The sequence below is a fragment of the Tursiops truncatus genome, chromosome 2 (assembly GCF_011762595.2).
Source record: "Tursiops truncatus isolate mTurTru1 chromosome 2, mTurTru1.mat.Y, whole genome shotgun sequence".
In the NCBI taxonomy this organism is placed as follows: domain Eukaryota; kingdom Metazoa; phylum Chordata; class Mammalia; order Artiodactyla; family Delphinidae; genus Tursiops; species Tursiops truncatus.
Window position 1 is genome coordinate 87,376,425 of NC_047035.1, and position 63,547 is coordinate 87,439,971.

At 43.9% G+C, this 63,547-nt stretch overlaps 1 protein-coding gene across 1 annotated transcript; it reads left to right on the forward strand.

Moving 5' to 3' along the window:
* Positions 1 to 3,362: 3,362 nt before the first annotated feature.
* Positions 3,363 to 38,271, forward strand: SORD (sorbitol dehydrogenase). The gene is made up of 9 exons (XM_004321067.4): positions 3,363 to 3,548; positions 13,801 to 13,834; positions 17,715 to 17,879; positions 24,529 to 24,688; positions 29,163 to 29,281; positions 32,120 to 32,185; positions 33,163 to 33,338; positions 36,935 to 37,056; positions 37,975 to 38,271. Exons 1-9 carry the CDS (start codon positions 3,486 to 3,488, stop codon positions 38,138 to 38,140), a joined length of 1,071 nt encoding a protein of 356 aa, XP_004321115.1. The 5' UTR covers positions 3,363 to 3,485; the 3' UTR covers positions 38,141 to 38,271.
* The last annotated feature ends 25,276 nt before the right edge of the window (positions 38,272 to 63,547 follow it).

Below are 63,547 nucleotides of genomic sequence, written 5' to 3' on the forward strand. Positions count from 1 at the left end.
AGACCTGAGCTGTCTCTTTTTTCATGCTACACCCTCTCACTATGTTACCTCGTTTCTCTTATTGCTTTAAATATAGTCTATATATCAGTGATTCCAAATTTAGTCTAGACTTTTCAAGCCTAGACTTTCCCAGACCCTTATATTAAACATGCCCTTATATCACGTGGTCATTTCACCTGGATGTCTCATAGGCATCTCAGACTTGGCCTATCCAAAATTACCTGCCTGATCTTTCTCCCAAACCTTCTCCTCCCTCAGTGCTGTCTATATCAGATAATTATATCTCATCCCTCCAGTTAATCATGTCAGAAATCTGAGAGTAGACCTTTCCACTACATTCTCCTCAACTTCTATAAGCCAATCCCCTACCAAGTCCCATGGAACCTACCTCAAAAATAAATCTATCCTCTTCACTCCATCTCTACTTCTACCATTTGTCTAAGTCCAAGTTATCATCCTCAGCTGACATGTGGGAGTAACCTTTAACTCCACGTCCGCTTGCTTGCACTCTTCTGTGCCAGCAGCACGGCCACCACTACCACCAAGCGCCTCTCTCCCCTGGATAGTTCTAGATTAAAATTCCTGCCCTCTTAGTTCCTTTTTCTAACCCTTCTTAATCCTTTCTTGAGATCTGCTAATGGCAGGTATATTACTAGTTCCTTGGGGAAGCCCATTAATCTCATCCATTACATATGGATTTTACTAGTTTTACTCTCATTGGTAACCTTATTTCCAAGGTCTGCAGGAAACCTCATGGTTTCTTTTTGGTTTTTTGTTGTTGTTGTTGTTTCTTTCTTTCTTTTGTTATAAATAGCCAGGTTTGAGTAATTGAATAGTTGATGACCAAATGGAGAAATCCGGAAATCAGAGTTTTATAACTGTTCTGATCTTTGGAACACTAAGGCGCCTTAGCACACTGATTTTTCTTGTTGGTATACTGTGTAAAATTCCAGATCTGAAGTAACCCTGTATCAGTGATAGGATGTTCCGTGGGCTAATGTGTCCCTTTTTCTGGATATGTGCCCCCAGAAGATATGCATCCTGTGATTTAATTTTTAAATTCCAAATACGTTTTCACAGCAGAATTTTACTGACAAGTTGTTGAAGTTATATTCAGTGGAGAGAGTGCCTAAAAGTGCCGTACTGTTTGGGAAAGTTAGGCAGAAGCCCAGAGAAGCTGTGCTAAGCAGGCCACCAGCAAAGGCAAAGCCAGCATTTTATCCCTTATTCAGTAAAATGCCTAAAAAACCTGTTGCTCACCATTGTGGATGCTGGTCTCTGTTAGGAAATTATGTAGAAATATCACAAGTTTAAATACTATAATAACAACTTGCTTTTTTGTTTTAAAAATGTCAGTTTCTTAAGAATCCTTATCAACTCACCATGTTAATTTTTCTATAAAGGGCCCTAGTCATAGAATATATTTTTGAAGGTATCTCCTGCCCTTCCAAATCTCTTGGTCCTCAGCCAACAACCTTCAAGAGAGTTTCAAAGTCCTATTGCTCAGGAGAAAACAAATACCACTCCAAGTGTGGCAGTTGTGTCATTATTTTAGTGACTCTTGCTTTGGTTCTGGTGTTCTGTTTTCTTAATTTAAAACTCAAGAAGTGTCTACTTCAAGTAGCCCTCAGCTCTTAAGCCATTCCTGGGGCTTTCTCCATCTTCAGTTTTCATTGGAAACACATTCTGGGAGACTGTGATGAAACTCCTCAAGACAAGGAGGGGAGGCTGAATTTTAAATTCAGGTGCATGAGCGAAGGCAGGCAACTCCTAGTCAGTCATCTCTCCGAGGCCTGCTCAGGAGCTGAGTGCAGGAACAACCTGGGGAACAAGCCAAGCACAGCCACACCTTGTGGGAGGTGTCTCAAAGCAAAAACAGGACTAACTCTGCAAGTCCCCTGCAAAATCCATCCCACTGCCTGTTATACCTTGTAATACGCCCCCGCTCCCCCCGCCACTTCCCTTTTTGTCGTTATTGGCATTCCAGAGCTTGATCCATGTTCATCATCCAAAAAACAATTTTGTTTTTGAGATCCTACACTGTACAGAACACTTTACCAGGTTCTGTTTAAGAAATGAGGCCTGGGACTTCCCTGGTGGTCCAGTGGCTAAGACTCTGTGCTTCCAGTGCAGGGGTCCCGGTTTCGATACCTGGTCAGGAAACTAGATCCCATATGCTGCAACTAAGAGTTCACATACTGTGACTAAAGATCCCACATGCTGAAACTAAGACCCGGGGCAGCCAAATAAGTAAATAAATAAATAAAATATTAAAAAAAAAGAAAAGAAAGAAAGATATGAGGCCTTAGCCTCAGTGGTCTTCCAGTGCATCTTCAGAAGGAATGAGTACTGGTGAAAATACAGGCTGTGTCCCATATGTGAGGCCTGCAGTAGGTGCCGCACTGAGACATCTTCAAGGAATGAGGTGCTGGGGAAAGTGTCCAGGAGGAGGTCAGAGGATCTGGTAGAGTGTCTGGAGGAGGAGGAAAGGCTGTAGGGAATGAAATCCCTACACTGTCTTCAAAGTCTGAAAAGGAGGGTGGGGCCTTTGCAGACTTAGGCCTTTCTAGAGGGTAGCTCACTCCCCTTAGAGTAAAACTTCACTATTTGTTGAAGGGGAGAGAGGCTTCAAGAAAAAATCTGGGCAGAAATCCTGCTTCTAATATAAGAAGCAGAGCTGGTTAAGAGAAAGTGGCTCACAGATTTCATTTCACAGCTCCTTTACACTGATGTGTCAGGCCTGTGGGATGACGCACCAACTCGTTCATTCACTTCTGGTGCCAGGCACTTTGTGGATGCTGGGGACATGGGGCCAACATGGACACTGCATCAATGCAGGGCCTGTTTCCCACTTGTAGACCGTGCCCCACCTGCAGCCTCAGCATTATCAATGCTAATAATACTGACCCTCAGGCCTCAGCTGCGACTAGACTTTACTGCATCAAAATCTCGGTGCTGGTCCTGAGAAACTGCCCCACATTGCCCATCCCCCTTATTCTGCAGCTAAAGTTTCAGAACTCTGGTCTGGGGGGGGTTGCCTCTGCAGACTACTTTCAGGGCAGATTGGACCCCTTGGATGTGAGACAGACAAACAGTGCAGGTGGATCTGGGTTGGCCTTTGCCACCCCTCCCTACCCCTCCCCACCCACTCCCTACTCCCTCCCTACACTCTCTACCCCTCCTTACCCCCTCCTCCCCAGCCCCCGGCCCCCCACTCCCAATCCCCTACCCCCAATCCCCCACCCCACGCCCTTCCCTGGCTTGCCATGGGGAGGGAGCAGGGCAGTCCCGCCCCGCCCCGCCCCTCCACGCAAGCCCCGCCCCGGCTGTCAGGGACTAGGAAACCCCGCCCCGGGCCGGGCGCGCGCTCCCAGGCAAAGCCCAGCCTACCGCCCCTTATCCCCAGCTCTGCACGGGGTCGCCAACCGAACCACCTCAAGAGCTGCGGATTGCAGCCTCGGCGGACCCAAGAGGTAGAGAGCGACATGGCGGCGGCCAAGCCCGAGAACCTCTCCCTGGTGGTACACGGACCCGGAGACCTGCGCTTGGTAAAACTGGAATGGGAGTGGGAAGTCTTGCCCGTTCCTGCCCTATTCACTTCCAAGCGCAGCCGCGGTCTGAGCTGGCCAATTCCAGCGCGGTGCGGGCCCCACACTGCGCGCCCAGGCCGTCCAGATAGGATCTGGTTACCATGTTGGGGGGAGGGGCACGGTAGGCGGTTAGTTTTAAGGTGCTAAGAGCAGGGTTCTTGTCGCGTGGCCTTCTGGAACCGAGCCCAGTGGCCGGCACGTGGCCAGAACCCAGGAAGGTTGCAAAATGATTGAAGCCTTCTCCCTCCTTTGCCAGCTGCAGATTCATAGTCCAGCCTCTTGTCATTGCACTTTGCAGAAGAGATACCAGAGAGGCTGCCTGGTTTAGAGGACACGTACTGAACTTCTCTGAGTAGACAGTGCAGGGCAGAAAGGGGGGCCATAGGGACATTTAAAAGCTGTGGAACTCGTATTTAATCTTTCATGCTTGGGGCTGATAAAACCTCCTTTGCAGGATTATTATGATCAGCGGAGTACCTAGCACTTAATAGATACTCAGAAAGTGCGAGCTCCTTCCACTTTCCTGCCAGCAGAGGCCTCCATCTCCAAGACTCTTGGTGTTCGCCATGCCTGTTCCAGATTTCTGGATCTTGATAGTCTTCATGTTCTAAAGCTCCTTTCCTCCTTACCTCCCGTAGTCCACATCTGGTTCATGTTCCAGCCATTTTCCTTCCTGATGCTGCTCCCCTGTCCCTTTAAGAGCATTATGTGTGTGTCTTCTCCACTCCAGATCCTGCCTCTGCTCAGTGGCTCATGGGGCCAAAGTTCTGGGAGCTGCAGAGTCAGCCCTGTGGTTGTGCCAGGGCTCCCTTGACAGAGCCCTTCGCAGGCGGGCCTGGGCAGTGGGTATGTGGGACCAGTGCCGGCCATCTCTGCTGTTCCCTAGCACTTCCTTCCCCCTCACAGAGAACATGCGCCAGGGTCTAGATTGGGGAGACTCAGAAAAGTATCCAGATTAGCAGTTCTTGACTGTTTGAGAATCTGTGGTCTCTCTCCCCACAGAATGCAAACAGATGGAGTTTGGCAGCAGTTTCAGAGAGTTCATGGACTTCCTTTAAGCCTCTCCTTCATAGACCCTCTAGAGGTCTCTGAACCCCAGACTAAGAACTCCTGCCCAGAGCCAACTCATCATTTCCTCAGCTGGGAAAGTGCCATCTCCAAGCTGACAGGCTTCATTAGTTAACAGAGCCCAGAAAAGAACCCAGAAGTTCAGACTCCCATTCCAGTGTTCTTTCTACTCCCCTTGGAGCTTCCACCCAAGGTCCTGAATTAAAGTGACACTATTAGTTTTTATTGCTGCAAATGCCAGATGGTATTATGAAGAAAGGAAAGTGGTACAGCTCTACACAGCTTACAGAGTGATTTCAAGCTCAGTCCTGCATTCTACAAACATTTACTAGATGAGAGGGTGCCTGCCATGTGCCAAGCACTGGGCTGGGGGTCCAGAGAGGAGGAGGAGAACACAGCCCCTACCCCCAAGCTGCTCTAGGGAGTCAGACAGATGCTGTAAACAATAAAACTGTGAGGGTTTTGATGGAGCATAGAGAGTAAAGGCCTCACAGGGTGCCCTTGGCCCAGGGTAGAGGCTCTGGAAGAGATGGATGCTACTTAGCTGTTTCTTGGACGGAAACTGGGGGTCATTCATGTAAGTGGAAGAGCAAGTGCAAACTAAGTGAAGTACAAAATTGCAAGTCTTGTTTACAGGTCCTGTAAATAGTGTGATGCACTGAATGCACCGGTGGTGAAGCTGGAGAGGTAGATAGGCCCTGCCTCTCCATCTGCTCAGGGCCTGCCTGAAAGTCATGCACCTAATAATGAGCAGAACTGTAATTACAACCCCAGTATCTGCTTTACCTTAATTCCTAAACTCAGGCTCTCCCACTGCTCAGCCACTGTTTATGTGGCTCAGTAGAACAAAGCCTTGAATAAAGAAGAGGGAGGGTGGGGAGGCTCACCTACAGTTGGTCTTATCAGCTGTGCCTTAGAATCCCCTCCTGACTGAATTAGGGGCTGGGTTGGGGTGAGTGTATCCTAAAGAGATGAGAATGTGATAGGCTGGAGAATGTAGCTTATGGTTGTGGGATGTGTACGCTAACTGGGTGAAAGGGTTCATTCAGGGTGGATTCAGCAGGACCCCAGCTCTGTTGGAGGTGATGGGGTTCATTTACTAGACAAAGGAGAGTAGATTAAAATGATGAGATCAGGCTTGAATTTAAGATGTCTCTGGGACAGGACATTTTGGGGTCTCTGAGAAATTACCTTGGTTCTAGGGATCTGGAGACACTTGCAACCCAACACAGACCCTTCTGGCCCTCACCACTCCTTCCTGAGCATGGTCGTCCCCCAGCGCCTCCATAGGGAACTCCCTGGTAGGGTATCTCTGCCCTTGCACCCCCTTCCTTAAAGCAAATAGGCTAAGTGGTTTGGGGTTGAAATGGGGTTAGACCTGGGCCACTTGAAACTTGTCCCCTACCTACCAGGAAGGAAACCTGACACCCAGCCTTCCTCCTACCTGCCTGTGGAGAAGGCAGGATTCCCTTTTCTTTCTCCAAGCTGTGGCTGCAGGGAAGGAAAAATTAAACTCCTTCACTACTAGGTAGCTAGTGATCACCACAGTCCCAGCAAGGGCGGAGGCCTTGGGCCTTGGGGACTTGGGCCTGCACAGTGGTTTGGGCCTTGGGGCATTTATAAGTTGGGTGGTAAATCAGAGAGGGTGGGAGTGTATATACACATGTATATACTGAGAGACTGTCCGTTTCTTTATATCATTCCTTATCATGAGGACTTAGGACTCCTATATCCCCTCTTCCCCACACACACACCATTTTAAATAGAGAACGTGTGGACTTTTAAGGAGCAGTGGAAGAGGCGACCAAGCTGATGCATAGAGACGAACAGCCTATCAGCAAACAGTGTCAGCTGGCTGAGATCTCTTCAAATGGAAACAGTAACGAGGTCACAAGCCAGGTTGGGGCCAGAGTGGAGTTTAGCCCCAGCTCTACTGCTTCTGGTTGTATGACTTGCCAAATTACTTTCTGCTTCAGTTTTCTGTCTGTATGATGGGGATGATAGTAGTACTCACCTCTGGGTTGTGTGAGGATTAGATAGTATCGGGGAGTAAGAAATTTTCCTCTACCCTTCTAGGTTCTTCTGGCAGGTCTAAGAATTAAATTGACATGAGACAGGGGAAAAACAAAAATTTATTAACATGTATACATGGGAGAGGCCCAGGAAAACTGAGAAAGTTGCCAAAATGGCCAAAGCCCTCACCGTAAATACCATCCTCAGCTAAAGAGAAAAGAAGATGTTGAGGGCGGGGAGAGTCACTTATGGGAGGTTGCCAGGAAAAGCACAGAAAACAAGGGTAAGGTTGTTATACAGTTTTTAAGTCATTGCCTTCTCCACTGATGAGTTTCTAGAGATTAGGTCATACTCCTCTTTTTGGTACTTTGAGGGAGACACCCTTATAAGTGGAGATTTCCCTTACAAATGTGTCACTTGGGTTTTCCGAGCTTTTCCCAAATCTGCTGTTTCTTAAAAAAAATAGCCAGCTTAAAATAATTAATATGCCCTAGAGACATATTTTGGGATGGCAAATTCTGCTCCCCTACAGAATTCTCTCTCTGAATTACTAGTTCATAGAGTTGGGATATCAAATAGTCAAATTAGTTTTTCTTTGAAGAAGCTGTTTGATGGGATAGTTTGTGCTTCACAAAGTATCAGAGATGAAGGACCAATTTTATTTTTATTTCCTGTTGGCCATGGACCAATATGTTTGTACCAACATTTGGATGCTGCAGCAATGTCAGAATGCTGTAAACATTTCTAAATGCTCCTATCAATTTCTGTGCATATTGCATCACCTATCAGGGCCAGTCCATGGAGCATACTGAGTACACATTATCTCCCTTATTCTTGATGGCCAGCTCTATCCGATTCCAGGCATCTGGACAGGGAGAACAGGAGCAGCGAGGTGGACACCATGCAGGGGATGTAGTCACATTTTTGTTTTATGATTAGCTGCATGAGAAGAGAACAAGTTAAAGGGAAAAGAATCATTTCAGAGTGATGGGTTAATGTTGTTTAATTACAAAGGGCAGAGAAAATAGTGTGTCAGCATCAAGTTTAAACATTAATCAGAGTACCATGAAGATATTTCTTAGAGGTTTTGCTCTGTGAGGAAATGTATTATGCCAGGTGTCAAAAGAATTGCTTTGAATCTGTAATGATATTTCAAAAAGTAAGATAATTCTGTATCTGTAATACAGCACATTCAAGGCACCCCCTCCTTGCATATACACATTGCTGTTAAGATTTTGGGTGAGGAGGAGGGGATTGTAGAAAGAGGAATGGTCCTAAATGTCAGGTCTCTCCCTGGTTTTGCTACTAGTAGACAGAGCTGCTTGCTTCTATAGAATCAAATTAAAGGGCCCTGAAAGTCTTCAAGGAAAAGCTGGGTTAAACTGGGAGATTACTGTGAGTGAGGAAATGCAGGCCACTTAACCCTTTAATACCTGAGCTAGACTTATAAGTCAGAGGCAGTTGAGGCTGAAAACAGAATCTAAAACTCCTTCAGAAAAAGAGAAAACTAGGTAGTAGCAAATAGCCTAAAGAAATGCCTCCTTTCACTTTCATCTTAATTATGTTTCAACAATAAGACAAAACCCAACCAGATAAACAATAGGCAGTTAAATCCAGCAAATACTGCCATCTCTGCCAACTCCTATGGAAGGGCAGTGCCTTTGTCTGCAAAAGGCCAAGAAGTAGAAAGCTAACATTTTCCCCTAAAAGCAGGAGGAACAGTAAACAATACCACAAATAGGATTTTAACATTTTATGTAATAAGTCCCAGCACTACTAAGAGACCTGGTAAAAGTAACCCTGTTCTGTGGGGAAAACTAGAATTATGGATGGATGTGGGGAAAATTTCTTTTAAAATTGCATGATAGAGAAATTACGGAGGAAAAATACGTACTCATGTATACCGTATTGGCGTCCACTTGTTAAGTCTTTTAGTGTGGCTGTTAAAGCTGGCAGTTTTCCCCAAACCAGATTTACAAGAAGAACATTAATTGTTGGAGAAAATATGGTTGGATTTTGTGAAGTGATATTCAGCTCAATAATGTTTTAGAAATGTAAATGTTCAGTTACATAGACCTGAACACAATGAGCACTTAATCAGTGATACTAATAGGCTAGAGCATCCAACCAAGCTCAGAGTCTTCATATTTTCGCTTTAAATAAAGAAGCATCTAATAGGTTCATGTATAGTTATGTTCATACATTTTGAATTAGGAGGAATTTTTTTATAGTTTATTTATCACAGCTGAGAAATAATCCTTTAACCATCCCATATGGATTCAATTGTAGGTGCTGGGGAAACTCAGGAGAGGAAGGATGGTGAGGATAGGGAAGACTTTTTTCAGGAAGTCATTGTTTCTCTCCATGTTCATGATTCATGTTCATGAGTCTCTGTCCCTGACCCATGCCTGATCCCCAGTCCCAGGAGTACAGCGACCTATTGGACAACCCCACCTGGATGTCCCCCGACACCACAATCCCAACACACCCAAACCTAAAATCTCCCTGAGTTCCCACAGGAATTAGAAAGTCATTCTAGATGTCTCCCTTCCCCTCACTTCCCACCTCCTGTGCGATCTCAGTGAAGAAGGAGGGGAATTGGCCAGTGGAGAAATGGCCCCCTTGAGGTGAGGGAGTGAGTGTGCGGTGGTTTGGGAATTGCAGGAGGTTTGCAAGGAGGCAGGTAGCCCGCAAAATGAGGGGTTTAGGATTTTGCAGGGCCACTGGGCACTTTAAATGAATTTGCATTTTAGAAAGATTGTTATCAGCAGGAGGCTGGTTGGAGCCCAGAGAGCCTGGGCTGGAGGCTGGAGACTGGCTCAGTGAACTTTGGGAGAGTGTCTGACCCTTCTACTTTGACCCCGAGTTTGCCAGGACAGGACCAATGCGGCTAGAACAAAGCCTTTTAGGATAAAGTGGCCAAATGGGAAACCTTTGGATTTTCCTCCCACCCTCAAAACACCCTTCAAGCCCTGAAGGGAGGGGGAAAGTTGAGGAGGGAGGGAAGCAAAAGTAAGATTGTCTGCTCCGCTGTCCTTAAGGGTGTAGGGCAGCCAGCCAACAGGTTGACAGGAGACCTGGCAGGCAGAGCAGGTGGCAAAGGTGGGCTGCAAGGACCTAGGGCAAAACTGGCCGCTTTCTCCTAGCCCTGCCTGTTGTCCCTTACTCTAAGGCAGGGAGTACGGCTTTTACACTCAACTGATAGAATCAAGCCTAAAAACACTGCTGGAATCCTACTTGACTTTCTTCTGAATTCCAGCCTTTTACGGAGCAGTCAAGTTCTCTTAATATAGACGTGAAAACAAGAGAAATACAGCTTTTCCCCAAAACAATTTTTAAAAACTACCCTTTTCAAGAGCAAACGGACAGGGTTGTCCAGAGCTGGTTCAACCGTATTGTGAGCTGATTATACAGAAAGGATTTTGATTTTATTTCTTTTATAATAAGAGCTAATTTATTTACTGTGAGTCGGGCACTGTTTTTATTTTGTTTTGGCCGTGCTGCATGGATTGTGGGATCTTAGTTCCCTGACCAGGTATTGAACCCTGGCCCTTGGCAGTGAGCGCGAGGAATCCTAACCAGTGGACTGGTGGGGAATTCCCAAGGGCACTCTATTTTATGATTATCTTCATTATACAGGGGAGGAAATTGAAGGCACAAAGAGGTTATGTAACTGCCCCGAGGTCACACAGCTCCTGGAGGGGAGCCTGGGTTTCAGCACAGACAGCGATTCCAGAGTCTGAGTTCTTCACCACTGTACCAGCTATGTTGTCTGGAGGAGGGAAAGGGCATCTTCTAATTTCTCCTCATGTTGAGGCCATTGCTGCAATCCAGGCGAGATGTACTGAGGGTGTGAACTCAGATGTGCAGCTGGAAGTTGAGGAAAGGGGGCCAATAGTGTATATTCAGGAAATATATATTTAAGCTAATTGGAGAAAATATATTTAGGAAAGGCAAGATAACATTTAGGATGTGAGAGGCACTTGAGATGATTCTGTGTTCCCACAGAGAGTTCTTCCTGAAGTATTTCCGTGATTTATTTGTGGTGGTGGTGCCAGTGGTGGGGAGACCTGAAGGTCATGGAAAGGAGAATATGTAAGTTAAGTATTTCAGTGAAAAATGCTGTAAAACTTACATAACTCAGTAAGGAACGGTTACTCAACTCCTCTTTATCCCCTTGTCACTATCACTCACAGAAAGATAAGAAATCCTGTTCAGGAAACTATGAATATGCCTGATTACAAAACCTTTGGGAATGAAGAAAGGGGGCAGGGGGTTAAAAGTGAAAGTTCCCGATCTCAGAGGAGCTAAGAAATTTTGATACATGAAAAATAGGATAAATGAAAGAATATCACCACCGTAATCTGAGACAGAAAAGGAGATTAAGCAAACAGGATTTAGCCAACATCATACCAAGGAACCATAAATGAAAAGCAGGGTTTTTTTAGTAACCATGCTGTAATAACTTTTGAAGACCTTGTGAGCCCTGCAGCCACGCTTAGGATAATATTTCCAAACTTAGAGACTGGTCTTAACATGGTCTAGTGCTTAGGTGGCATGTCTCCTGCAGAGAAGGGAGACAGGAGCCAAGCTGAGCTGTAAGGGTGATTAGAATCAACAAGAAAGAGAAAAAAAAGTTGGTTTTCAGGGAGAGGTATTTAAGTTCTCCATAATGTGTGTTCTGCTACTAAGGAAAAACCAGGTTATCGGCACAGCACCCTCTGGTGTCCAGGAGAGACGCTGCAGCTTTGCCCAGGTGGTAAGGGCAAAGTTGGTCAGCTCCGTTAATTCCAACAGACATTTACAGTAGTAATCTCTAGTGACCCAAGGGCAACTTGGTGTCCCCAACTGTGGCTTTGAGTTTGGATCTTACCACCTTTCCACCCCAAATGGGGTGTTTGGGCCTGGCCTGGTTGTAGCCAAGGATGTGAAGAGTATGCTGTGGAATTCCCAGTGCCCGGGAAGCTGCCTACTAGTGTCTTTAGGGGGCTATGAGGGTGGGGGAGAGTACAGTTCCATGTTTGAAACAAAAGGCCTTACTTACTCTTTAGTTTCAATTTAACCTGCAATTTAAAATTTTACTCTGTGTAACAGAAGCAGAACTTTACACAGCAGTCCCTGATACTGTGTAATGCCAGATGTGGAACCAGCAATTTTGAGAAAGGTTTTGGTGACAGCCAGCTATCCGGAGTTGCCGGTCCTAGATGGATTCCCTCCTTCCCTCCCTCCTTTCCTTCCTTCCTTCTTTCCTCTCTGCCTTCCAAATTTATTAAGAGATGAAAAAGCTGCCTCTTGACCCCACGTGATGCTGCTTTGGATGCAGCTCCATCATTTACTACCTTAGTGTTACTATAGACAAATTGCTAAATCTCCCCATTCCTCAGCCTCATCATACAAAAAATGGGGTAATAATAAAGGCACTACATGGGATTGTCCTACGGATGAGCTGAGGTGATGCATACACAGCACTTAGCACAGGACCTGACAAAAGGAAGTTGGTCAGTGTTAGCTAATCAGCATTAGCATTATCCCTTTGACCTTTGTTTCACTGGAGACAGGGAGTTCAGATAAGCATTGAGCTGTTACAACAGAAAGGGCTGGTAATCTCCAATGAGCAAGAACCTCAGACTTCCTGTGGAAATACTGTTATGGAGGGTGATTATTTAACCAGTGCAAGCCCCCCAGGTTTGGAGCAGGGCACTGTACCTGGTGCCAGAGATGGAAGGCATAGTCTTTGGCAACTAGGTACTTATCTTGCTAGCAAAATAGCCCTAGGATTATTATTATTTTTTTATATTGGAGTATAGCCGATTGACATGTTGTGATAGTTTCAGGTGCACAGCAGAGCGACTCAGCCATACCTACAGATGTATCCATTCTCCCCCAAACTCCCATCCCATCCAGGCTGCCACATAACACTGAGCAGAGTTCCCTGTGCTATACAGTAGGTCCTTGTTGGTTAACCATTTTAGTGTACATGTCGATCTCAAACTCCCTAACTATCCCTTCCCAGCCCTAGGATTATTTATTGCTACCCATAAAAGTATCTGGGGGAGGCCTTCTGAAGGAGGCAAGGTTTGAGCAGTGCTTCCTCCCAGAGCACTGTGCATTAGGCCCAGTTCCAAAATACTCATCCCCTGATTGACTTTCCTTACATCACCACTGAAGGAGAAAAGGCAGATTCTACCTTGGGGGTGCAGTGGGATGCAGTGAGGCAGACTTGGGAGTCAGACACACCTGGGATTAGACCTGGTTTATCCACTCTGGCCATATGACCTTGACCAAGTTACTTAACTTCCTAGCCTCAGGTTTCTCATCTACAAATGGTGGCCATGTGCCATGATGTATGTAAAGCCCAGTAGACTGTCTGGCACAGTATGTACAGTAAACACTTTTTTACATCCCTTCTCCCTCTTCTTGCTTGGCTGCCTTCAAAGAATTAATAAAATGAACACTTGGATTTGGCTACTCACTGCCCTTCCTCCCTGTCACCAGGAATTTCCTAGCCAGTTGGCAGTGGGAAAAAAGCTTGGTAAATTATCATCATCCTCATCATAAATAGCTGTGAACACTAGATTGCTTTTTAACTCGGTGAGAGTGGGCAAAATGCAGGTCCTATGTGTTCCCAAGGGGCCTCTAAAACACCACATGGGAGGTTTTGGAAGAGAGTAAGTAACAACTATTGGTCTGTGCGCTGATGTGAATGAGCGGAGCACACACACTTTCTCCAACCTGTCTAGAGACAAAAACCCTCCTGTGCAACTGCCAGAAACACCTCATCCTTGCCCTGTATGAGTTTGCCAGACCAAACAGATCTGTATTTAAGGATGTATTTTCCACATTCCATATTAGAGACCCAGAAGCATCCTTTCTCCCAGGGTGTGCAAGTAGTATACTTTTTCTTGGTCCACGGCAAATTGCACCAGTGGGTGGGATGAGGTCAGAAGTTAGAGTCAGCAGTATTCAGGGTAGCCCCTCAGGCATCCACCCAGCAGCAGTATGGTCTGAGTCTGTGTTAATTATAAGAAGAATTATTTGAATGAAACTTTAATTTAAAAAAAGATTGAAAATGTTCATAAGGTAAAGTTGTTGTGCATACTAAATGGTTTTTCTATTTTGTTTCCTTTAGGAGAACTATCCTATCCCTGAACCAGGCCCAAATGGTAGGTCCTGGGAATACTTGCCTTATATTTTATTGTTCCTTATTGTTTACCCTGGAGACACATGTGCATTGCTCATTTAGCCCTCTTTTTCTACTGTTTATTACTTAAAAGCCTCCATTAAAAACTATGCTTTTGGGCTTCCCTAGTGACGCAGTGGTTGAGAGTCCGTCTGCCGATGCAGGGGACACAGGTTCGTGCCCCGGTCCGGGAAGATCCCACATGCCGCGGAGCGGCTGGGCCCGTGAGTCATGGCTGCTGAGCCTGCACGTCTGGAACCTGTGCTCCGCAACAGGAGAGGCCACAACAGTGAGAGGCCCGGATACTGCAAAAAACAAAAACAAAAACAAACTATGCTTTTGTTAGGCTTTCAACGTAGTCCATTGTCCCCAGCGTGACTGGATAGATTCAATCTGGCTGCTACATGAAATAAAAGAAACAGTGGTAGAACCAAGAGAGTTACCGTATCAAACTGCTGACTTCTCCCAAAGAGTTTTTGACATAAAATTCTTCAATTTATGGACCAAAGGCAGAATTGTTCCTGTTTTGAACTAATGACAGAGTTACTCTGTCCTCTTTAAGCCAGAGGTTGGCTTATATTTGTGTGGCTTACATTTGGGTGGCTGAATCATGTCCTAACCCTAATCCAAACTTTGAAATGGAGTGAGTCTATAGATCTTAATCTTTTAATTACAAAAGGGAACACCCAGGAAGGTCCAGGAAGACCAGGACCTTCTGTCCAGTGGGGATGGGAGGGGCTCCATGCAGCCCTACCCTACTACCCTAATCAACCAGGAGCAGAAATCGGGTGAGCACACTGGGGCAGGGTTCCCTTCACCTTTGCTCCACTCCTTCTGGCCGAACCTGCTGAGGTGAGCTGACATGCACGTTTCCTGTACTTTTGGAGGTCATGCCACCCTCTTAGCTATGGCAGATCACAACTGACAGTTCTCTAATTCCTTCCATCTCTGGAGTCCCACAGCAGGAAGTGAGGCTGGTGGTAAGGGGCAAAATGTCTATAGATAGCTCATCCCACACCCAGCCACTCGGTTCTCTTTCTGTCCTTGATGAGTTGGGGGTGTGCTTCCCCACCTTGTCCCACCTTACCCCAGAACTGTGGCTTCTGTGTGAACATCAGATTGAAGGCAGCTTTCTTAGAGCCTCTAGAGCTTTGCTACTCAAAAGACCAGTTGGGTTACTGATCTATAGCAATAAGAATACAGACAATAGCTGTTTCTATCAGTGTTTACCAAGTAATGTATATTTAAGGCTCAGTGTTTTTACTGAGATATTACGTTCAGAGAAGTGAAAGAGACACTTCATTGTGTTCTGAAAAGTTGGTGTGGATTCCAGAGGTGGCAAAAAAAAAAGGGTGGTGGTGGCTGTTTTGGATCCAAAGGATCCTTTACTGTTTCTCTCTCTGGAGCAGCATTCTTCTCTCTTTCTTGCCGCCCTTGAATTGGAAGGGGAAATGATGGTAAATTTCAGCTAGAGTTCTAGCAACTCAAATTTAATCTCTTATTATAAATTGGTAACTTCTCAAGAGGAAACTCTGAGGTAATTTTCCTAACTTGGATGACTTTTCCCTACCTTTGAACTCAGGATCCACCCTGCCACTTCTTACTCTGTTCACCAAAGCCAAGGATGAAGGAAGTTCTACAGAGCCACACCTGTTGGATCTCCCATGGTTTGTGGCAAGGGCAGTGTGTAAGACATCTGAGTGCAGAGCAGAGCTTTGGGTATCTTTGTCTTTCTAAGGCAGAACTTTTTCTCAGGGAGATATTTTGTAATGTGGTAAACTCAGTCAGACTAGACCAGTAATCCTTTGGGATTTAATTCAGCAAAGGGGCTCAGTAGCATCATTATTGTAAACTTGGAAAACTGACAAAAACAATATCACCAAATCTCACTGTATTCAAAGCTGTGAAGGAGAAATGCCAGTTGAAATCTTTGGATGGTTTAAATTAAAGGTGCACTTTTGAACAAAATAACAGGCATGAAGAACTCAGCCTGATAGCACACAAAGTATTGGCAAGCCTAGATTGTGCCAACCTCTCATGAATGGTTAAGAATCAAGCATAGCATATTAATTGTCTGGAAACAGTTATCTCCTAGAAAACAGTTTTTTTCTCTTAGGTAGTTGACACACTTCTTCCTACTAATAATATCTTTCATTCGGTACTAATCAGAGTTCTCCAGAGAAACAGAACTGAGAGAAAAGTTATTATTTATATTTATTTATATATAGATTTACTTTGATATAGAGAGAGTCAGGGTGGGGGAAGCTGCCTAGTCTGAAATTTGTAGAGATAACCAGCAGGTTGAAACTTCAGGTAAGTCTTGTGGAGAATTCCATCTCCTTCAGGAAACCTCAGAATTCTTTTAAGCCCTTCAACTGATTGGAGGAGGCTTATCCACAGTGTGGAGAGTAATCTGCTTTACTCAAAATCTACTGGTCTAAATGTTTGTTTTATTGAGGTATAATTGACATATAACGTTATATTAGCTTCAGGTGCACAACATAATGATTTGATATCTGTATATATTGTGACGTGATCACCACAATGTCTAGTTAACATTTGTCATCACAAATAGTTACAAATTTCTTTACCTGTGATGAGGACTTTTTTTTTTTGGCTGCATTGTGCGGCATGTGGGATTTTAGTTCCCCGACCAGGGTTGAACCCGTGCCCCCTGCACTGGGAGTGCAGAGTCTTAACCATTGGACCGCCAGGGAAGTCCCGACGAGAACTTTTAAGATCTATTCTCTTAGCAACTTTCAAATATGCAACACAGTATTATACTAACTATAGTCACTATGCTGTATATTACCTCCCTATGACTGATTTATTTTATAACTGGAAGTTTGTTCCCTTTGACCTCCTTCACCCATTTCACCCACCCTCCACTCCCTGCCTCTGGCAACCACCGTTTTCTGTATCTATGGAGCTTGGTATGTTTTTGTTTTGTTTTGGTTTTGGTTTTGGTTTTAGATTCCGCATATAAGTGAGATCATAAGGTATTTGTCTTTCTCTGACTTACTCACTTAGCATAATGCTCTCAAGGTCCATCCATGTTGTTGCTTTTTTTTTTCCTTTTTTTTTTTAAATTTATTTATTTATTTTTGGCTGCATTGGGTCTTAGTTGCTGTGCACGGGCTTTCTCTAGTTGCAGCAAGCAGGGGCTACTCTTCGTTGCGGTGCGCGGGCTTCTCATTGCGGTGGCTTCTCTTGTTGAGGAGCATGGGCTCTAGGTGCGTGGGCTTCAGTAGTTGTGGCTCGCGGGCTGTAGAGTGCAGGCTCAGTAGTTGTGGCACACAGGCTTAGTTGCTCCGCAGCATGTGGGATCTTCCCAGACCAGCACTCGAACCTGTGCCCCCTGCATTGGCAGGTGGATTCTTAACCACTGCACCACCAGGGAAGTCCCAAGATTTCCTTTTCTTCTGACTAATAGTCCATTGTGTATATATGCCACATTTACTTTGTCCATTCATCCATCAGTGGACCCTTAGATTGTTTCCATATCTTGACTATTGTAAAGCTGCGATGAACATGGATGTGCTTAAATGTTAATCACATCTAAAAAGCACCTTCACAGCAACATCTAGCATTTGACCAAACAACTGGGCACCGTATCCAAGCCAAGCTGATGCATAGAATTCACCCTCACATGCAATTATTTTGCTCTGTGGAAGCTTTCTTGCCTTACAAGACTTAATCAAGGTTGCTGTTTAGCTTGTTTTTCTCTGTGATCTAAATCTTGTACCTGGCCTTTGAAACCAAGCCCTCTCCTTCATCCAGAGGAAAAACTCCAGGGTGCCTCAGAGGGGCAGAGAGGTCCTTCCCTCCCTCACTTGTTTTTTCCTTCTCCTTTATCTTATCAGAGGTGCTGCTGAAGATGCATTCTGTTGGAATCTGCGGCTCAGATGTCCACTACTGGCAGCATGGTCGAATTGGAGATTTTGTTGTGAAAAAGCCAATGGTGCTGGGGCATGAAGCCTCAGGAACAGTCGTAAAAGTGGGATCATTGGTCAAACACCTAAAACCAGGTCAGCAAAGCCCTTCAGCCAATGGATTTGTTTATTCATTCAACACAAATATCTGTACGTGATTTCTCAGGGTCAGGCCCTCTGTTAAACACTGGGGATACAGCAGTGAACAAGACAGTCTCAGTTCCTACACACATGGATCTTATGTTCCGCAGGAGAAGGCAGCTGGGACAGACAGTAAATTAATCAAAATTGTGTCGAGGGCAGCAGAGGAGAATACAGGGTGCGATCAGTGTATACTACCCTCCAGACCCCTGGCTTGTCTGAGGAAGGACAATTAGTTCAACACCTGAAGGCAAGTAAGAAATAAGCCAAGTAAAGGGGAGGGGAAAAACGTTCCAGCCACAGGAACGACAGAATGCCTCTACATGCTAAGAACCAGGGCCTTCTATGCAGCATTGATCTTATTGGATGACTGGGAAACCACCAATATTTTTCTAGATTTGCTTAATTCAGGGAGGAATTCTCAGCTGTGGCAGATTGTGATGTTCCCCAACTTTTCCCCAATTTTTCCTTTCATAATTTTCAAATTTCTAGTTGTGGTTTTATTTTCCACTTAATGAAGTCCCTTTAACATTTCTTGTAAAGCCATTTTAGTAGTGCTGAACTCTTTTAGCTTTTGCTTGTTTGGAAGACTCTTGATCTCTGTTTCAAATCTGAATGATAGTCTTGCCAGGTAGAATATTCTTATTCCTGGTTGTAGATTTTTCCCTTTCATTACTTTCAATATATCATGTCACTCCTCTCTGGTCTGCAGAGTTTCTGCTGAAAAGTCAGCTAGCTGATAGTTTCATAGGAGTTCCCTTGTATGTCACTAGTTCCTTTTCTCTTTAAGTTTTGCTTTGGGTTGATCTTGTTTGAGAGTCTGTACTTTCTGGACCTGCATATCTGTTTCCTTTCCCATGTTAAGGAAGTTTTCAGCTATCATTTATTCAAATAAGTTCTCTGCCTTTTTCTCTCTCTCTTCTTTTTCTAGGACCTTTATAATGTGAATGTTAGTATGCTTGATGTTCCAGAGATCTCTTAAACTATCCTTGTTTTTTAAAATAAATAAATAAATTTATTTATTTTGGGCTGCATTGGGTCTTCGTTGATGCACAGGGGCTTTCTCTAGTTGTGGCGAGTGGGGGCTACTCTTTGTTGCGGTGCATGGGCTTCTCATTGCAGTGGTTTCTCTTGTTGCGGAGCACAGCCTCTAGGCATGCAGGCTCAGTAGTTGTGGCTCGTGGGCTCTAGAGCGCAGGCCCAGTAGCTGTGGCACACGGGCTTAGTTGCTCCACAGCATGTGGGATCTTCCCGGACCAGGGCTCGAACCTGTGTCCCCTGCATTGGAAGGCAGATTCTTAACCACTGTGCCACCTGGAAAGTCCCAAACTATCCTTGTTTTAAAGAATTTTTTTTTCTTCTACTACTCTGTCTTCCAGCTCACTGATCCATTCCTCTGTATCATCTAATTTGTTGATTACTTCTAGTGTTTTTTTGTTTTGTTTTGTTTTCTTTTTGGTGGAAAGGAAAGCTTGCTTTATTTTGGATGCGGGCAACCAAGGTGGGGGGGGGGAGGGCGGACGCCTGTCCAAAGGCCGACTCCTCCCTCTGACAATCAGTTGGCTACAGCTTTTATAGACAGAGGGAGGGGGCTACATGCAAAAACAGCACAGTCGGCTCTGACAGTCATCTTGAAACTAATCATGAGGTGGTCTGATCAGGGTCATCTTGATTTAAGTACATTTAGGCTTCAGTTCCAGGGTCGGTTTGTTCCCATTTCCTTGAAGCCAGTTCTCGGAGTTGTGGCAGCTTATGTCATGGCTTCAGTCTGGTCATCATGTAGTTAATATTTTCCACCTGGAAGGGGGTTTCAGTATCTATAAGACAGCTCACAGGATATGGCTCAGAATATTACTATAGCCCTTGAGAAGGAACTAAAGTTCCTTGAGTATGCTTAATGACTAAATTATTATTATTTGTTCTCCTTTGACTGTTTTCCTTTGTTTCTGCATTTTCTCACTTCTCTCATTAAACTTATTCTTTGGCTGAAGTTTTTCCACAGACAAAAGGCAGGCTGAGGACATGGGGAGAAGGACCATAGTAGGGTCCTGCTCTGTTTCAACATTGTCAGATCATATTAAAAAATGTTGTCTATAGGGAACCCCTTTTAAAATATAAATATTTAAATAGATTACAAATAAAAATATATATATAAAATGTTAGCATGCACACACTACTCAAGAGAAAGCCAGTGACTATATTAATATCATAAAACATGTAATTCAGAGCAAAGAATATTACAAGGGATAAAGAGAAGTATTACAAAAATTCACCAGAAAGACATAATAATTCTATATTGATGTACCTAACAGTAAAACTTCAAAATATACCAAGGAAAGACCTGCAGAATGAAAGGAGAAATAGACACGTCTATATTTATAGTTGGAGTCTTCAGTATTCCTCTCTAAAAAACTGATAAAACAGGAAGATGGAAAAATCAGAAAGGATACGGAACACCTGAATAATACTAAAGTCAACTTGACCTAATTGCCATTTTTAGAACATACCACCTAAAAGCAACAGAATGCACATTTTTTTTCAAGTACACATAGAACATTCACCATGATAGAACATGTTTTGGGAAATAAAACCTCAACAAATTTAGAAGAATTTAAGTCATACAAAATACATTTTCTGATCATAATGGAATTAAACTAGAAATCAATAACAGAAGGATATCTGGAAAACTCCCAAATATGTGGAAGTTAAATGACACTCATCTAAATAAACCACATGTCTAAGAAGAAGTCACTAAGTAAACTAAAAGAAATTTTTTTGAAATTAAAGGTAATAAAAAAACAATGACAGCTGTGGGATGTGACTAAAGTAGTGTCTGGGGGAAGTTTATAGCATTCAATTCTTATATTAAAAATAAGAAAAGTCCCAACTCAGTGATGTATACTTCCACCTCGTATCCTACATGAAAATAAAAGTCAGATGGAGTAGTAAATAACTTTATTCAGAAAGGCAAATCTTCTAAAACTATTATAAGGAAATTTGGGAGGGAGCTCAAGGGAAGATTGTAGGGGTACAGCACAGTTTTTGATTTTCCATATTACCCTGCTAGTGTTGGAGAGTCTCCTGCAGAGGCAGGGGGCGGCTGTGGCTCACCGCGGGGACAAGGACACTGGCAGCAGAAGTTCTGGAAAGTACTCCTTGGCGTGAGCCCTCCCAGAGTCCGCCAGTCTGCCATTAGCCCCACCAGAGTCTCTAGTGTATTTATTTATTTATTTATTTATTTATTTTTTTTTTTTTGCTGTACGCGGGCCTCTCACAGTTGTGGCCTCTCCCGTTGCGGAGCACAGGCTCCGGACGCGCAGGCTCAGCGGCCATGGCTCACGGGCCCAGCCGCTCTGCGGCATGTGGGATCTTCCCGGACCGGGGCACGAACCTGTGTCCACTGCATTGGCAGGCGGACTCTCAACCACTGCGCCACCAGGGAAGCCCTCTAGTGTATTTATTTTTAATTTCAGTTATTGTATTCTTCAGCTCTGTTTGGTTCTTCTTTATATTTTCTAACTCTTTGTTAAACTTCTCACTGTGTTCATCCATTCGTCTCCCAAGTTCATTGAGCAACTTTATGATCATTACCTTGAGCTAACTCTTTATTGGGTAGATGCTTATCTCCACTTCACTTAGTTCTTCTGAGGTTTTATCTTGTTCCTTTGTTTAGAACATAATCTTCTATCGCCTCATTTTGCCCAATTCTGTTTTTATTCCTATACATTAGTTAGATCAGTTTCATTTCCCAATCTTAGAGAATTAGACTGATGTAGGAGATATACTGTGGGGCCAGCAGCACGCTCCCTCTGGTCACCAGAGGGGTGTCACCTTTGTGGGCAGCATGGGGCCTTCTGTTGTGGCATGCTGACTACTGTGGGTTGGTGGGTCTGGTTCCTGGCCTAGTTGGCGGCCATGCCCTGCTTTGTGCCGAGGCTGCCAGCCACTGGTAGCTGAGGCTGAGTCCTGGCATGGCTGGCTGTGCAGCCTGTGGGGTCCTGGGACTGGTTCTGACTGGTTGGTGGGCACGTAAGCCCTTTGCACTAATAGGCAAGAGGGAGAACTCCAAAATGGCACTTGTTAGCACCAGTGTTCTTGTGGTAGAACAGACTCCCCCAAATTGCTGCCGCCACCGTCTATGCTCCCAGAAGGAGTCCCATTTACCTCCTGCCTCTCTGGGAAGCTCTCCAAGATTAGCAAGTGGTTCTGACCCAGCTGCCTTTTAAATTACTGCCTCTGGGCTTCCCTGGTGGCGCAGCGGTTGAGAGTCCGCCTGCCGATGCAGGGGACATGGGTTCGTGCCCCGGTCCAGGAAGATCCCACATGCCGCGGAGCACCTGGGCCTGTGAGCCATGGCCGCTGAGCCTGCACGTCCGGAGCCTGTGCTCCGCAACGGGAGAGGCCACAACAGTGAGAGGCCCGCGTACCACAAAAAAAAAAAAAAAATTACTGCTTCTGTGCTGGGTCTCAGTGTGTGAGATTTTGTGAGTGCCCTTTAATAGTGAAGTCTCTGTTTCCTACAGCCCCCTCTGGCTCTCTTGTACAAAAGTCTTGTTGGCCATCAAAGCAGATGTTTTGGGGATTCGTCTTCCCAGTGTATGACCCCTGGGCTGGGGAGCCCGATGTGGGGCTCTGACCTTGGATTCTCTTGGAGGAGAACCTCTGCATTTGTAATTATTCTCCTGTTTGTGGATTGCCTACCCAGAGGTGTGGGTCTTGACTAGACTGTATCTCTGCCCCTCCTACCCATCTGTTGTAGTTCCTTCTTCATATCTTTAGTTGTGGAAAATCTTTTCTGCTAGTTCTCATTGATAGTTACTCTGTAAATGTAATTTTGGTGTGCCTATGGGAGAAGGTGAGCTTAGGTTCTTCTTACTCTGCCATCTTGGTCACATCCTCCTGCCTTTTTATCTTATTGTTTGAATTTCCTCTGTGATAGTACCAGCTCAGATAATTATAACAATGATAAATTCAATAAAGATTGTTATTAATGCTACTATATATTACTACTACTACAATCACCATCACTACTGGTACTTTTAATGTGTACTTACTACATACCAGGACTACACTATCCAGTAAGTCCTTTGAACACAAAAGACTTATAAAAATAGCTTAACATGTCTCTGCTTGGTGAAGGGCAGACCTCTCACAGGTTCTTCTCAGGCTCCTAACACAGTCCTCAGGCACAGGTGGGCCCTAACTCTGTTAGTACGCCCTCTGGGGTGGGCTGGGGATTGGCTGGGAAGGGACTAGAAGGAATGAAATTTCTGAGGTAGTGTTAATGTTCTTTGTCTTGATGGGAGTTTACATTACACAAGTGAATGCCTTTATCAGCTTCGTCTAATGATCTACTTAATATTTGTGCATTTTGTCAGCATCTAAACTTTACCTTAATAAGGAACCATAAACAAGTTTTGAAGTCTAATGATATGCAAGCTGACGTATAATGATAGGAAGCTGAGTGATGTGTACCCATGTGTGCAACCTACTTTGAAATGCATTAGAAAAGAAGATGAATTGATGGATGGAAGAGAGATGGATAGATGGGATGGATATGTGATAAAGTGAATGTAGCTAATTTTTTTTTTTTTAAGTACCAAGGATCTTTATTCTCAGGGCTGATATTGAATCTGTGGTTGCAGGTAATATGTCACTATTTTGAGAATAAAATTTCTCGTTATCTTCATTCTTTGCAAGTCTTCAGCCACAAAGTTACACATTATTCTCATAACAAGATAAGTGAATCAGGCTAGAAGGGATTAAGGAGGTACACTGATGATGATAAAAGCAAAGGGGAGCAAACACTTCTACAAGCATATTGTCCCAGTTACCTTGAAGGTTAAGTTTCAGATTAATTTGTAGCTAAATGTTAATTGAAGAAACCAAGTTGAGAACATCTGGGTGCTCACCATACAGTTCTTTCAACTTTGCTGTACATTTGAAAATTTTCATACTAAGAAGATGCAAGAGCCAATTCTAAAGCTGGGTTTCCAAGTGGGCGTAGTGAGACACAGAATAGAAGTACAATAGAGCTGGCCATTCACAAACCTGAAAGTTACTCTGCTGTACCCGAGTCTGAGGCCTCTGTGGGTCATTTGCCTTAGTGGTTCTGCTAACCAGGAATCAGTTATTGTCTAGGAGACTGAACATAAAACATGCCATCATTATGACTCCCTTCAGCATATTATCAAAACAGGTGAAGAAAAAAATGCCTGCAAATTCCACACACTAGCCACCTCTTTCACAGCAGTTTGAAATGGGAACTAAACCTGGCTTGATGGGACTGGTTGTGTGTTTCCCAAGCTGGGAGGTGGCTGTGGAGCTGGAGGGGCAAGTTGGCTTGTTCCATGAGCCAATAAAAGAGCAGGCAGGCCAAACTAGCCTGTGAAGAGGCGGACTGGTCATTTTCTTCCAGAGTGTATGTGCTGCGTTTGGTATTTCCTTTGCAGGCACTAATGGGCTGGGCTTGCCTGGCGTACCCTGGGTCCCCAGTGGGGAGGGAGGCTCATTCGGCCAGATTCCCCTGCTGGCATCTGTCCATGAGCACGTGTCTCTTCACAGCATCTGCCTGTGCCCCTGCCTGTGTGTTTTTTTCCCCCAGGTGATCGTGTTGCCATCGAGCCTGGTGCTCCCCGAGAAGCTGATGAATTCTGCAAGATTGGCCGATACAATCTGTCACCAACCATCTTCTTCTGTGCCACGCCCCCTGATGACGGGAACCTCTGCCGGTTCTACAAGCACAATGCTAACTTCTGCTACAAGTTAGTGCCCATGGCCCAGCTGTGCCACCTGGGACCTCTTCTCCAATGTTTGTTTGGTGCTCTTCTAGTTTCCTATAGTGGTTTCTTCATTCTTTTTAGCTCATAATTCTAGACATGAGGCATCCCTTGGCAGGCCTGCCCTTCTTGGAGGCATTGAGGGAGCGTAGCCCGACTAGGGCTAAGACTGACTCACAGTGCTTGCTTTTTAGTCTTTCACTCTAACTTTCCCTCACCTAGAGCCATAATAGAAAACCATTGCTGAAATCACTCACTCCTCTCCAGCCATCTTGGAGATAATTTATTGTAGTTGTCCTCCATTATTGGTTTCCACTGCAGCGACGAGAAAGAGATCTTGTAACAGTAGAAACCTCGGCAACAACTAGGATTTACTGTGGCGTGGAGCCAGGGCAATTTGAGCTTTGGGACCCTGGATCCACTGCCTCCTAGTGAGTGACTTTGAGGAAATGACTTAACCTTCTTCTGCTTCAGTCTCTTTTTTTTTTTTTTGCGGTATGCGGGCCCCTCTCCATGTTGTGGCCTCTCCCGTTGCAGAGCACAGGCTCTGGACGCACAGGCTCAGCGGCCATGGCTCACGGGCCCAGCCACTCCGCGGCATGTGGGATCTTCCCGGACTGGGGCATGAACCTGTGTCCCCTGCATCGGCAGGTGGACTCTCAACCACTGCGCCACCAGGGAAGCCCTGCTTCAGTCTCTTTTAATCACTTGGAGATTAAATAAGGCAATGCACATAAAGTCACAATTATTGTTTGTTTTTTTATTTATTTTTGGTTGCGTTGGGTCTTCGTTGCTGTGCGTGGGCTTTCTCTAGTTGTGTCGAGCGGGAACCACTCTTCGTTGCAGTGCATGGGCTTCTCATTGTGGTGGCTTCTCTTGTTGTGGAGCACTGGCTCTAGGCGCATGGGCTTCAGTAGTTGTGGCACGCAGGCTCAGTAGTTGTGGCACACGGGCTTAGTTGTTCTGCGGCATGTGGGATCTTCCCGGACCAGGGCTCGAACCCTTGTCCCCTGCATTGGCAGATGGATTCCTAACCACTGTGCCACCAGGGATGTCCCCACAATTATTGTTACTACGTGCCTGGTCTTGTGCTAATAAGTGCTTTGCGTGTCTTATTTAACTTTCATAACTGTAATGACGAGGTGGGCACCAGTATTACAGTATTGTGTGAGAGTCAGCAGAGGCAGGAGAAGGCTAACTGGCTAATTGGCTTGAACACAGAACAGAACCAGGAGTCAAGCTGGGGTGGCTGTGATTCTCAAGCTCCTACCCTGTGCTCACTACCCTACCTCAACTCTCAAAGTGATTTGGGGAAGTTGTGTCTGGCAGAAGCAGAGGGCTATACCTTCTGCATGGGCCCCAGCCCATGGAGCTCTGGGATGCTGCTTTCCTTCTGAACCGACCAGGCACATTTTCCTCCTACCCCAGCCTGGCCCCGGCAGTGACTCTTTTGGCTAGGATGGGGCTTGTCTTTGAAGTCCAGGTGCCAGTCACAGGGGCAGTCTGACAGATCTGAGTTTTCTAGTGTCTACTGGAAGCCTTGAGAGGAGTCACAGGCCAGGGACCTCGTGATGAGTTTAAGTCAGCACTCTAGGAGAGAGCAGTTTACCTACGCAGAGTCCACCTTTGGGCAAGTGGTTCTTGAATTTTCCCACTTTTTCTGGGTCCTTTCCAAGTCAAAGTGGCAAACAAGTGTTTCGTGGAAGGCAGAAGAGCATGGCGGTAAAACTTGAGACTAACCACTGGTCTCTCCCATTTGCCAACTGTGTGACCTTGAACAAGATACTTAAACTTTGTAACCTCCGTCTCCTGTGCAATGGAAATAATAGCATCGCCATGATGAAATGCGTGGAATTAGTGATGTGATTCAGTGGGAGAAGCATATCGAGTACTCAGCACGAGGCCTGGCACTGAAGAGGAGCTCAGTAAACAGTGCCATGATGTGTCATAGCTATGGCCTTGTATCTGGTGGATGTTACCGGGATAGGCCTGAAAAGGAGCCTTGCACTGGGAATCGGGGTCGGGGGGCGGGGGCGCAAGTGGTTTGCAGGGAATGGTGTGGGAGGAAGTGTTCTGGTTGGCAATGGCAAGGGGAGGGCTGTGGAGGGCCTCTAGGGGACATGCAACCCCTACCTTTCCTCTTCTCCTGGGGTACTTTGTATCTATGTCCTCAGCCCAGCCCTGGATCTACACCCTTCTCTCTGGTTTCTCTTTGTGCAGATTTGTACACTGCCACACCTTCTTTATTTTCCGACCCACCTTATTTTCTTTCTGTCTTCCTTCTTCCCGCTTGGCTTCTTGATCATTCTTTTTTTTTTTTTTTTTTTTTTTTTTGCGGTACGCGGGCCTCTCTCCCGTTGCGGAGCACAGGCTCAGCGGCCATGGCTCACAGGCCCAGCCGCTCCATGACATGTGGGATCTTCCCGGACCGGGGCACGAACCCATGTCCCCTGCATCAGCAGGTGGACTCTCAACCACTGCGCCACCAGGGAAGCCCTTGATCATTCTTTAACCCTTTTTCCTATTTCCTGGATCCCATTGTGAAAACCACCAAGTTGCTTTGTCATTTTCTGGTGTTTATAAAATCATGAACAATTAGGGCCGGGAAGAAACTCATCCCCTTTCCCTTAACCTCCACTGAACAAGGTTGGGGAAGGAGGACCCAGTAACTCTCCCCAGGTCAGTGGCAAAAGGGCTGGACCCCAGGACTCTGGCAACGGCTGCATGTGTGATAAGGCAGCATCTGCCTAATCAGTGGAATAATCTCCCACGTAACAATCCTCTCTCATCACCATCCCCAATCCCATTTCTCCCTGGTATTCTTATTCCAAAGGGAAGTCAGAGCAGAAGATGAGAGGAGCACACAGTTCCTGACCACAGGCCACCCTCTGTTTAGCCCCAGCACCAGCTTTGGGGGAGGCCCAAATGTGAAGAGGCAGGGCTGTTGGAGAGAGTGTGTGTGACTGGGGGTCCTTGAGAGAGTTTGGGAATCTTCATTATTTCACTTCAAACTCTTCCCCCTTATTTGGAATTGATGGGGTAGGTTTGGTGGGTAGAAGGGATGACGACAACAGTCAGAGCAAGAGAGTGGATTGGCGTGTGGGAAATGATATGAGAGAAGCAGAGGGGAGGGGAGATAAAAGGGGTGGTGGGCACCAGTCAGGCCGAATGCAGGCCTTGTTATTTATTCTGTGGAGGATCAGGAACAGAAGGATCATGGGGATCAGCACATGGTTTGGCTGCCACTTTTTTCTCTTTTTGGAACTTGAGGGTTTTCACGTTCTTGCATGTGGAGGTTGTGGATGTGCTGAATAAATACTGGGCAGTGGGGAGGTAGCAGAAGTTAGATATTAACTACGGAGCTGCTTGTACCGAGAGGCAGCTGATGCGGGACAGGCAGAGGATATGGAATCAGGAGATCTGTGTTTAAGTCTTGCTCTTCTGCTCACTAGCCTTGTAACCTTGGGCAGGTCGCTCAATGTCTTCAGCTTCAGTTCTGCTTCTGTAGAATAAAGGTTAAAACAAAGCCTGTCCGGGAATTCCCTGGTAGTCCAGTGGTTAGGACTCTGGACTTTCACTGCCAAGGGCCTGGGTTCAATCCCTGGTCTGGGAACTACGATTCTGCAAGCCTTGTGGCCAAAAAAAAAAAAAAAAAACCACCACCAACAACAAAGCCTGCCCTTCCTGCCTGACAAGTTCATGGTGAGGATTAAATGAGATATGGAGGAGAAAGCTCTCTAAATCTGTAAAGCATTATGCAAATATTTGCTGCCTTCATCAGTGGGATGGTTAGGAGGGTCAAGGTGCCAGTGGACAGGGAAGTGAAAACCAAGAACCCAGTGGCAAAGGTTACACAGCATTTAATCTGCTTAACCAATCCAGGGACAGCCAGGCAGCTGCTGCTATCAGATATGGTTCTTCTGAAGTGTGTACTATGGGAGACAACGTACAGAGTGAAGTCAGCTTCTAATCACTGTTTCGCAAAGCTGCTGATAGTCTGGATTGTTTGCTTAAACGAAACCAGAAAGGTTATAAATTTGAGAAGCAGATGAAATGCTGGAATGGTGTTAAGTTAAACCCTTGTGAAATGAACTTTTCATTTATGAATGACAGCCACACCACACTTTATCTTGGATAGCATTTTCAGGGGGGAGCAGTATGATATGGGCTCTGGAATCAGACATATCTAGCTTCCAGTTCAAACCCTTTAAGCCTCTCAGTACTCACTGGTTTTGAATTTTTGGAGCAAGTCATTTAATCCTCCAAGGCTTGGTTTCCTCGTCTGTAAAATGGGAATAATAATATCTACCACAGAACTATTCTGAGGATTTACATGAGTGAATGTATGTAAATTGCTTAGCACATTGCCCAGCACATAAATTAAAGCTCAATAAATATTAGCTATTGTTATTGCTGTTAACCCGAAGGGACTAACTAAGTGTGTTGAATGACTCCTCAGACTTCCTGACAATGTCACCTTTGAGGAAGGGGCCCTGATTGAGCCACTGTCTGTGGGGATCCATGCCTGCCGGCGAGCTGGAGTCACCCTGGGGCACAAGGTCTTTGTGTGCGGAGCTGGTAAGAAACAGATGACACCCTGGTTGTGAGTTCATTAAAGGGGAATGTGGGGATCCCTCTGCCCATTTCATTCTCCCTCCAAGGGCTGAAATTGGTCATAGAATCTTCCCGGGTTAGGGAGGATCACAGTGTCCCATTCCTTCAATGACACGCACTTTGCTAGATAAATATCTGCAGGCATGGTAGTAACCAATGTTATTTCCTAGGCAACATAACCCTTTTGTTCACTTAAAGAATGCAATTTGGGATTATTTTTCAACCCTTGACAGGAAACTAGGGAAATATTTTTGGTAGTAAAGGGAAGGGCAACTTTTGGACTTTCAAATCATCCTGGAGAACTGGTCTCCTGGTCCTTCCAGAATGAGGCGGCCGATGCTTATGACCAGCAGAAGGAGTGGGGTCCAGCCCACTGTGAGTCAGCACTCTGCCCACATTGGCTTGCAGCTAGCTGCCTTCTTCCTCCCCTGCTTCCAGTCGCTTGAACAAGCCTAGCAGCCTCAGACTGAATCATCTAGGCTTCTAACTGCTTCTGGTGACCCAAACAACATGCTTCACTCCTTGTGGGTGTGATCTGGTATTCCTCATACACTTTTATTTTTTTATGGAGGTATAACTGACGTATAACATTATATTAGTTTCAGGTGTACAACATAATGATTTGATATTTGTATATATTGCAAAATGATCACCACAGTAAATCTAGCTAACATGTCATCACACAGTTATAAAATTTTTTTCTTATGATAAGAACTTTTAAGATCTATTCTCTTAGCAACTTTCATATATGCAATACAGTATTAACTATAGTCACCATGCTGTACATTAGATAACCAGGACTTATTTATTTTATAACTGGAAGTTTGTACCTTTTGACCCTCTTCATCCATTTCACTGCTGCCACCACCACCTCTGGCAATCAATCTATTCTCCATATCTATGAGCTCAGCTCCATATCTATTCTTCATATCTATGGAATATTTTATACACACACACACACACACACACACACACACACACACACACACACACACACCACATTTTCTCTGCCTATTCATCCATTGGTGAACACTTAGGTGGCTTCCATGTCTGGACTATTGTAAATAATGCTGCAGTGAATATGGGGGTGGAGATAACATTTTGAGTAAGTTTTTATTTTCTTTGGATAAAATTCCACTTCTGAATAGAAGTAGAATTACTGGATCATTTTTGAGGAATCTCCACACTGTTTTCTGTAGTGTCTGTACCAATTTACATTCCCACCAACAGTGCATAGGGGTTTCCTTTTCTCTGCATCCTCACCAATAATTGTTACTTGTTGTCTTTTTGATAATAGCCATGCTAACAGGTGTACAGTGATATCTCTTTGTGGTATTGATTTACATTTCTCTGATTAGTGGTGTCAAGCATTCTTTCATGTTTATTTTGGCAATCTGTATATATTCTTTGGAAAAATGTCTAGTCATGTCCTCTGCTCAATTTTCAATCAGATTGCTTTTTGCTATTGAGTTGTGCAAGTTCTTATATATATTTTGGATATTAACCCATATCGAATATATGATTTGCAAATATTTTTCTCCTACTCAACATGTTGCCTTTTTCATTTTGTTGATGTTTCCTTTGCTGTGCAGAAGCTTTTTAGTTTGATACAGTCCCACTTGTTTATTTTTGCTTTTATTACCTTTGCTTTTGGTGTCAAATCCAAAAACTCAAGACTGATGTCAAGGAGCTTACTGCCTATGTTTTCTTCTAGGAGTTTTATGGTTTCAGGTCTTATATTCAAGTCATTAATCCATTTTGAGTTAATCCTCATACACTTTGTGACTGATTTTCTTTGGCAGGGCCAAATAAGTGACTACAGGGCTTCCTAAGCAGGCTGATGGGTATAGAAGATTTGCCTCAATGAGCCAGCAGACTGTAGGATTCACGTGACAGATTTTTTTTAAAAAAAACTCTGCATAAGTAATACTTTTTTGCTATAGAAAAAGAAGTTAAATCATACATACCACATACATACCACACCTGCACGCATGTGCACTCACACAACCCATCAGCCTGAGAGAACCACCGTTAACATTTTGGTGCAGAATATTTCAGTTTGGTTTTTGTTTTTGTTCGTTTAATTCATGAGATCATCCTGAATATGCTTCATTTTACCTACTCTTTCAAAAAATTAATATACTGTGAACATTTTTCTATGTCATTAGGTAAAAGAGTTAGACACATAATTTTTAATAGCTGTTTGGTATCCTTCTGTAGTTTACTTAACTAATCAGCCCTTTGTTGGTTATTTCAGGTATTTCTCAGTGTTTTGCTTTCTGGGCGAACTCACTAAATTATTCTCAAAGGGAGTGTCCGAAAAGCAAGTCCTCAAAGATATTCTGCATAGCCTTATTTGTGGTCTGGTTTTTGTGTTAAAACCATCTAGTGTGCCTATAAAGTGGGGAAGCAGGTGGTCTTTGGGCTGATTCTCAGGCACCTGGACATCCTGGAGCTGCCTGAGCAGCTGAGTCAACCTAGGACACCCTCCAAGGTGGTCCTCAGAGGGCACCTGAAAGGACACGTCTCACCTTGGGGAGGCATGTTGGGTTCTAAGAAGGTAGGGGGTCAAAGAGAGAACAGGAGCCCAGCACTGGGAGCAGATTCCAGGTAGAGGACAATCCCTCATGCACTCATTTACTCATGCATTCAACAAACAGTTGTTAAGGTCTCACTATATGTTAGGCACTGGGATAGATGCTAGAGGTACTCAAAAGATACAGTTCCTGTCCATGGCCTAGACAAGGGGGAGAGCTGGTGTTTGATATTTCACAAATGTCTCCTATTTCTTGCTTTATTTAGGGCCAATTGGACTGGTCAGTTTGCTCGTGGCCAAAGCAATGGGTGCATCTCAAGTGGTGGTGACTGGTAAGGTTTTCTTCTTTTTAAATCTCCTTGGGATAGAAGCAGCTGGGCCTACAGTTTTGGAGCAGGGGCATGAGACCTGTTCCCTTCCTGGTGTAGTGGGTTTCTAACGAGGCTCCTGCTCTTTTCTTCTGGGTTCCAGGGTTGAAAAGCCCACCCAGGAGATGACCAAGTCAGGGCTGAGGAGGAGACTCTTTTGAAGCTCCTGGGAGAGGGTGGCTGCTGCAGAGAAGAGGACCTGGCTCTTTATGTGTGGACCTCAGATGCTTATACTGCCCACCTGGTCCTAAGAAGAGTTTCAGCCCTTGGGTTGTTTGACCAAGCTCAGAGGGTGTGTGTGCGTGTGTGTGTGTGATGTGGTGTTAGTGGGGTATGTGATGTGTTTATAAGAGGATGTTTATGTGTGAGGTATGTGGTATGAGTGAGACACTCATGTGTGTGTGAGGAGAGGTTCTCTGACAGGACATGTGGGTATGTGTGTGTGGAGCAGCATGGTATGATGGAAGCGTGTGGGGTATAGAAGGGTGCGTGTGTGTGGAGAAGGTATCTGTGAGAGAGAATGTGTGTGTGTATAATGTATCTGAGAGTGTTTGTATGTATGAGGAGAGGTTATATGTGAGAGTGTATGAGTGAGCATGTAGAGTTGTGTGGTGTATGGGGTGTTGGGGATATATGAGGGGAGTGGGGATGCAGAAGGGTGTCATTGCATGTTTTGTGTGAGAAGGTGAGAGAGTATGTGTGTAGCTGTGTAGAGCTGTGTGGTATGTATGGGGGTGTATGGGGATGTAGAAGGATGTGGATGTTTGAGAAGTTATCTAAGAGATTATGTGTGAGGGTGTGTTTAGAGAGTGTGTGTGTTGGGCTCAGCGACACCATCACTACACCAGAGCTTCCTTGCCATTGGAATCTGCACCTTCATTTTTTCTCCCTAATCCACCATCCAGTTTCTCAGTTTGAAAGAAACTTTTGTTCAACTTTAGATCTGTCAGCCTCTCGGTTGTCTAAAGCCAAGGAAGTTGGAGCTGATTTCCTCCTCCAGATCTCCAACGAGAGCCCGCAGGAAATTGCCAATAAAGTGGAAGGCCTGCTGGGGTGCAAGCCAGAAGTTACCATCGAGTGCACAGGGGTGGAGACCTCCATCCAGGCGGGCATATACGTGAGTGGAATAAGGGTAGCTAAGCTGGTAGGCAGCTTCAGGGAATCAGCCCAGGGTAGTGAACCAAGTAGGATTCCTAGGATCAAGCTTCTCCACTGATTTGCTGTGTTGACCACCCCTCCCCCCACCAGGTAATTCCTTGATAACTGCTTTCTTATCTCTCTTGTGGAGGTAGTGACATTTCCCTAACACCTTCATTGGGGTATTGTGAACTTCGAACTAGGTAACAGATATACATGGGCCTTGAAAGATGTTAAGTGACCCATATCTTTAGGATGGGATTTCTGTTATGATCACATCTGTGATCATGAAAATAGTGCTCCTGGTAAAAAAAAAAATCAACAGAAGGAACAAGGAAGCATGCCTTAGTTGAGTGTGGGAAATCCCTATCTTGCTTTATTGAGGAAAACAGTAGTCTTTGAGTCATTGATACAAACTAACAGTCGTTAATTCAGCTAGTCACAAAGGTGAGGTGATATTTCAGTATCACGGTTGTCTACTACTGTCCTTTCCCAGAATTAGGAACAGATAAGCTGCCAATACCTGAGTTACCCCTCAGCAACCCACTAGTAATTTATGGGATGTTGAAGGGGGAGGGGCAGGGAGGAGTAAAATTGAGAAATCAAAGTATGAGGAAAAGAAGGAAGAAAAGAATAAGAACTAGATTCCAAGCTCTACCGTGGGCCGTGTCTTCTGCTGTGTGCTTTATAAACATGATGCTTAATCTGTATAATAGCCCTGAAAATGAGTTCTCGTTTTCCACATTTTACAAGGAGAGCGGCCCAGTGACTCACCTTGAGCGCACTGCTCCAGTGCCTGGGCTTTCCTTACTCCATCTGGCTCCTCTGGAGAGGAAGGGGTAGAGGGGACAAGGAACCAGTGCTAGGGTGGGAGGGGCTGGGCTGGGGAGAGCATCGGTAGCTGCCACTGCTGGGTACTCCTGCCCTGTCTCCCAAACTGCTTTCCCACAGCAGCACATGCTTCTTCCTTCCTTCTGAGTCACAGCCAGTCACACACAAGGGCACTGTCCACCGTGCAAGACATTCTGGGAAAACCTGATCCCTCGAGCTGTGTGGCACGGCCCTCAAGCCTGGCACACCCAGGCAGAGCTGCCTTCCCCTCCTCCTACCAAGATGCATATGGCACCGGGGGCCAAGGAAGCAGCGGGAGAGGCAGGAGCAGGTGCCACTTTTGCCCTAACCTTGTTCCAGCTGGAATCAGCCAGCTCTCTGCTCCACTGTCCGAGACAGTCAGTGGTCACCATGTGGGAAGGGGCAAAGAGAAACCAAAACCCAGAGGGCGATGGATGTGTGTGTGATCAGTGGAGCTATGTTCAACCCATGGCAGGTCTTGGGTTCCTGCCTCGTGCCTGGCTTTGTGCCAGACACCTTGAGGACTTGACCAGTAAGGTGTGTCTACTGTTTTCAAGTTGTCAGCAGGTCAGTGACCCCCACTCAAGAGAGAGGCAGTAAAAGATATGGCTTCCTAGTACAAGTTCTTCCTTCTTCTTGTGCCCTGGCTGGAGGGCATCTGAGAACAAGTTGATATCTCCAACTATTGATGGTGGGGGCCCAGTTGCCAGGCTACCTGAGGTGGGCGTGGAGGTAAATGTGACACAAGGGCCTTCACCAGCCTGAAGCCGGTGCCTGTCCTGAGTGGGGAGTGGAGCATCATGCATGACAGGTGCTGTAGAATGCTACAGTTCACTCTGCCAAGGGGCAGGTTAGGGAGAGGCACCTTATGGACATACCTGAGAGTCACCTTTCTGCCATGTGATGTCTAGATAATGTTCGTGAGGAGACATAGCAAATGCTTAGGGTAGAATTGATGTCATCTCCTTGGTGTGGAAGTCACAACAACAAAACAGTGGTCTGAGATTTCCTTTGCCTGTGGTCAATAAGCTACTGGCCTCCTGGCAGCCTGGGATGACCAGTTTGGAAGAGGTTCCTCTTCCTCCTTACCAGGTGGAGAGGAAGTGCTGAATGGGCAACAGTTTTCCTGGAAAATTTCTTAGTGTATTCTGTGGCTCCCTCACGATTCTGAACACCTCCCCCAACACTTTTCCAATGAGGACAGCAATGTTTTTCAGTTGTGAGATACCCTCCCCCTTACTGACAGTGTTTATATGTCACAGGTGATTTGTAAGTGACTGTGCTTCAATAAAAACAGAAGACATGCCAAACGTTGAGCCCATCCTAGTGCCAGCCACTGTGACTGTCACCCCTAAGAGCCCTGCTGAGGGGGAGGCATCGTCCTGTTCTCACACATGAGGAACCCATGGCTGACAGAGCACCGTCTAGGGTCCCAGAGCTCAAAAGTACAAATGCTGGGAGTCACCTCCACACTACAGCCCTCTCTCCAGGGTGTATCCTTCCCCTCGGAGGTAGAAGCTGTGATGTTTGCTGTCTTACTGCTCCATTGCTCAGCACTTAGAATGGTCCCAGTAAGTGCTTTCTGCTGTTAACTGTAATGAAAACTTAGCATGAATGAATTGCCCATTTTTCTGTCCCTCACATCGTCGAGCACAATGACCCCCCAAAATCTCTGGAGCAGGCCTAGCACTCATGTGAAGTTACGTGGAGATTGTTGGGGAAAATTTTGCTCTCTGCCCACTCAAAGAGGAAACTGATGAATCCATTATGACTGATACCATTGGGAGACTGTCTCTGGAACAAAAATTTCTAATTGCCAGCGTGCACATATAAGGCAGTTTTTAAACCACAGAAGTCCTATAGCCCTCCCCATTGGTATAGTGCTTGGTAGTTGTTTTTTTTTAACCAAAAGGTGGTCCATTAGAGGTTTGGCACTCTGTCTTGTGGGGAGCACTCTGGAGGAGGAAGTGGCTGACACCAACATCTGGTACTGAATTAGTAAAGCTTTTTTTTTTTTCTTAATTAGTATTTATTTTATTTTTGCTGCGTTGCGTCTTTGTTGTCTCATGCGCGCTTCTCTCTGGTTGCGGCGAGACAGGGCTACTCTTCGTTGCGGTGTGCGGGCTTCTCATTGCGGTGGCTTCTCTTGTTGTGGAGTACGGGCTCTAGGCACGTGGGCTTCAGTTGTTGTGGCACTTGGGCTCAGTAGTTGTGGCTCACAGGCTCTAGATCACAGGCTCAGTAGTTGTGGCGCATGGGCTTAGTTGCTCCGCGGCATGTGGGATCTTCCCGGACCAGGGCTCGAACCCGTGTCCCCTGCATTGGCAGGCAGATTCTTAACCACTGCGCCACCAGAGATGCCCCCTGAATTAGTAAACATTTGAAAGATGCTCAGTGGCTGCTGAAGGGTCAGCAATGGTTGTAGGGGAGATTCTCATTGCTATCTGGAGAACCTTTGCTGTTTCCTGGGATGTTGTGGACAGCAGAAGATGCTCCCACTGTGCCTCCACTGGTAAGTGTATTGTTTCAGGATCTTTAAAGGAGACATTGTCTACTCTGCTGCTCTGTTGAGTTTGGTTAACATGCTGAAGAGTCCAGCAGTATAGAAAGAGTCATACTCTGAAATTTTTGGATACTTACCTGTTTGTATGGCAACAGTGCTACTGTGAGTGGGGTCTGCATTTTCTCATCTTCTTGGTTTTCTTGTTCTTACCTCTTCTTCAGGCCACTCAATCTGGTGGGACGCTGGTGCTTGTGGGGCTGGGCTCTGAGATGACCAGTGTGCCCCTAGTGCACGCAGCTACCAGGGAGGTGGACATCAAGGGTGTGTTTCGATACTGCAACACGTGAGTATGTTGTGGGTGAGCCAGGGTGGCGAGTGGCCAGCAAGTCCAGGGAAGGCCCTAGGTGGCCTCTGGGACCAAGAGTCTCTGCCTGTTTATTCATGAGGGGCACTCCCTGGCCACACTGACATCCGTGTGTTATGATAAGGATCCAAAGATAGAGCACTCACTTGTGGTTAAAGAATGGGAGGGCAGAGCTGAGAGGGCTGTAGGGAAAGAGGGAGGGAGCGGGATTTTGAAACATGCTCTTCTTGGGTGTCTGCCACTCATTGTCTAGGCCCTCTCTTTTCCATTTCTTTAAGTGGCCAGATCTCCATTTTCCCCCTTTAAAGGGAAGAAGGAGAGAAACAGGACAACCGCAAGAACTCAAGTTCCTTGGTTCTCACTCCAGATCCCCAGGTCCCACCCTGGGAAGTGAGAGGGTCTTAATAAATCCCACCTCATGTTCTGTGGGTCCATCCTCTCCCCTAATGGGGCACTCTGTCCAGGACCACCTTCCCCACCAGTGGCCCTTTCTCCCATCTTTAGAGTCTGTAACCATTCCCTCAGCAGAGTGCTAGTTTTCCAATAAACTCTGCCAAGCCAAGCTGCTAAAGAGTATGATTGGATCATCCTGGGTTTCCCCACTGGAGGCTTATCTGCCTTTTCACAGTGGCTTCCATATGCCTTATGCCTTCATGCCAAAGGAATTCTAGGCTTCATGGCAGACATTGCAGACGGACAGGGGACATTTGGGAACAGACTCTGTACTCCTGAATTATAAGTCATAAGATCCTTTCTCCATTGTTGGCCTGTAGAAGTGACCTTGCAGAACCACAGAGCTACAAACAAATGTGGCCAAACTTATCTTGTGCTGGGTAGTTTTGGGGACCTCCTTCTTTCCTCCTGAAGGTTGAGTGTGATGCTTGTGATTTTTTCCAGGTGGCCGATGGCGATTTCAATGCTTGCATCCAAGTCTGTGAATGTAAAGCCCTTGGTAACCCATCGGTTTCCTCTGGAGAAAGCTCTGGAGGCCTTTGAAACATCCAAAAAGGGATTGGGGTTGAAAGTCATGATCAAGTGCGACCCCAAGGACCAGAATCCATGATATGAATTGGGCTCTGTCCTTGTCCCCACTCTCAGCATCTTGGGGTTGAGTGGTTGGCTGGGCAGTGGTGGAAGTTTCTTTTGAGTAGTAAGAATAATTAAAATAATTCATTATAAAAAGAGAGGCTTACACAGAGGAGTTGGTGTGCCTTAAAAACACAAGTAGGGGGACTTCCCTGGTGGCGCACTAGTTAAGAATCTGCCTGCCAATGCAGGGGACAGGGGTTCAAGCCCTGGTCCGGGAAGATCCCACATGCTGCAGAGCAACTAAGCCCGTGCACCGCAACTACTGAGCCTGCGCTCTAGAGCCCACGAGCCACAACTATTGAGCCCGCATGCCACAACTACTGAAGCCCACGCACCTAGAGCCCGTGCTCCGCAACAAGAGAAGCCACCGCAATGAGAAGCCCGCGCACCACAATGAAGAGTAGCCCCCACTCTCCACAACTAGAGAAAGCCTGCGCACAGCAGCGAAGACCCAACGCAGCCAAAAAATAAATAAAAACAAAACAAAACAAAACAAAAAACCCACAAGTAGGGAGGGACTTCCCTGGCAGCACAGTGGTTAAGAATCCGCCTGCCAGTGTAGGGGACATGGGTTCAATCCCTGGTCTGGGAAGATCCCACATGCTGCAGAGCAACTAAGCCCGTGCACCGCAACTACTGAGCCTGTGCTCTAGAGCCCACAAACTACAACTACTGAGCCCATGTGCTGCAACTACTGAAGCCCATGTGCCTAGAGCCCGTGCTCCACAACAAGAGAAGCCACTGCAATGAGAAGCCCATGCACTGCAACAAAGAGTAGCCCCCACTCACCGCAACTAGAGAAAAGCCCGTGTGCAGCAACAGAGACCCAGTGCAGCCAAAATAAATAAATAAATAAATTATTACTTTAAAAAAGAAACACACAGGTAGGGAGAATTTGGGAGAACTTGTAGCCAAAATGACCTGTTCGTGCTGATCAAAGTTCGGCAAGTAGAGCAGAGCTTGGCAGGTAGGTGCCAGGACTCCCCTTCTTCCTGGAGTGCCTGGAAGTTGTGTAAGGAGAGAAATCTGCCCATTGGGTTCCTGGTTCTACTGTGACTGTGGCCAGATGGGGGATGAGGGCTCAGTTATGAAGAGACCATTTGCAACTTTATCAAGACTTAACTGGCCCAGAACCTGATTTTCACAAAAATCTGCAGCTCAGGGTTGGGGATGAAAGGTTGTGAACAGTTTTACTTTAGGATACAGTGCTTCTAGACATAAGTGCTATTTGGTATGATGGTAAAAGAATAAGGGACTCTAGGATAATTTAAAAACCAAGCAAATAAAACTGAAGTCCCATGTGAGATACAGCTAGCTTGCATCCCTCAAATGTAGAAGTAGACAAGGAACTTTTCAGCGCTGCTTGAAGAATTGCCTCTTCAACTCTTGAGAATTCTATGTGACTTATTTTGCAAGGTGAAGAATTGCCTTCCTAACGCGCCACACCCCCACTCTTCTGCACATTCAGAGGCAGCCACTGCAGGCTCCTTTGTCACTAGGCAACCAGGAGGCGCCTACGTAAGGACAGCCACGGGGAATCCCCATGGGAGACCTTAAATCACGCTTCTGGCTAGCCCAGGAGGTTTTGGTCAGTATATCTGTCTTACCCACCCCACAGGGTTAGCATGCCCTCCTAGGCTCAAAGCTCACTGATGATTATTAGACAATCTGTTTAGTTCTGGTCATTATGAGCGAAAAACCTTTTCCCTTCTCAGAGCCAGTTAAGGGTCTTTGTACCTTTCTGTCGTTTGAATGATAGTTCCAACCTTGTCTATTTTAATCATGGGGTTTTCCTGGGTAAGATTTGGATCCAAATCACATCATGCCATTTGTGACTTTGAGATTACTAGTCAAGAATGAGGATATAGTAGCTGTGACATGACTTGGGCTACAGTCTAATCCCTCATTTCTGCCGGGGGTGGAGGGTGAGTTTGAAGAGGTTCTGGTTTTCTTGTGACCAGGGAAGGCTGTAACCAGTGCCTGGGATTCCTCAAATTGGTTTGGGTAACAAATTCTGCTTGTAGTACTCGACTGCTGCCACCATTTGTGGCCCTGTTTAGGGAGGAATCACTTAGGTTACCCATTTCACAAAAGGAAGCATCTGGGATTTTTGAGAGTGATGCATTTTCTGCATCAAGTACAATTTTCACTGACTGTTGAAATTTTACTTTAATGATCTCTAATCCTCACAGCAAGCCAAATATAATTATTTTACCACTAAGGAAATAGAGAAATCAAGTAACTTGCTCAAGGTCACACACTGCTTTTCTTTTCTCATGTTATCTTTGGAGGAGGGTGGGATCTTGAGTCCACACACAACACAAATACACACTCAGGAGCCACACTGCTTCCTTCTCTGAGTCCTGTTTAGGTAGGGCCAAACTTGCCAGCTCCCTTTTCTTGAAACTCTTTCCAGCTCAGTGATGCCCAAAGTTCCTTGAATGTGGAATGAGAAAGACTCTTCCCTTTCTAGATTGGAAGTCTTCCAATAGAAATGCCCCTGAAGGAGGTGGACTCACTATGTTAAATTCACAAGTAGCCACTCTCCCTCTGATTGTGATTTGGTGGAGCGAGGAAGCCACTGAGCCTGAAAAAGAGGAGTTGCAGTGGGGACTCCTGGAAAGGTAGGGCTATCAAGGACAAAAAACATGTGACACATTTCACAATGGTGATTGGATCTTCTAAGTCAGTGTCTTGGAGCTTCCACTCCCTGGCCTGTTAAATGGGCTTCATGATACCTCCATGAGGGCAATTACAAAGAGTGAATGGGCTGATTGAAAACAGCAGTTCAGGGAACACTCCATTTCCAAATCCCTCCACGCTCTCAACCTACTGTGATGTTTCACAGCTTCCCAAGCACGGGCAGAGAGCATGGTTGGTGGAAGAGGGAGTGGTGTGGGTGAGCTGCCAGCAAGTCCTCCAGGTGGCGAGAGGGCCCAAGTCTGTGGCACTGAGCCGGCCCTGCGGCTCCCCCACCTCTGCATCCTTGTTGAAATGTTCCCTCCACTGTTTGGAAGGGGCTGCAGGAAGCCCAGTAATTCAGTTCTCTCGCTACCTCCACTGAGTGTTCAGTAAGTGTTGATTCAGTGAATCAGTTCCGGAAACAAGAATATGAATTCCCCACGAGCTCTACAAGCTTGGGTGGCTTTGCCGGCCTTTGTGTGCTCTGTCACTCACGTGTGGCAGCAGTCAGTACTGAGGACCCCACCTAGCCAGCACTCCCAGCTTGGGTGGAGAGCTGGGAAGAAGAATCCTGCAGGCAGAGGGGAGGCTGCCCCACAGATGTCAAAGGAGAGAGGGGACACAGCTCCAGCCACTTCCTCTTGCCATTCACATTTGGCTACAGTGGATGTTGATATGAAGTCACTTCTGGATCCCCAGTCCCTGGTCCTCAGGCCATCCCAGTCTCATTTCTGTGTAGCACAGTCCTACCTCTTCCTTCCTGGTTCCTATTTTGCTCCCATTGGGAGAGCAAAGGAGGCCCATGGGAACTTGGTTGGGCCAGAGGTTAGGAGTGGGGGAGACAGATAGGATTTATTGGATATTTGCCTTTTCCCAGAACTGTCCTCTGCACATGATCTAAGTCTGAGTTTGGAGTACAGAAGCCAAAATATAGGACCCACATCCCTGGGTAGTAGGCAGGTCTCCAACTTCGCTGTCTGCCTCCACACACTGAGGTCCTTGAGGGCTCAGGGAGGGCAGCAGTGAAGTGGTTTGGCCAGGAGCTCATCACCCAAGGGAAGTGCCTCGAAGACACCAGAGGTACTCTGGTGCAGCCACTGCTGTAGTGAAGCAGCATATCAATACTCCGACGGCCTCCACTTCTCACTCCTGGCTTTCCTCTCTTAAAGCCTTGGCTGAGTCAGATACTGAGTTCCTTCCTTGGGCACCTGAAAGTGGTACAGGATGTATGCAAGGTGTTCCTGCCAAGAGGTTTCTTAGTGGATCTCACCATCCGTGGGAGCTGCTTGGGGGTGACGGGTTGGAGAGAAGCCTCTGTCCTCTGGGCTCTTAGGTATGATCATCAGGGGGTTTGCACACCCAGAGCTGGGCCTGGGGAGGTCTGACCCCATCAGTGACTTGCCTGTGTGTGATCACCAGTTGGCCTTTCTGTGGTACATGTAGGACTGCAGGCAGAGGCACAGCCTGGCTGCGGGTGGGGGAGCCCAGCAGTTCATCCATAGTGAGGAGGGAGCTGTGGGAAGAAGGTGGGCCTGGGCCAAAGGTGGGCCTATTCTGGGTCTAGCACCACTGAGGCACAGTGGTGGAGTAGCCCCCTTGGGGCCAGCTCCAGGCTTCAGGTGGGTGATGCTGAAGTCCCGTGGGTCCTGCCCTGACCTCACAGCTCTGTATGCACTGGACTGCCAGCTATAGGCACCCTTGGGTTCTCCAGTCCAGGGCACCTCTCACACAGCCCTGTCTCAGCTCCTCCTCCCTGGCAGGAATCCCAAGAGGCTCCTTGGGTCAGCTGTTTGCAGTGCCCTAGTCACTAGGAGATGACGGTGACTGAACTTTCCCTTATCACACAAGGTTGTACATTGATAAGAAAATAAAGTCAGATAAGTAAAAAAAAAGAAAACCAGCAATATGTGTTCTCCAAGGATGCTAATAAGTTGGAGTACTTCCTTCCAACTCCCCACCCCATGCATTTCTATACATATAAAACATGTACATGTATTTATAATCAGAAATGGGAATATATTTTACTTACTTTTTTTTTCCATTTTCACCCATAACAGATAAGGACTTTTTTAACCATCACAATTCTCATTAATGAAATTAACAATTTCTTCAAATCATCTAACACCCAATAAATCGAAGTGCAACTTTCCCTAGTTATTTAAAAAAAAAAAAAAAAAAAAAAAAAAAGACCTTTTCCACTTGGTTTGCCTGAGTCAGGATCCAGACAGATTGCACGTGGTTGTTATGTCTTTTTTTTTAACTTTTGTTTTTTTTTAGTGAGTTGGTCTCTTTTTTTTTTATTTTTTTTTATTTTTTGGCTGCACTGGGTCTTCGTTGCTGTGTGCGGGCTTTCTCTAGTTGCGGCGAGTGGGGGCTACTCTTCGTTGCGGTGTGCGGGCTTCTCATTGTGGTGGCTTCTCTTGTTGTGGAGCACAGGCTCTAGGCACGCGGGCTTCAGTAGTTGTGGCACGCAGGCTCAGTAGTTGTGGCTTGTGGGATCTAGAGAGCAGGCTCAGTAGTTGTGGTGCACGGGCTTAGTCGCTCTGCGGCACGTGGGATCTTCCTGGACGGGGGATTGAACCCGTGTCCCCTGCATTGGCAGGTGGATTCTTAACCACTGCACCACCAGCGAAGTCCAACCATTATTTTTACTGAGGTATAGTTAATTTGCAATTGTTGTGTTAGTTCCAGGTGTACAGCAAAGTGATTCAGTTTTATATAAATTGTTTTTCAGATTGTTTTCCATTATAGGTTATTAAAAGATATTGAGGGACTTCCCTGGAGGTGCAGTGGTTAAGACTCTGTGCTTCCAATGCAGGGGGCCCGGGTTTGATCCCTGGTCAGGGAACTAGATCCCACATGCATGCCGCAACTAAGAGTTAGCATTCCACACTAAGGAGCCCATGAACCACAACTAAGGAGCCTGCCTGCCGTAACAAAGACCCAGCACAACCAAATAAATAAATTAAATAAATATTTTAAAAATTATTTTTAAAGGTTTAAAATTTTTTATTTATTTTAATTTATTTTGGGCTGCTTTGGGTCTTCGTTGCTGCGTGCGGGCTTTCTCTAGTTGCAGCAAACGGGGGCTACTCTTCGTTGGGTGCGTGGGCTTCTCATTGCAGTGGCTTCTCTTGTTGCAGAGCACGGGGTCTAGGTGCATGGGCTTCAGTAGTTGTGGCACAAGGGCTCAGTAGTTGTGGCTTACAGGCTCTAGAGCACAGGTTTAGTAGTTGTGGCGCACAGGCTTAGCTACTCCGTGGCTTGTTGGGTCTTCCCGGACCAGGGCTCGAACCCGTATCCCCTGCATTGGCAGGCAGATGCTTAACCACTGTGACACCAGGGGAGTCCCAAAAAAACTACTAAAAAAAAAGAGATATTGAATATAGTTCCCTGTGCCATACAGTACGTCCCTGCTGTCCATCTACTCCATATACAGTGGTGTGTTTATGTCAGTCTCAAGCTCGCAATTCATCTCTCCTCCCCACACCCTGCCATCCCCACTGGTAACCATAAGTTTGCTTTCCATGTCTTTGAGTCTATTTCTGTTTTGTAGATATGTCTTGTAAGTCTCTCTTAATCTCTTATAGTTCCCCCTCCATTTTTGTTTAAATGCCATTGTTTTTTCTTTTTTTGGCCACACCATGTGGCTTGCAGGACCTAATTTCCCCTACCAGGGATCAAACCTGGGGCCCAAGCAATGAGAGGACCGAGTCCTAACCACTGGACCACCAGGGAATTCCCTAAATACCATCCATTATTATGTTGACAAAAGTGGGTCATTTGTCCTCCATACTGTTTTGCATTTGTTTTCATTTAATCAATTTTTTTCACTTAATAAATTATTAATTTCCTTTTATGTCAGTAATTGTACACATCATAATTTTATTTTTTTCTTTTTTCTTTTTTCTTCCAGTTTTATTGAGATATAATTGACATACAGTACCGTATAAGTTTAAGGTGTACAGCATAATGATTTGACTTACATACCTCATAAAATGGTTACCAGAATAAGTTTAGTGAACATCCATCATCGCATATAGATAAAAAAGGAATGGAAAAAAATTTTTTCTATTCCTTTTTACTTTTTTTTTTAACATCTTTATTGGAGTAGAAGAAATTATTTTGTCCTTGTGATGAGAACTCAAAATTTACTTTCTTAACAACTTTCATATATAATATACAACAGTGTTAATTATATTTATCATGTTGTACCTTACATCCCAAGGTACTTATTTATCTGATAACTGGAAGTTTGTACCTTTTGACTGCCTTTATCTTATCCAACTCCCTCTCCCCCAAACACCTGCCTCTGGTAACCACAAATCTGATCTCTTTTTCTATGAGTTTGTTTTTGAAGTATAATTGATCTACAACACTATTTTAGTTCCCGTTACACAGCATAGTGTTTCGATATTTCTATACATTTCAAAATAATCACCATGATTTCTAGGTATGATCTATCACCATACAAAGATATTAAGTAATTATTGACTATATTGATAGTTGCTGTACATTTCGTACCGTGACACATTTATTTTTTCAACTGAAAGTGTATACCTCTTAATCTCCCTCAACTATTTCTCTTCATCCCCCACCACCCTCCATTCTGGCAGCCACCTGTTTGTTCTCTGTATCTGTGACTCTGTTTCTGTTTTGTTATGTTTGTTCATTTGTTTTGTTTTTTTAGATTCCACAGATAAGTGAAATCATACAGTATTTGTCTTTCTCTGTCTGACTTATTTCACTTAGCATAATACCCTCTAGTTCCATCCATTTTTTTGCAAATGGCAAGATTTCATTCTTTTTTATGGCCAAGTAATATTCCATTGTATGTACATTCCACAACTTCTTTATCCATTTAACTATGGATAGGCACTTAGGTTGCTTCCATATCTTGGATATTGAAAACAATGCTGCATTGAACATAAGGGTGCATATATCTTTTCGAATTAGTTTTTGTTTGTTTGTTTTCTTGGAATAAGTACCCAGGAGTGGAATTGTTGGATTGCATGGTAGTTCTATTTTTAATTTTGGGGAGAATCTTCATACTGTTTTGCATAGTTGCTGTATCAATTTACATTCCCACCAACAGTTCACAGAGGTTCCCCTTTCTCCACATCCTCCCCAGCACTTGTTATTTGTTGCCTTTTTGTTAATACCCATTCTGACAAATATGAGGTAATATCTCATGGTGGATTTCATTTGCATTTCTCTGATGATTAGTGATGTTGAGTATTTTTTCATATGTCTATTAGCCATCTATATGTCTTCTTTGGGAAAAATGTCTATTCAGATCCTCTGCCCATTTTAAATCAGGTTGTTTCTTTTTTTGATGATGAATTGTATGTGTTCTTTATATATTTTGGATATTAGATCCTTATCAGGTATATTGTTTGCAAATATCTTCTCCCATTCAGTAGGTGGCTTTTTCATTTTGTTGATGGTTTCCTTTGCTGTCCAAAAGCTTTTTAGTTTGATGCAGCCCCATTTGTTTATTTTTGCTTTTGCTTCCCTTGCCTGATGAGCTGTATCCATAAAAAGAATATTACTAAGATTAATGTCAAAGAGCATACTGCCTATATTTTCTTCTATAAGTTTTATGGTTTCATTTTTACATTTAAGTCTTTAATCCATTTTGAATTTATTTTTGTGAATAGTGTGAGAAAGTAGTCCAGTATGATTATTTTGCATGCAGCTGTCCAGTTTTGCCAGTACCATTTATTGAAGAGGCTTCCTTTTCCCCACTTTATATGCTTGTCTCCTTTGTAATAGATTAGTTGCCCATATAAGAGTAAGTTCATTTCTGGGCTCTTTATACTGTTCCATTGATCTATATGTGTCCTTTTTTGTGCCACCATACTGTTTAGTTTTTTTTTAATTATTTTTTTAAATTGAGATATAATTGACATATATAGAAATTATATTATTTAATCAAAGAATATAAATACTTTTATGGCTTTTGGAATCTTGTGATAAATTCATTTTGTCAGTTAGTACTGGTGTCAAGGTAAGAATGTATATCAGACTCACAACATTATTTTTTTTGAGCATAAGGCATTATAATTCTTTAAAAATATCACTAATTAAACAGACCAATACTTAATTTCTGTTTCTTTAAATGTTAGTAGTGTTGAACTTTTTTACATTTTGTTTTCAATATAACTTTTTTTTATCACTAGGAAGTAAATCACTTTTTATTTATTTATTTTTTAATTGTTTACAATGACAGATAATTTATTATTCAACAAAAACTGAGGCATAAGGACTCAAGTAAAGAAATTAACAGAAAATATTTCATAAGACACCATACTGTTTTGATGACTGTAGCTTTCTAGTATAATTTGAAATCAGGGAGTGTAATACCTCCAGATTTGTTCTTCTTTCTCAAGATTCTTTTGGCTATTCAGGGTCTCTCATGTTTCCATACAAACTTTAAATTTGTTCTAGTTCTGTGAAAAATGCCATTGGTATTTTGATAGGGATTGCGTTGAATCTGTAGATTGCGTTGGGTAGTATGGTCATTTTCACAATATTACTTCTTCCAATCCATGAGCATGGTATATCTTTCCATCTGTGTTGTCTTCAATTTCTTTCATCATTGTCTTACAGTTTTCTGAGTACAGGTCTTTTATTTCCTTGGTTAGATTTATTCCTAGTTATTTTATTCTTTTTGATGCAATGATAAATGGGATTGTATTCTTTTTTTAAATAAATGTATTTATTTATTTAATTTTTGGCTACGTTGGGTCTTCATTGCTGCATGAGGGCTTTCTCTAGTTGTGGCAAGCAGGGGCTACTCTTCAATGCAGTGCACGGGTTTATCATTGCAGTGGCTTCTCTTGTTGCGGAACACAGGATTTAGGCATGCAGGCTTCAGTGGTTGTGGTGCATGGGCTCAGCAGTTGTGACTCGTGGGCTCTAGAGCGCAGGCTCAGTAGTTGTGGTGCATGGGCTTAGCTGCTCTGTGGCATGTAGGATCCTCACGGACCAGGGATCGAACCCATGTCCCCTGCATTGGCAGGCAGATTCTTAACCAACTGCGCCACCGGGGAAGTCCCTGTCTTCGTAATTTCTCTTTCTGATAGTTCATTGTTTTTTTGTGTGTGTTTTTTTTTTACATCTTTATTGGGGTATAATTGTTTTACAATGGTGTGTTAGTTTCTTCTTTATAACAAAGTGAATCAGTTATACAAATGTTCCCATATCTCTTCCCTCTTGCGTCTCCCTCCCTCCCACCCTCCCTATCCCACCCCTCCAGGTGGTCACAAAGCACCGAGCCGATATCCCTGTGCCATGCGGCTGCTTCCCACTAGCTATCTACCTTACGTTTGTTAGTGTATATATGTCCATGCCTCTCTCTCGCCCTGTCAAAGCTCACCCTTCCCCCTCCCCATATCCTCAAGTCCATTCTCCAGTAGGTCTGTGTCTTTATTCCTGTCTTACCCCTAGGTTCTTCATGACATTTTTTTTCTTAAATTCAATATATATGTGTTAGCATACGGTATTTGTCTTTTTCTTTCTGACTTACTTCACTCTGTATGACAGACTCTAGGTCTATCCACCTCATTACAAATAGCTCAATTTCATTTCTTTTTATGGCTGAGTAATATTCCATTGTATATATGTGCCACATCTTCTTTATCCATTCATCCAATGATGGGCACTTAGGTTGTTTCCATCTCCGGGCTATTGTAAATAGAGCTGCAATGAACATTTTGGTACATGACTCTTTTTGAATTTTGGTTTTCTCAGGGTATATGGTAGTTCATTGTTAGCATATAGAAACACAACAGATTTGTATATTAATTTTGTATCCTGCAACTTTATCGAATTTATTGATGAGTTCTAGTAGTTTTTTGGTGGTGTCTTTAGGATTTTCTATGTATAGTATCATGTCATCTGCAAACAGTGACAGTTTTAATTCTTCCTTTCCAACTTGGATTCCTTTTATTTTTTTCTTGTCTGATTGCTGTGGCTAGGACTTCCAATACTATGTTGAATAAAAGTGGCAAAAGTGGGCATCCTTATCTTTTCCTAATTTATAGGAAAACTTTTCAACTTTTCACAGTTGAGTATGATATTAGCTGCGGGCTTCTCATATATGGCCTTTATTATGTTGAGCTATGTTCCCTCTATACCTACTTTTTTGAGAGTTTTATTAAATGATGTTGAATTTTTTTCAAATGCTTTTTCTGCTCTGTTGAGATGATTATATGATGTTTATTCTTCAGTATGTTAATGTGGTGTATCACATTGATTGATTTGTGGATGTTGAATCCTCCTTGCATCCCTGGAATAAATCTCACTTGGGCATGATGCATGATCCTTTTAATGTATTGTTGAATTTGTTTTCTAATATTTTGTTGAGGACTTTTGCATCTATGTTCATCAGTGATACTGGCCTATAATCTTCTTTTTTGTGATATCTTTGTCTGGTTTTGGTATCAGGGTGATACTGGCCTGAGTTCAGAACCATTCCTTCCTCTGCAATTTTTTGGAATAGTTTGAGGATAGGTGTTAACTATTTTCTAAATGTTGGGAGAATTCACCCATGAAGCCATCTGGTCCTGGACTTTTGTTTGTTGGGAGTTTTCTTTTCTTTTTTTTTTAAATTACTGATTCAATATCATTACTGGTAATTGGTATGCTCATGTTTTCTATTTCTTCCTGATTCAGTCTTGGAAAATTGTACATTTCTAGGAATGTATCCATTTCTTCTAGGGAGTTCAATTATATTGGCATATAATTGTTTGAAGTAGTCTCTTGTGATCCTTTGTATATCCATGATGTCAGCTGTAACTTCTCTTTCATTTCTGATTTATTTGAGCCCTCTTTTTTTCTTGATGAGTCTGGCCAAAAGTTTATCAATTTGGGTTATCTTTTCAAAGAATCAGCTCTTAGTTTTATTGGTCTTTTGTATTTTTAAAATTCTCTATTTCATTTATTTCTGCTCTGATCTTTATGATTTCCTTCCTTCTACTGACTATGGGTTTTATTTGTTCTGCTTTTTCTACTTCCTTTTGGTGTAATGTTTGGTTGTTTATTTGAAATTTTTCTTGTCTTCTTCCCTCTTAAAACTATTTTTGCTGAATCCCATAGATTTTGGATTACTGTTTTTTCATTTTCATTTGTCTACAGGTAGTTTTTTTATTTCCTCTTTGATTTTTTCAGTTGGTTGTTTTTTTCTCATTGGTTGCTTTGTTTAGCCTCTATGTGTCTATATTTCTGCAGTTGTTTTTTTAATTGAAGTATAGTTGATTTAAAATGTGTTTGTTTCAGGTGTACAGCAAAGTGATTCAATTATATGTATATATATATTTCAAATTCTTTTCCCTTATAGGGTATTATAAAATATTGAGTATAGTTAGTTCCCTGTGCTATACAGTAGGTCCTTGTTGGTTATCTATTTTGTATATAGTAGTGTGTATATGTTAATCCCAAACTCCTAGTTTATCCCTCCTCCCACCCTTCCCCAGAGGTTTTGTGGGGTTTTTTGTTGTTGTTTTTTGTTTGTTCATTTGTTTTGTTTTGTAGTCTCTTAGCATTTTGGTTAGAAAAGATGATTGATAAGATTTCAGTCTTAAATTTACTGAGACTTGTTTTGTGGCCTAGCATGTGATCCCTCCTGGAGAATGTTCTATGTGCACTTGAAAAGGATGTGTGTTGTGCTGCTTTTGGATAGAATGTTCTATGTATATCTATTACATTCATCTGGCCTAATGTGTTGTTTAAGGTTTCCTTGTTGATTTTCTGTCTGGATGATCTGTCCATTTATGTAAGTGGGGTGTTAATGTCCCCTCCTATGATGGTGTTACTATCAAATTCTCCCTTTATATCTTTTAATATTTGCTTTTATGCATTTAGGTACTCCTATGTTGGTTGCATATGTATTTACAATTGTTATATCTTCTTGATGGATTGATCCCTTTATCATTATGTAATATCCTTCTTTGTCTTTGGTACAGTCTTTGTTTTAAAGTCTATTTTTTCTGATATAAGTATTGCTACCCTGGCTCTTTTCATTTCCATTTGCATGGAATACCTTTTTCCTTCCCCTCACTTTCAGTCTGTGTGTCTTTAGATCTGAACTAAGTCTTTTGTATGAAGCATATATATGTGTCATGCTTTTGTAGCCATTCATCCACTCTGTGCCTTTTGATTTGATCGTTTAGTCCGTTTACATTTAAAGTAATTACTGATAGGTATGTACTTGTTGCCACTTTTGTTAATTGTTTCCTGGTTGTTTTTGTAATTCATTTTTGTTCCTTTCTTCTTCTTTTGGTCTCTTCCCTTTTGATTTGATGACTATCTTTAGTATTATGTTTGGATTCCTTTCTCTTTTTCATATGTGTATGTATTGTAATTTTTGGTTTATGGTTACCAAGGGATTTATATTTAACAGTCTATATATCTCTATCTATCTATTTATCTATCTATCTATCTATCATCTATCTATCAGTCTATCTGATTTTTTTTTTTTTTTTTTTTTTTTTTTTGCGGTACGTAGGCCTCTAACTGTCGTGGCCTCTCCCATTGTGGAGCACAGGCTCCAGACGCGCAAGCTCAGCGGCAAAGCTCAGCGGCCCAGCTGCTCCGCAGCATGTGGGATCTTCCCAGACTGGGGCACGAACCCGTGTGCCCTGCATCAGCAGGTGGACTCTCAACCACTGCGCCACCAGGGAAGCCCTGATTATTTTTTTTAAGTTACTGATCTGTTAAGTTCAAGTTCACACACATTTTTAACAATCCTGCATTATTACTCTCCACCCCTCATGTTTACTGTTTTTGACATCATATTTTACATCTTTTTGTTTTGTGTATCCCTTAACTGCTTCTGTGGATATAGACGATTTTACTACTTTTGTCTTTTAACCATCCTACTAACTTTATAAATGATTGATCTAATACCTTTACTGTAAATTTGCCTTTACTAATGAGCTTTTTCCTTTTGTAATTTTCATATTTCTAGTTGTGGCCTTTTCTTTTTCACTTAGGTAAGTCCCTTTAACTTTTCTTGTAAAGTTTGTTCCATGGTGCTGAACTCTTTTAGCTTTACTTTTGGTCTCTCCTTCAAATCTGAATGATAGCTTTGCTGTGTAGAGTATTCTTGCTTATAGATTTTTCCCTTTCATTACTTTCAATATATGGTGCCACTCCCTTCTGGCCTACAGAGTTTCTGCTGAAAAGTCAGCTGATATCCTATGAGAGTTCCCTTGTATGTCACTAATTGTTTTTCCCTTGCTGCTTTTATGATTCTCTCTTTATATTTAATTGTTGCCATTTTAGTTATAATGTGTCTTGGCTTGGGCCTCTTTGCATTGATCCTACTTGGGACTCTCTGTGATTCCTGGACCGGGCTGTCTGTTTTCTTTTTTAGTTTAGGGGAATTTTTAGCTATTCCATCTTCAAATATGTTCTCTGCCTCTCTCACTCTTCTCTTTCTTGGACCCTTATAATGCGAATGTTAGTATGCTTTATGTTGTCCCAGAGGTCTCTTAAAACTGTCCTTACTTTTTAAGATTCCTTTTTCTGTTCAGGTTGAGTGATTTCCACTACTTTGTCTTCCAGTTTGCTGATCTGTCCCTCTATATCATCTAATCTACTGTTGATTTCTTCTACTGTATTTTTAAAATTTCAGTTATTGTATTCTTCAGCTCTGGTTCTTCTTTATATTTTCTAACTCTTTGTTAAACTTTTCAGTGTGTTTATCCATTCTTCTCCTCAGTTCTTTGAGTATCTTTTAATTATGACCTTGAACTCTTTATAGGTAGGTTGCTTATCTCCACTTCACTTAGTTCTTATCCTGGGGTTTTATCTTGTTCCTTCATTTGGAACACATTCCTCTTTTGTCTCATTTTGGCTAATTCACTGTTTTTATTTCTATGTATTTGGTAGGTTGGTTGTGTGTCCCAATCTTGGAGAAGTGGCCTTTTGTAGGAGACATTCTTGGTGTCCCAGCAGTGCACTCCCCTCTGGTCACCAGAGCTGTACTCTCTAGCTGTACTCTGTGGGTCCTTAGGCTAACTAATATGGGTGGTCTGATAGGTGTTGCTGGTCTTTAGTCCAGTTGGCTACTGTGCCCTGCCTTGTGTGGAGGCTGCCAACTGTTAGTGAATGGATCTGTGTCATGAATCAACTGGCTGTGGAGTCCCAGGGAGTCCCAGGGCTAGTGCTGGCCCACTGATTGGAGGAGCCAGGTCCTGAGGTGGTGGCTGGTTGCAGGGCCAGGTATCCCAGATCTAGTGTCAACCTGCTGGTGGGCAGGGCCAATTCCTGACATGGCTAGCTGCAGGGTCTGGGATGTCCCAGTGCTGATATTGGCCCACTGGTGAGTGGGACTGGATACTGGAATGGCTGGCTGAGTAGCCCAAGGTGTCTCAGAGCTGGTGTCAGCCTGCTGGTGGGTGAGGTTTATCCTGGGCCTAGTGTGGGTCCACTGGTGGGCAGAGTTGGGTCCCACGGTCCCTGACTGCATGGCCCCACAGGTCCCAGAGTTGGTGTTGGCTCACTGGTGGGTGGGGCCTGATCCCAATGGCTTCCTGCAGGGTCCCAGTGGTCCCAGGTCTAGTGCTAGTGCACTGGAGGGTGGGTCCAGGTTCTAGTCCCTCTGGTGTGTGGGGCTGGCACTAATAAGCTAGAGGGAGGATTCAAAAATGGCGCTTGCCAGCACCAGTGTCCTCATGGTAGAATGAGCTCCCCAAAATTGCTGCCACCAATATGTTCCCAGTTGCCTCCTGCCTTTCTAGGAGGCTCTTTCCAAAATCAGCAGTTGGGTCTGACCCAGGCTTCTTTCAAATTACTGCTTTTGACCTGGGTCTTGGAGCATGTGAGATTTTTGTGTGCCCTTTCAGAGTGGAGTCTCTATTTCCTCCAGCTTTCCTGAAAGTAAGCCCTGCTGGCCTTCAAAGCCAAATGTTCTAGGGACTTGTCTTTTCCATGCAGAACCCCCAGGATGGGGAGCCTGATGTGGGGTTCCCCCTGCTTCTTGGGGAGAGCCTCTGCAATTGTAATTATCCTCCCATTTGTGGGTCATCCATTGGGAGGTATGGGACTTGACTATACTGCATCTCTGCTCCTCCTACCCATCTTGCTGTGATTCCTTCTTTATATCTTTAGTTGTAGATCTTTTCTGCTAGTCTTCAGGTCTTTCTCATTAATAGTTGCTCTGTAAATACTTGTAATTTTGGTGTGCCTGTGGGAGAAGGTAAGCTCAGGGTCTTCCTACTCCACCGTCTTGGCCACTCCCATAACTACGTCACACATCATCATTTTATATCACCATATCCCACTGTATGGATATACCATTATTTATAAAGCAAATCACAGTAGTTTGGATATTTGGGTAGTCTACAGGGTTTGGGGCTTAAGATAAAGTTGCAATGACTATCCTTGTACATGCATTTTTGTACTTCTGACTTATTCTTTCATGAAGTTATGTTTTATAATGACAATAGCTGGGTTGAAGAGTATACACATTTTAAAGGTGACTTGGTTAAACAAGAAAACAAAATATTGAGACTATCTACGAAAATCTGAGATTGGGTGTGCCCCGGTCCATGTTCAATGTGGGAGGACGCTGGGGAGTGGGAGAGCTTTCAGAGATGGGGCCATGAAGCCACTGGCTCTCTGGCTTCAGGCCAACCCTGGGAAAGCTGGAGGCTTCAGCCTCACCATCTATAACTTGGACAGGTCACCATTTCTTCAGGCATTAGTGTTCTTATTAGTAAACTCAGTGGTTGCTTCTAGTAGGACATGAGAACAAACAGCCCCTGTAAAGGGCTGGCATAGGATTCATGGGGAACTGTGGCTGGATTACTGTGGAGCAGTGGACCCCATAAAAAAACTTATACTGGAAGTCATTAGGAGGAAGTGAGGGTGGTGTATATAGAATGTTCCTTTTTGCCTCTGGCTTCTCTTGTATATTCAAATCAATGTGGTATAGAATGAATTGGAATAGTTAATAAGATGCAAATCTTGGATTCTCAGACCCTAGAGATGGACAGTTTGTAATACTCTTAAGGAATTTCTGAGCGAGTGATTAAAATACAATCGTCATATTGCTATTTTAATCTCTTGTCACATATATATTTAATGCTCTGCTTATATAGCTTAACAATGTAGATTTTCAAGTGTGCTTGCATATTTTTTTAACATTTTTATTGAAGAATAATTGCTTTACAATGGTGTGTTAGTTTCTCCTTTACAACAAAGTGAATCAGCTATACATATACATATATCCCCATATCTCCTCCCTCTTGCGTCTCCCTCCCACCCTCCCTATCCCACCCCTCCAGGTGATCACAAAGCACCGAGTTGATCTCCCTGTGCTATGCGGCTGCTTCCCACTCGTTATGTATTTTACATTTGGTAGTGTATATATGTCCATGCCACTCTCTCACTTAGTCCCAGCTTACCCATCCCACTCCCCATGTCCTCAAGTCCATTCTCTACGTCTGCGTCTTTATTCCTGTCCTGCCCCTAGGTTCTTCAGAACCTTTTTTTCTTTTAGATTCCATATATATGTGTCAGCATATGGTATTTGTTTTTCTCTTTCTGACTTACTTCACTCTGTATGACAGACTCTAGGTCCATTAACCTCACTACAAATAACTCAGTTCTGCTTCTTTTTATGGCTGAGTAATATCCATTGTATATATGTACCACATCTTCTTTATCCATTCATCTGTCGATGGACACTTAGGTTGCTTCCATGTCCTGGCTATTGTAAATAGTGCTGCAATGAATATTGTGGTACATGTATCTTTTTGAATTATGGTTTTCTCAGGGTATATGGCCAGTAGTGGGATTGCTGGGTCATATGGTAGTTTCATTTTTAGTTTTTTTAAGGAACCTCCATACTGTTCTCCATAGTGGCTATATCAATTTACATTCCCACCAACAGTGCAAGAGGGTTCCCTTTTCTCCACACCCTCTCCAGCATTTATTGTTTGTAGATTTTATTTTATTTTTTTTTGCAGTATGCGGGCCTCTCCCCTCACGGAGCACAGGCTCCGGACGCGCAGGCCCACGGGCCCAGCTGCTCCACGGCACGTGGGATCCTCCCGGATCGGGGCATGAACCTGCGTCCCCTGCATCGGCAGGTGGACTCTCAACCACTGTGCCACCAGGGAAGCCCTGTTTGTAGATTTTTTGATGATGGCCATTCTGAATGGTGTGAGGTGATACCTCACTGTAGTTTTGATTTGCATTTCTCTAATGATTAGTGATGTTGAGCATCCTTTCATGTGTTTGTTGGCAATCTGTATATCTTCTTTGGAGAAATGTCTATTTAGGTCTTCTGACCATTTTTAGATTGGGTTGTTTGTTTTTTTGATATTGAGCTACATGAGGTGCTTGTAAATTTTGGAGATTAATCCTTTGTCAGTTGCTTCATTTGGCAATATTTTCTCCCATTCTGAGGGTTGTCTTTTCACCTTGTTTATGGTTTCCTTTGCTGTGCAAAAGCTTTTAAGTTTCATTAGGTCCCATTTGTTTATTTTTGTTTTTATTTCCATTTCTCTAGGAAGTGGGTCAAAAAGGATCTTGCTGTGATTTATGTCATAGAGTGTTCTGCCCATGTTTTCCTCTAAGAGTTTTATAGTGTCTGGCCTTACATTTAGGTCTTTAATCCATTTTGAGTTTATTTTTGTGTATGGTGTTAGGGAGTGTTCTAATTTCATTCTTTTACATGTAGCTGTCCAGTTTTCCCAGCACCACTTATTGAAGAGGCTGTCTTTTCTCCACTGTATATTCTTGCCCCCTTTATCAAAGATAAGGTGACCATATGTGTGTGGGTGTATCTCTGGGCTTTCTATCCTGTTCCATTGATCTATATTTCTGTTTTTGTGCCAGTACCATACTGTCTTGATTACTGTAGCTTTGTAGTATAGCCTGAAGTCAGGGAGCCTTATTCCTCCAGCTCCATTTTTCTTTCTCAAGATTGCTTTGGCTATTCGGGGTCTTTTGTGTTTCCATGCAAATTGTGAAATTTTTTGTTCTAGTTCTGTGAAAAATGCCAGTGGTAGTTTGATAGCGTTTGCTACTATTTTGTTGAGGATTTTTGCATCTGTGTTCATCGGTGATATTGTCCTGTAGTTTTCTTTCTTTGTGACATCTTTGTCTGGTTTTGGTATCAGGGTGATGGTGGCCTCATAGAATGAGTTTGGGAGTGTTTCTCCCTCTGCTATATTTTGGAGGAGTTTGAGAAGGTTAGGTGTTAGCTCTTCTCTAAATGTTTGATAGAATTAGCCTGTGAAGCCATCTGGTCCTGGGCTTTTGTTTGTTGGAAGATTTTTAATCACAGTCTCAATTTCAGTGCTTGTGATTGGTCTGTTTATATTTTCTATTTCTTCCTGGTTTAGTCTCAGAAGGTTGTGCTTTTCTAAGAATCTGTCCATTTCTTCCAGGTTGTCCATTTTATTGGCATAGAGTTGCTTGTAGTAATCTCTCATGATCCTTTGTATTTCTACAGTGTCAGTTGTTACTTCTCCGTTTTCATTTCTAATTCTATTGATTTGAGTCTTCTCTCTTTTTTTCTTGATGAGTCTGGATAATGGTTTATCAATTTTGTTTATCTTCTCAAAGAACCAGGTTTTAGTCTTATTGATCTTTGGTATTGTTTCCTTCATTTCATTTTCATTATTTCTAATCTGATATTTATGATTTCTTTCCTTCTGCTAACTCTGGGTTTTGTTTGTTTGTTTGTTCTTCTTTCTCTAATTGCTTTAGGCATAAGGTTAGGTTGTTTATTTGAGGTGTTTCTTGTTTCTTGAGGTAAGATTGTATTGCTATAAACTTCCCTCTTAGAACTGATTTTGCTGCATCCCATAGGCTTTGGGTTGCGTGTTTTCATTGTCATCTGTTTCTAGGTATTTTTTGATTTCCTCTTTGATTTCTTCAGTGATCTCTTGGTTATTTAGTAGTGTATTGTTCAGCCTCCATGTGTTTGTATTTTTTACAGATTTTTTTCCTGTAATTGATATCTAGTCTCATAGCGTTGTGGTCAGAAAAGTTACTTGATATAATTTCAGTTTCCTTAAATTTACCAAGACTTGATTTGTGACCCAAGATATGATCTATTCTGGGCAATGTTCCATGAGCACTTGAGAAGAAAATGTATTCTGTTATTTTTGGATGGAATGTCCTAGAAATATTAATTAAGTCCATCTTGTTTCATGCATCATTTAAAGCTTGTGTTTCCTTATTTATTTTCATTTTGGATGATCTGTCCATTGGTGAAAGTGGGGTGTTAAAGTCCCATACTATTATTGTGCTGCTGTTGACTTTTTGACTTTTATGACTGTTAGCATTTATTTGCCTTATATATTGAGGTGCTCCTATGTTGGATGCATAAATATTTACAATTGTTATATCTTCTTCTTGGACTGATCCCTTGATCATTAGGTACTGTCCTTTGTCTCTTGTAATAGTCTTTATTTAAAGTCTATTGTGTCTGGTATGACAATTGCTAGTCCAGCTTTCTTTTCATTTCCATTTGCATGGAATATCTTTTCCCATCCCCTCACTTTCGGTGTGTATGTGTCCCTGGTCTGAATGGGTCTCTTGTAGACAGCATATATACGGGTCTTGTTCTTGTATCCATTCAGCCAGTCTATTTCTTTTTGTTAGAGCATTTAATCCATTTACATTTAAGGTAGTTATTGATATGTATGTTCCTATTCCCATTTTCTTAATTGCTTTGGGTTTGTTATTGTAGGTCTTTTCCTTTTCTTGTGTTTCCTACCTAGAGAAGTTCCTTTGGCATTTGTTGTAAAGCTGGTTTGGTGGTGCTGAATTCTCTCAGCTTTTGCTTGTCTGTAAAGGTTTTAATTTCTCTGTCGATTCTGAATGAGATCCTTGCTGGGTAGAGTAATCTTGGTTGTAGGTTTTTCCCTTTCATCACCTTAAATATGTCCTGCCACTCCCTTCTGGCTTGCAGAGTTTCTGCTGAAAGATCAGCTGTTAACCTTATGGGGATTCCCTTGTATGTTATTTGTTGTTTTTCCCTTGCTGCTTTTAATATGTTTTCTTTGTATTTAATTTTTGACAGTTTGATTAATATGTGTCTTGGCATGTTCCTCCTTGGATTTATCCTGTATGGGACTCTCTGCGCTTCCTGGACTTGACTGACTATTTCCTTTCCCATATTAGGGAAGTTTTCAACTATAATCTCTTCAAATATTTTCTCAGTCCCTTTCTTTTTCTCTTCTTCTTCTGGGACCGCTATAATTCAAATATTGGTCTGTTTAATGTTGTCCCAGAGGTCTCTGAGACTGTCCTCAGTTCTTTTCATTCTTTTTTCTTTATTCTGCTCTGTGGTAGTTATTGGCACTATTTTATCTTCCAGGTCACTTATCCATTCTTCTGCCTCAGTTATTCTCTATTGAGTCCTTCTAGAGAATTTTTAATTTCATTTATTGTGTTTTTCATCATAGTTTGTTTGCTCTTTATTTCTTCTAGGTACTTATTAAATGTTTCTTGTATTTCTCCATTCTATTTCCAAGATTTTGGACCATCTATACTATCATTACTCTGAATTCTTTTTCAGGTAGACGGCCTAGTTCCTCTTCATTTGTTTGGCCTGGTGGGTTTTTACCCTTGCTCCTTCATCTGCTGTGTGTTTCTCTGTCTTCTCATTTTGCTTAACTTACTGTGTTTGGGGTCTCCTTTTCGCAGGCTGCAGGTTTGTAGTTCGGGTTGTTTTTGGTGTCTGCCCCCAGTGGCTAAGGTTGGTTCAGTGGGTTGTGTAGGCTTCCTGGTGGAGGGAACTGGTTTCTGTGTTCTGTTGGATGAGGCTGGATCTTGTCTTCCTCGTGGGCAGGACAGTGTCTTGTGGTGTGTTTTGGGGTGTCTGTGACCTTATGATTTTAGGCAGCCTTTCTGCTAATGGGTGGGGTTGTGTTCCTGTCTTGCTAGTTGTTTGGCATAGGGTGTCTAGCGCTGTAGCTTGCTGGTCGTTGCGTAGAGCTGGGTCTTAGTGTTGAGATGGAGATATCTGGGAGAGCTTTTACCGTTTGATATTACGTGGAGCTGGGAGGTCTCTGGTGTACAAGTGTCCTGAACTCAGCTCTCCCACCTCAGAGGCACAGGCCTGACACCTGGTCAGAGCACCAAGACCCTGTCAGCTACACGGCTAGGTACATGGAGAGTTTCTTGCCTTTTGGGAAGTCTGAGATCTTCTGCCAGCATTCAGTAAGTGTTCTGTAGGAGTTGTTCCACATGTAGATGTATTTCTGATCTATTTGTGGGGAGGAAGGTGATCTCCACGTCTCACTCCTCCACCATCTTGAAGGTCTCCCGTGCTTGCATATTTGTGCCATGTGCTTTCAGGAACACGAAAGTTAATCATCTCCCTTGTTACCCATTATATGGGATGAGATAGGACTACCAACATTGATAGTCTCAAGGACTGATGATTCTAAGGGACTTCTGGATAAACTGTTATCAGTAAGCAGAATGAAGCACAACATATGACCTTAGAGAGAGTGAATGAGGAAAAAGCTCAGAGAAAAAGGAACTAGTAATCTAGGGCAGGGTGAAGAAAGTGACTCAGCTGTGACCTTTGTAGACTGGGGCTGCTTGTTCTGGGGAAAAAGAGCTGAGCTTTCAGTACAGCACAGGGACAGACAGGCTCTAGTCAGAGCTCTCCTGAGCACCCTGGACTTGGCTTCCCCTGCTACCACATACAAAATTCCCACATCTTGCTGTACACCCAAAAAAACTAGAACCTGAGGAACACCATTGCTCTGTTTACTGGTCCCTAAACCCATACTGCCTTTCCCAGAATAGGGTTCCAAAGGGAGTGAATCTTCCAGGGGTAAGACAGACATTGCTGAGGTGGTTGGCTGAGGAAGAGTATTCTGTCCATCCAACATGCATCTTGTCATTGGCCTGGCTAGAGGAAAAGCTCTCCTGCATTTGGAAGAGGCAATAAAGGAAGAGGCCAGTGGGGTGTTTGGACATCTTGGGCTCCCTATAGTAAGAAAGAGGTGGGTACACGTTAGGCTACTCCATTTTCTTATGACTTTGAGCAACTCAAATTCTTCAAGCGTCAGCTTCCTCATTCTTTAAGTGGGAAAGATAATACCTACCTCAGTGTTGTCACAGGGGCAGAATAAAGAGATTTTTAAGTCCTTAGCATGGTGAATAGCACCATGATTATGCTCAGTAAGTGCTTGTACCCCTGCCCCTTCCTCACCAAACCTCTCTTCAGGTGGTAAGTGAGCAGAGTGGATGATCCCCAAGACTTTTCTAGCTCTGAGCCTCGAGTCTGCAAAGGTGCTTCAAAGAAGTTCTCAGGGTGACAGGAAAGGCTCAGCCTGTCCATGACTCAGTAGCCTCTGCTTTTCCATAAACCTGTCAGGGCAAGGGAGATAGCACCAGAGGTAGACGTGGAGGCCAGGCAGGTCGGAGAAGTGGGGACCAGGAATTGCTCTCAGGAGCTCCCTGTTATCTGCCTGCACTGCTCTGCCCCTGTGACCACCCAGAGGAGCCCCTGCACCCAGGAGCCCTAAGTAAGTGATTGGACCCTGCTGGACAGGGCCTCCCTGAGGCCATGGCTGTGCCTCACACCTACATTATGGAGGTATCCCTCAGTGGCTGGTGCAGTGCCTGGCATACACAGAGGGAGCTCTGGAAGTGTCTGTAGCCTGATAAGCAGCCTGATCTTACTCTCAGCTCTGAGCCATTGCCTTCTTGCCAATCAGCCTGAGCTAACCCCAGAGCAGCTGGGAGTGCTCAGCATGATTCACTGTGGAAACCCGTCAGAGACAGCCTGGGGTCCAAATAAGATGGGGCAACCAAGCTGGATCTCACTGGGGGACAAGGAGTGAGAACAGCTGCCCCCTTCAGACCTCTTTGGCTTTAAGGGGGCTTGTGGGGGACCCTGTGGTATGATAAGAACAACTCTGGGCCACAGGCAGAATCCTAGGTTCTGGGCCCAGCCCCCCACTAATTTTAGTAGAGCCATTTAATTTGTGTGTGTTCTTGGGCATCTGTGATGGGGACAGTAAAACCTCTCTCAGTAATGTCATCTGTACAGTAGGATACTAAGCTGCTGTGAAAAAGAATGAGGGAATAATCATAACAGCTAACCTCTGAGTGCTAACTACGGACCAGGCCCTTTTCTGAGAATGCTAGATATCTTAACTCATTTCACCCTCACAACAACCCCATGGGATTAGTATTTCCCCCATTTTAAAGCTGAGAAAACTGAGGTACAGAGATTAAATAATTGCTCCAGATGCCCCCCCCCATACATACATATGTTTGAGTATGTGTGGGAAAATTGTCTAGTAGGATAGACACCAAACTGTTAATAGTAGTTAACTCTGGAGGAGAGGATTTGGGGGTTTTGTGGTGTTTGAGGGTAGGGGAACCCGAGGACTTTCATTTTTTTACTGTATAAATTCCTCTATTGATCGAAAAAAGTTTTTACCATTATCATTTAAGAAATTTAAGAAAATGAATAAGGATGTCAAAACTCACTGTAGCTTTCAGACTCAAATGCAGAAGTGCATAAGCAGTGGCACAGGCTCCCAAGGCAGAGGACACTCTCCATTCCCAGAAATCCTTTGGCTGCAGCCAGTTCCCAGGAGCAGGGAGAGGAAAGGAGCCACCCAAGCTCAATTACAACCTCAACCCTCACCCCTAGAAGACCCCCGGCAGCCTGGGCAGGGTGATCTGTTACATCATGGGCCCAAGGATCACTTGTGAAGTCTCAGGACTATGGGGTGGAACCACTGGCTCTGAGAAGTGAGCTGTTTGCATCCTTGAGCTATCTCTTGGTCTTCTTAAGTAAATCATGTGCTTTATCTGATGACTAGGGGAGTAACCTCTCACCGCTGGGCAGTCATTGGCAGTCCTCCCTTTAGTTCTGCATGCCTGCATCTTTTGGTCTTAGCCGTGTTTTGTGGACTCCATGACACTGAGTTCTATTTTTGAATCGAGTCAAGGCCCTTTCCATTTTCAGAAGAATTCAGCTAGTACTCATTTATGCCTCTGATTATGGTGTCTGTCTTTCGTTATCCCTTGGACCTGCCTTGGTTACATAATTCTTTTGCTTCCATTCTCCCATATTTGATTTCTGTAGAGGACTTTGTGTTTTCTGGATCCTTTTAAGTTAGGTCAGAGGAGAACATTACCTCATCTTTCTAGCTTTTAAAACTGGTTTTTACCTTAAAAACCTTTAACAGAATGCTTTTTATCATTCCTGCTATTAATTTCTATGAACAATTAAGTTATATTTTAATCTTGCTTTAGAGAATTGTGGATTTAAGTGTTTCCTCCCCAGTCTTACTCAGCCCTTGGTATTATATAGCTGTCGAAAAAACCCTGTCAAACCTCCCTATTTACTCCCCTAGTGGTTCTCATGATATCGTATCTGATACACCATTTAATGAGACCTCATGCTGTTAAACAGGACCTCAGTTAAGTCTTTCAGATCATATTCCATTTGGTTATGTAGTTTACTGAACTACTCCCTTCCCATTGGACATCCAGATTATGGCTTCCTCATAGGGTTGCTGAGAGAATTGAGAAAGCATATTAGGGAACTAGTCCTGGGCCTGACTCAGAGGGGAACTCCATTTCTTTGTCTGCTGACCCCCTCCTTCAGCCATTCCAGGTAATGGCATTCCTGTCCCCCAGAAAACAGCCGTAACTGCCTCCCCTCCTCATCTGGGGGCCATTGCATCAC

Excerpts from the sequence above, each read along its gene's own strand:
- SORD (XM_004321067.4), top strand. The coding sequence starts at position 3,486 with ATGGCGGCGGCCAAGCCCGAGAACCTCTCCCTGGTGGTACACGGACCC. Across the intron at positions 3,549-13,800 it reads GACCCGGAGACCTGCGCTTG|GAGAACTATCCTATCCCTGA; the intron begins GTAAAACTGGAA and ends TGTTTCCTTTAG. Across the intron at positions 32,186-33,162 it reads ATCTCAAGTGGTGGTGACTG|ATCTGTCAGCCTCTCGGTTG; the intron begins GTAAGGTTTTCT and ends GTTCAACTTTAG.